Source organism: Ambystoma mexicanum, chromosome 8 (assembly GCF_040938575.1).
Source record: "Ambystoma mexicanum isolate Mex_15411 chromosome 8, UKY_AmexF1_1, whole genome shotgun sequence".
In the NCBI taxonomy this organism is placed as follows: Eukaryota; Metazoa; Chordata; class Amphibia; order Caudata; family Ambystomatidae; genus Ambystoma; species Ambystoma mexicanum.
This window is the reverse complement of record NC_090929.1, coordinates 385,166,201-385,238,289: the sequence shown is the minus strand read 5'-3', so window position 1 is coordinate 385,238,289 and position 72,089 is coordinate 385,166,201. Positions and strand designations below refer to the sequence as shown.

The following is a 72,089-nucleotide window of genomic DNA, read 5'->3' as shown; positions in this document are numbered from 1 at the left end:
AGCACTAAAGTCCCTTTGCGGGTCCCGTCCTTGACGCCTGCTAAAAGCAGGCGTCAAGGACGGGACCCGCAAAGGGAACTCGTAGTAGGGCGCTAAGGGTTTAAAGGCACCGGTCTCTTTACCGGTAACCGTTAACCCTTACCGCCCTACTCGGAATGAATGTCCTCTAACACTGCCAAGCTGGAGAGAACTAAGACAGTGGGCCTCATTACACAGACGGTAACCATGGCGCTATTAGCGCCATGGTTGCCGCCGGTATTTTATCGAGTTCGCCATGGTGAATGGCGGAATTGCCGCCCTATTCCAAGGTGTGTGGAGCGGTAATTCCCCATTCACCATGGCACTTCCCCATTCCCATTTTTGCCCCCATAGGGCTCAATGGGAATGGGGAAGGAAGTAATTATGGTACCGCAAATTGCGGTACTGTAATTACCTCCAAGGTCCCTTTGTGGGTCCCGTCCATAACGGCTGGTAAAACCAGCCGTTAAGGTAGGGTCCCACAAAGGGACCTCGTAGTAAGGCGGTAAAGGTTTACCGGCACTGGTACCCTTACCGGTACCAGTAAACCCTTACCGCCATCCGTGTAATGAGGCCCAGTGTCAGTGAAAGTCAGGGTGATGCCATGCCAGAAAGGGCATTGATGTGTTGGCGCCCAAGGTTATTGCACTGAAGGAGCAGATGTCGTATAAAGTGGCACTGAAAGAGCTAGAGGACATGGCACAGAGAGACAAACTTCAAAAAGTGCTGGCACCGAGGGACAAACTGCCAAAGTGCGCACTGCCAAGCCTGTGGCACTGGGAGTTACCCACACCAAAGGATACCTTTTCTAAAGAGAAGTCACTGGGCCTCATTACGACCCAGGCGCTAAGTGGTTTACGGCTCCGTAAAAGGCTGCGGCGCCGTTAAATACTTAGCACCTTACAACAAGGTCCCTTTGCGGGACCCGACCTGAACGGCTGGTCTGGACCAGCCGTTAAAGTAGGGACCCGCAAAGGGACCTCGCAGGCAATTACGGTACCGCAATTTGCGGTACCGTAATTGCCGCCTTCCCCATTCCCATTGAGCCGTATGGGGCAAAAATGGGAATGGGGAGGGGCCATGGTGAAATGGGGAAATACCACTCCGCCAACCTTGGAATGGGGCAGTATTTCCCCATTTCACCATGGCAGACTCGTTACAACACAGGCACCAACCATGGTGCTAATAGCGCCATGGTTTAGCACCGGTGTTGTAATGTGGGCCACTGACACCTTCTTGAGTTTATGACCTGGCGCTCGATACAGACCCTCAGAAAAAGAGATGTGAAAATATTGTGCCTATCCTGGCTGCTATGCAAGCAGAGAGATTGCAGGATAAAACTATGTTTGGCTCTGTTTTGTTTTTTTACCCCAACCGGCTTCTCAGCACCAGTCTCCAGTTAAGGTCAACTGTACGGAGATGTTCTCGAGGGGTTTTAAATCTTCACCAGATAGTGGGCTTCCTTCACAGCAGCCACATTGTGATTCCGGGGAGGACATTTCAGAGCTGGGACCACACCTTTACCCTACAGATTTAGAGGACTTGCTCGAGGGTTTGGCTCTAGAGCCCCAGAAGGAGGATGAGCATGCTTGGACTATGGAGAGGACAGCTTGGTCCCAGAGGGCGGGCCGCCCTACAGAGCATCTACTTCTCCTGATGGCTTTATTCAATTTATTCACATTGTGAGCAAGGCAGTAGAGGGGGTTGCCCTTCCTCTGGAAAGCGTCAAGGAAGAAGATTCATTAGTGTTTTCACACATTAATTACTCTGCTAGACTATCTGTGGCCTTACATATCGATCCTAGACTTTGCAAGCAAGGAAGTAAGAATGTTAAGAATCTGTATACGACTGCTTTGGGAGAGCAATGATGGAGAAGAAATAAAAAGCTCCTGAAGAAGCTCCACTGTGCCTTATAGGGCTTTCATCACCCAAGTCCACTGTAGCAAGTGCAGCAAGAAGCAGGGTGATGCATCCCTCTCCTCCACCAGGAAGGCACAATAAAGGCATGGGTGACCTTTGGAAAAAGGCAGTGATTAATACAGAAACCCTCATTTAAGCAGCATACACAGCCCCACTCTTTCCCGAGTATGCGAGAGAATTATGGGAGAAGAGGTTTCCCTTCATAAAATGCCTTTCTGGGGACACGCAGGAATTATTTGGATACTGATCTGGTTGACTTGGCATTCAGAAATAGGAGCCAAGCAGCAGTCATGAGAAGACTTTCTTCATCAACAGCAGCACGGCTTAGATCTGAGGTAGTGGATAGGATATTCATGTAATGCATATTCAATGGATCTATATATTCAATGGATCTATGTGATTTTAACGAATCAAATTGCAGCAAATAGTTTTTTTTACCGAAAGAATATCGAATTCTTTTTTATTTTTTATTTGGGGTTCACCCCCGAAATACCCCATTTCCCTGTGCTTCTAAACACTCTGCAACCCCTCCAGACCCCTTTACTCCACCACCATACACATTTTCATAAAAAAATCGATATTCTTTCGTTATTTCAGTTTCGGTAAAAAAGTTATTCTCTGTTTTCTATTCGGTAACAACGCTGGATACCATATTCAATGCATTTTCTTTGTTTGTTAAGGATGTTGACCGGATGCAAAGGATTATTGAAGCAGACACACACATGCCCCTCGTGCTATGGGCTCCCTCTCTCTGACACCTTTCCTTTCGATCCACATTTAGGGTGTGGGGGTATGGCTACTTCTTTGATCAACAGCATTGCTACCAGAAACAGAGGTGTGAGTATTACAAGGGTACTAGTTATATCAGGGAAATAAACCTATACCAGCAACAACAGGGCTCTCAGTCGAAGGTCCAGATTCCAAAGCAAGCTTGACAAAGCAAGCCCCCTTCCTGCGAGACTCAACTCCTATTTGTGAAAAGGATCTTGCATTTTCTCAGAGACGGGGTGATGATAACAGGCTGATGGGTACTCCAGCTAGTTGTATTTGGCCAGGCTCTGGAGTTTATAAAACCACCAGCCCTAAATGTACCCAAAGTCCCACATTCTGTTCCTGTAGCAAAGAATTCGAAAGTTGCTTCAAAGGGATTGAATACATGCAGTCCCAAGGAAACTAAGGAACTAGGGCATTTACTCCAATTATTTTCTTCTCCCCAGAGCGCCTGGAGTCTGTCCTTGGGTGATATCGGTGCAGGGTATAAATCAACATAACATAACATAAAAAAATAAACAAAAGAAGTAAAGGTGGACTACAGACCCTCCCATTCTAGATTTCAGACGATTCAACAAGATCGTAGTGGATATTTCTTTCTTCAAGATGGAGAATGTGCAATTCATTCTACCATCCTTCGACAAGGTAGATTTCATATAATCAACCCACAGAATGCTTAAGTGCAAATAAAAATGCACCCAAAACACAAAACCTAGCTGAGGTTCTCGAATTTAGGAAAGCACTATTAGGTCAAGTTCCTGCCTTTCAGGCTCAAGTCTGCACCAATGTTCTTCAACAAATGCTTGGCACAAGTAGGTGATTTTCTGAGAAGGAACAACATACAGGTATCACCTTACCTGGAAGACTGGTTAATAAGGGCCCATACACAATCCAAGACTTTGCAAGACCCCCAGTTAGTACCACATGCCTAACAAGATCTAGGATGGCAAGTAAAGTCAGAAAAATTGTAGCTACAAATAGACACCTTAGTTCAGATCCTTGGCAGCATGGTAAACTCAATATCAAGAATGGCTACGCTTACCATGTAGAGATCTCAAAAGTGAAGGGGCCGGGTTTCCACTTTGATCCACAGTGCAAAGACTGAAGTGAGGAAAATAAGGAGACTCATAGTTAAGGTGCCTTCTTGAATTTGCATTGTTCCCAAATGCAGCTTTATGATGAGAGTAATCCAGGAAACTCTCGATGACAGTTTATTTTGTGGTGCTATTGGACTATCAGCTCATCTGAGAGTAGGTGGTGGGAGTTTTGACAGGCAATGTTGCCATGATGCATGACATGTGAAAGCAGTGAGGAACAAGATCAAGAACATTGTCCCTTGCAGTTCAGAAAAACTCCAAGGGGTGATCAGTCAAATCATCAGGTGACTAGTTTACTGTCTGCTAGGTTCATCGAACCATCTTGCAGACACTCTCAGCCATCATCTGAACTTAGAACATGAGTAGGAGTTTGACCATGACACTTGTCTGAAGATCTTTCCGGTATTGGGAACCACCAAAATAGTGTTCTTGATCAGCTCAGGATTACAGGTTTGATATGTATGTGGACATATATCCAGGCAAAGAGGCAGTAGGAAAGACGTTCTCTCTGGATTTGACCAACACATTTATAAATTCCGTTCCAGAGGTAGTCGACCATAGCGCCTCCATGATGTGGGTCAACCAGTACTGGGTCATTCCCACTCAACATTCCCTCAGAACCACCCACTGTTGGCTCTACCTAATGTAGAGGGCTTCTTAATCAGAGACCACCATGACCCCAGAACGTTGTGGACATCATTGTGTAATGTTCCAAGTGGTTTGCGGACCCATCCAGATCTGTGGACCCGTCTGCAGGATTCATGGACACGTTCAGGATTTGCAGACCTATCAAAAATGTATGCAAATCTGAAAATGCACAAAGTAAGTGCAAACTGCACATCAGATCCAGGAACAGTTTAGGGAACACTCCTAACCCACCCTAAGTGTGCTTACCTCTCCGAAACTCTAACACAAGCTCCACTATATGGACCTAGAATAAGGCCGGTCCCCAAGGCCTCATTCTGAACCAAAGGAATTCAAAGATTGCAGCCTATTATCACTCACAGGTGCAAAGCCTCAGTGGAAGTCCAACCCAAGGGGATGAGGGAGAGCAGTATGGGAGCCAGCCAGCTCAGTGGGGAAGTGTGAGGGCAGGATGCTCACATTTGGTGAAGGCTGGAGACTGGAAGGTGGAAGAAAACAAGGACGTGGAAAGAGTGAAGTAGACTGCAGAGGTGGCAGCAGATGAGAGCCAGAAGCGGCGGTGAAGGCTGAAACAGAGAGAGGAAGTAGGAGGTAAAACATGGAGTGAAGTGGAAGGAGGTAGTACCATCAGAGGAAAGGAGGGACACAGCAATAAAAGGAATAGAGAGGATTGAGGCGTTTATAACAAGAGGCAAAAGGGGGAGACGACATCAGACTCTGTGAGTAAGACTGAACCACTGGTTACATGAGGGAAGGAAGGTACAGAGGAGGTGAAACAAGGATGAGGAAACCTGGAAACAGGAGTACCCAGGTGGACGATGAAGGCCTTGCCAGCCTTAATTGGCAGGATCCGGAGCGTCAGGTTAACCCTAGGTAGGCCTAGATGGTGGAAGAAGGAACAAGATAGGGTCAGGGAAAGTACTGTCAGTTTAGGGAGGAGAAGGGTAAGATCTCCCATGTTTGGTCAGGGTGCCCATGGACCCCTCTGCAGATGTCCCTGTCAGCTATGATCAACACGCCGGTCACTCAGGACCTTTGAATCTGAAATTGTAGTACAGGGTTACTGGACCTTGGCAAGCCCACATCTAGAGGCACAGCAAAAATAACCCTTGAGCACCCTGTGAGCCCAAAATATCAGGCTGTATGGAGGTGTTGCAATGCTACTGATACTGTAATCAATGGGAAATAAGAGGCTTTGGGGATTGCATGAGCTGACAACACTAGGGCAGGGGAGGTGGCGTAATCTCACAGGTGCTCTATGGACTTGGACCTTGATGAGGCACCTGGCAGCAGCAGTCGGCAGGAAGGACCTTTAGCTGGTCAAGACTACCCTGACTGTTATTTCGTTCGTATTACATTTCCCTTTGCTTTGGAAGTTCCCCACGCCCCTGTAGTTTACTCTCCGTATACATTCCTAAAGAAAACCTTTACAAAAAGATGTGGTCTTGGTAGGCTTCTTCAACCCTGTTCGCTATGTGACACTGTCCTCTGATACCTTTGCTTTTGGGAGTATTAAGGAAACTGAAGAGCAAGACAGTGAAAATGATCTTGATTGCCCCCATGTGACCGAGTAGGCCTTGATACTTGAACTTTCTTGACCACTCTATTAGCCATTACACTACCTTGCATGCACAGGACTTACTTCTGTGGATTAATGGGGGTCATATTCTTCACCACCATCCAGTCTCTCTCAAGTTAGAAGTTTATTTGTTGAGCAGTCGGAGAATGAGCATTGCAGAGTGCAGAGGCAACTTGATTACAGCAAGAACCCTTTCCGCTAGGCTAGCTTATAGTACACCGACTTTCATTTGGTGTAAAGAACAATAATTAGACTCTTTTCAAATTGGAACTCAGAAAACATTGCATTTTAATTTTTCTTTGGTGAAGTGTGTGGCTTCAATTAAAGTAAATAAGAGTAAGAAAGCCGGCTCCTTCATGGGAACTGATTGTGGTCCTTTAAGACTCAATGCATCCACCATTCAAGAGTATGCAAAACTGTTCCACAAAGTTTCTCTCAGAGCATGTCATTCCTGGCGGTTTCAAGGAAAATATAGTGTGGAAAACAAACCCAAGATTTACACTAAAGCACAGATCTTCATTTGAATGAGACCATACAATGACAAGGATTCTTCAGTTTATCTCAATCAGTGTAGCAGACACTGGACATGCTTGATGCAAAAAATGCATTGAAATTCTCCTTTGTAGCCTACATTTAGTTGTACAAAGAAAGGAACATGCATTTATAAACAAGGCATAACTAGATGCATTTGCAACTGAATCAGCATTGTTACCTTCCCATTAATAGATTTTCCTTCACATTTGGTGGCACACTCTTCGGGAGGGGAGATGATGACCTATGGCTTGGCTAGACAACGTGCCTCTGCATGAGGTCTGCAGAGCTTCCCCATGGCGATTGCACACACCTTCACCTGTCACTACTGCCTTGATATGGCTGCCAGGAAAGAGATGAGAGTTGAACAAGCTGTATTGAAGATCATCTTCCGATGAAACATCAACCCTCTTCCCTCCTTCCAGGTTATGTTTACCCTGCTTTTCATGCTTTATGTCAAGCATGTGAGCCTGTAAGTTATTCTATTGTGTAGAAGAATTGTTCACTTGCCTGTAAATATGGTTCTCCAATATAGATATCCTTATAGACTCACATGCACCACATCCATCCGGACCTTCAGAGGGCTTTTCTTTTAGTGCTATTGTTGTTATTAAACGAGCTATTCCAAAATCTGACAGTTGTTGCCACCTTTGTTCAAGGAAACCTTGTTGCCTACCACCCTCATTGACCTGAGGTTGGACCTTCGTAATGATATTGATAGGCTAATGAGGATACTCTTCTGTTTTCAGTGTTCCTATGTGATTTCTACTTTCTATGTTACTGAGAGCTCCCTTGCCTGACGTTGGCATATATGATAAAGAGGCGAGTCTATCTTGTTTACAGTCCATAAGGCTATCCGTAGTTGAGAGTCATACTTACAAATAAGTAACCATTCATGTTGCTTTGTTCCTCCCACCTTTTTAGCTTTGCCTAGGGTCTCTTTCATTCTTCCAGATCTAAATGTACCTTCACAGTGCTGAGTGGACTAGAGAATGTCTCCATAGCCAGAAAACCAGAAAAGCATCATTATGTAAAAGCTCAATTATTCATTCTTTGAATGTTTCAGGATGATGCAAATGTATCTGTCCTGTAAGCATAAAATGCACTAGTGTCGAGAGCTGAAATGGTAAGTGCGTGAATAGGTTTATTAGAAATGTGCATTGCACCCTGGTCTGCCCTAGATTTCTGGGATAGACTGTGACTACAAACATTTCTTTGTCTTGCATTATTTCTAACATAGAAAATACGTTGTGTTGTGAAGGCTGCGCTGAATTATGGCGTGTGTACTTTGTAAATGTTTGATACTACTTCAATACACGTGCCTGAAAGAGCTAGCCGAGCTGATAGATGGATATTAGACATCAATAAAGAGAACAAACACCGGCATTACATAGCTATGCAGGGCTCACATGCTAACATTGTATACAAAGGATTGAGGCCACTGCTTGTATTTACGTGACTAACAAGGAAGGCATTCTCCCCCCCCTTGATATAGACATGAAAAGGGGACATGTCACTTCCCTATTTAGTGAACGCAATATTATAGTGGCTATTTGCTCATTTAACCGAATGCAAGAAGTCTAAGCAAACATATTGAAACTATCAGTTTGATTGTAAGTCTGAGGAAAATAAAGTTTACTATACTATTCACACTACTAAATTAACTTATAAATTAGCTAGATACCAGAATAGTGGTGCTAATGCCTTGGACATATCTATTACTGTCTTTCACAGAGACATTAAAAATGTAAGTCTTCTTGTGTGTGAGTATGTGTTTGTGCATGTGTGTGTTTACAAGGTTGTGGATGACAGGCACTGTGGTGGTATCTGACATGTTCCTCGGACTCACTCTACATTTTCCCCATTATGTTCTTCCCACTTCCAAAACAAAGCCTTCTTTCTCTCTGCCCAGGCAGAGGGAAGGCATTATGGACTAACTGGATAGATCTGCAGACCAATCTTTAGGTTCCAATGTTAGCATGTTCCAGTCTGCCGCCATGTGTAATATAGCTGCAGAAATCCTTGAAATGCTGTGACACAATAGAAATCCCTTATATTAGATGTTATCAACTCATGAGGTGTCCTTCAGATATCTCATCAGTAGAGATGAGGCTCGGCTCGATAGTTTACTGCAAGGCTATGCCTCGGGAGGATAGCTCAGCGGCAATGTGCTAGCCTTGGAAGCAAGTCGACACGCAGCAACAGTGGTTCGATCCCCGGGTCCGCGCTTAGAAACCTCTGGGTATTAAGTGCGTTATAAATAACCAATCATATCATATCATATGCTGGGTCCAGAATGGACTTTAAGGTGGAGCACCAGCCTGCAGTAGTTAATTCAGTTATCAATTGTGAGCCCAGCTCTGTGGAGAGAAGAGTTGTGAGTGAAATACATTAGACCGCTCATTTATTTTAGAAAACACCAATGCTCCCATTCCATACCTTTTCTGCCATGCCAGTTGTTACTCCTTTACTCTGTAGCAGAGAATAACGAGAGACATGAAAATTGATTGAATCTAAAGTAAAGAGTTGCCAGAATAAGGCCTCACTTTGTTCAATTGTGTTTTTTCTTCGGCTATAATGAAACGTGTGCATCTGGGGGATGTAGGTAGTTACCTGCTCACCCGAGGGATAGCCCTGGCACACGGGAGAGATTTTGTCACACACAAGCAACATTCCTTTGAACTGCATTGGCGAAAAAGCATTTAAGTCCCAAGTCCTGGGTTTTGATCAGCTTTAAATGTATATTTCCTCCTACACGAGAAGAAAATAAAGTGCATATTAGACCTTTAATACTCCCATTGTGAGAAATGTTGTTTAGTACAGAAGAAAATATTGATTTCTTTATTGAAAGGGACTGCAAATACAACTGCACTTGTAAGATAAACCCTCATTTCATTCTATAGACTCATATAAGATATGTTTCAAAGGAAACACATTTTAAGCTAGGAGAAATTGATAAATGGCAGTGTACAAATTGGAGTGTGCTGTTTGTTCATGATATGTCCAACACAAAGGAAATAAATCACTTTAAGGTATTTATAATAAAATGGCTTGTCCATTGTTAATACAAAATAATTAAACAAGCTTTTCATGCATAGGAAGTCATTGGTAACTTGATATAGCTTTGTAAATGTTCATTTTCTTAGCGCTCCAGCGAACCTTGTACAAACTCATTTCTGTTAAGCTTAGCCTATTGCTAATGAGGGTTGGATTGGAATCTCAGGAAACCAGTGAGGCCATTTAGAGACAAACAACACTCATTTATCTTTCATCAGATACACCCATTACAATCCCTATAACAAACCACCTGGTTAAGGCCTCTGGTTAATGATATGCCTCCCTCTCACATGGACATATCTCAAGAGAAGTATTTTTAGGGGAAAATACATTTAAATTCCAGCAAGGCTTTAGCCAGTCAGATAAAATGTGGACTAACCACATGACATTGGGCCCTGTTTTGAAAACCTCCTCAGCTTCAAAGAGCCAAAATGTCACGTCTTGTCATCAGGCATGTAATAAAGTCCTCCAAATGCTTGCAAACTTCCTCAGCTTCAAAGAGCCTAAATGTCACCTGTTCACATCGGGCATGTAATAAAGTCCTTCAAATGCCCACTTATTGGAGCTCAGACAATGGATTCCCTGAGAAATGTTTACATGACAATGTTACTTGCACAAGGTTTCAGAATTCAAGGAAATGAAACTGAGTTTGAATTAGCACCAGAAATGCATTTAAAAATCATGCATTTAAAAATCATGCATTTAAATTACCCTAAGCATGCTATTTCTAGGATTATTGAAAAAAATATTAAATTATACATTTTAATAAATAAATCATTTTTCATCACATATATTCATGCCACGTATCCTTACTTTCATAGGGCCCTGGAAATCCAGAAATCCGTATTTCATTGACGTGTCATGTTGCTACGATGACATATGGAACACAATATGAATTTCAATTTAAAAGAGTCCAGATCCTACAGCCCCTTCCTGTCACATGTTTAGAAATATAATTAACCTAAGAAAATGATGGTGTATATTCTTTGGAAGGGTCTGCCTATTAAGCAAGCAAGTGGAAAGACCTGAAAAATGAAAACGTGTGATGTTGCTGAGAAGGGCAATCCCTGTTCCAAATGGATGAGTGCTGATCTTAAACAATATCTGGAGATGAAAATGCCTTGTCAGTTTGGGAGGCTGAAGACATTTACCTGAGGCAGACCTGTTTTCGTCAAAGGGAGTAAGAGATCAGAAGCAGCCAGCTGACTGGGAATTCTTTGAAACACTTGACACTTGTCAAACTTTCTTGGCACTGTGCCTTAAATAATTGTTTAAAAGTGAGAATGCAAATCCACAATGAAATGGATATAGGCCATGTAGAACAATGTTATGCTAAGTCCCAGGAGTGGGTAAACTGGAAAAGATTTTCACTAGGATGAGCTTGTGGCAAATATAATACTTGAGCATGCAAAGTTGGAACTGCACCTTGCTTCCTCAATGTATTCAAACCCAAACAAGATTTTCTTTTACATCGGAAAAGATAGCATTTCTGTGTAGATAAAGCACAGCTCTTTGTAAATCCAAAGCCAATGAAATGAAACCCAGCAGGTTTTCACTGGTGTGGTCTAGGTATTTAAAAAGACAGATTGGGGATCAAAGGGAGCTTAGCTGTGTCATTTCAATTGACATAAAAATTATGCCAAAACAAATGACATTAACTCCTCCTCCTTCATAACATCACACAATAATGGGATCTTGCTCCAGTGGGACCTGATCTTCAAAATAAAGTGAGAGACGTATTAATTTATTTATTAGCACAACTTCTGGCATTTCCAAACACATAAATACAGACGGAGAGAATGAGGGATAGGTCAAAGAAAGAGCAATGGAAACAGAGAGATGGAGAGAAAGAGACCCAGGGAGGGTGGGGTATAGGGAGGGAGGAAGCCAGACCATACTGTCAGCAAGAGCACACATGTGCCACACCACACTGACACACAACAGAGCCCACAAAACCACTCAAACAGATTGAGTAGAGAGAGGAGCGCTGCATTAACAGAGATAATGAGAAAGAACCATGCTGCACTGACAAAGAGAGACAAGGAAAGCATACCAATGTGCACTAACAGAAAACAAGAACAAGCAGAGCACAACTGATGGCATGCAACATAGAGAGAAACACTGCAGAGACAGACAACGGCACTACACACTAGATATGCTGGGGAAAACTTGTTTCTCTACATTCTTTTATTTGTATGTGTAAAGTGCAAAGCTATAACCTTTCGGCATCTTGCAGCTAAGAATAGAGTCATGCACATTGTGTAATGCCACCCTGTGTCATTTGTTGCAAAAATAAACACATTTTTACCTGCTTGTTGAACATCAAAATATAAAACGTTATTCTGAAAGCAAGCTGCAGGGAGTTCCATAGTGTCTAAGAACCCTCTATCTCTCATGTGGGTGCATCAGGTACGCAAATCTGGCATTAACTATGCCTACAGGAACACACCACACGAGGAGCTTTGTATTTATGTTCATATGCATTGAATTTATAAAGCATGAATCTGGGAAGCAATTGAGCATTGCACTTACAAGATGCACCAGAGGGATTGCGGGTTAGGTGTTGTAGTAGCAGAGGTATCTTGGATGGGTAGAGCAGTAGCAGAGGGGATTGGGAGAACGGGGTAGTGAAAGATTGCTCACTGTTCCTTGGAGAGGCTCAGCTTCACCTCACTGAGGAGGCTCAACAAGGTTGAAAGACATGTCTGGGGTTGTTGATGGTACTCTTGTTCAGTGGAGAATTGCCTAGCATTTCGGTGCTGGGCTGTCCTTTTGTGTGAGACTAGACTGATATGCAAATGGAATTTTCTTATTGTGGAGGGTGCAGTGAACTAAATATGGTTGTAGACCCTCTTGAGTGGAAGAAATTCCATAGAGCATGCTATTTGAATCATGTTCGTTCCCAGTAGTGGAGCTCCCACACTCTTGGCAATTTCGTTTCACTGAGGAGGCCGAACAAGGCCAAAATACATGTCTGGGGTTGCTGATGGCACTCTTGTTCAGAGGAAAATTGCCTAGCTTTTCGGTGCTGGACTGCCCTTGTGGGTGGGACCAGACTGATGTGCTCATGGATAGTTCTCCTTTGTGAAGGGTGCAGTGAGATAAAATGTGGTTGTAGACTCTCTTGAGTGGAAGAAATTGCATTGAAAAGGTTATTTGAACCATGTTCTTTCTCGGTAAAGAGGCTCCCACACTCTTATGAATGGTGATAGGTAGGGTTGAGTGTACTGATTTGCATTGATGCGATGTTCTTTGAAGAGTAGAGTCTTGAAGTCCATCCTGAAGTGTAGGGACGAAGGTAGTCTGACTGGCCTTGGTAACTTGTTCCAAAGGCAGTACATAGCAGGCGGGTGAACCCAACGAGTAAATTCGCCAAAATCCCAGGTTTGACATTAATAGTGGATGGTGGGGTCCCAGAGAGAGCCAGGTGCCTCCACTCACCAAGGGATGCTGGACCCCCAGACAGTGCAGGGGGTATGCCTTGGCCACCCTCATCATGCCACGTGAGAGAAGCAGTGTCTTATTACATTTCCACTGAAGAGGGATAGGGAAGCCTGCCATCCCCTCCCCCTCTTACGAAATTCATGACAAGGAAGAAGGCCAGGAAACACTGCAATCACCCATTCTATTTCGGAATGATTTCCAGTGGTCCTATGATTGACAAGTGCATCACGAGATACCCCCTCAGCCTGTCATACCACCTCAACCAGCCCTACAGACCAGGTGTGGTACAGATTTACCCCCGCGTGGATGAAGACCACAGGCCATGATCAAAGCCACCTCTATTGACAGCCTGGAGTAAGCACCAAGAAGCCATGTTGCTGACATCATTAGAGACACCACGACATAGCAGTGTTAAACATGAAGCAAACATGCCATCTGCACTTTGGGTTACAAACACACCCTCGAATACATGAAGAATAGGAGCGTACAGTTCTATGTTAGAAGACAGATACATATACATACTGTCATTGCTTTTATTATTTTGCCATTAGCCAAACGCAGCAACACAGAAACCGCAAAAAGCAACTGATCCTGAGCAAAGCTTGCAGATGCTACATGCAGAGACCCTATGCAACTGCAGGACCTGTGGGACCTGGCAGAACCCAGTGTGACTAACCTATGGCAATGTAGTATAGTACAGACACTGTAGAAACCGCATTATAAGGTTTAGGACAAGTACAGCAGGCCACAGGCCCCTCAGCAAGAGACAAGCTGAAGTGAAATTCAGGCTGGACAGTGAGCAAGACGTGTGAGACAGAACCCGCTGCCAAAGCCGAGATATACGGATGACATTCCAATCCACAGACGACAAAGGGACCAGCTGCAGAAAAGACTAATAAATCCTCATAATTCAGAGTGACACAGCTCAAATTCGTGGTCTCTGAACACGAAGCAGAGAATGGACACTGATCAGCAGTGGGAAAAGAGCACTGGTCCCAGGCCGCCAGACACAGACAGTGACAAGTGTGCAACAATATGCAACAAATGTTGCACCGATCAGGAGAGCACTTGCATAAGCTAAGGTGGTGTACACAAGTTACAATGCAGATACATAGTCATGCTTGTTACCTTGAAGAGGTACACAGAGAGCTGAGAACCCTTGCGGGTTCCAGGCCTGGGGACCATCAGCTCTAGTCAATCACAGTTTAGTATCCAAGGGGGGGGTAGCAATGGGCAAGAACCAATGGTGCGTCCACCACACTGCAACATTGTTGAACATAGTAACTTGGGGGTGGACCAGGTCAGCCACCTGACATGCGAGGGGAGTAGAGTAACATCTATATAATCCACTATAGGTGGTAGAACCCTCGATACCCAATCGTGTGGCCCGATAGGTTTTCTGGAGAAGGGCCCAGGTTGTGACATCATGCTGAAGACATATTGCATTAAAACCAGCCTGCAAGCCGAGGAAGAGAGAGATGTGCATGGTTTTTCCTGTTCCTCTGCTGATCCTTGTTGATTTTGTCTGTATTAAACCACATTTTGAACTTGTTATTGACTGAGTCCTCTGTGTATCCTGGTGGAGGGTGTTAGGCCCTCCAAGTCTGCGGACTTCCAGTATCCCTCTGGCATACCTGACGAGTCCACCCAACAAGTTGGTAGCAGAGGTGATGGTTGGCTGCGCCAGACCGGCACCAGGTCATCTCCTTTGCCATCGAACCTGAGAGGCTTTAGGACCCTCGCATATTTCAAGAAGACGGGAAAACGCGTGCCGTGTAAAGGCCGTCAGGAGCCCCTTGGAAATCATCCTACCCGAAATCAGCGAATTGTTCAGGGACACCAGGACGGGGAGGTGTGCGCCTTAAGGATGAGTCGCCAGCCAAGCAGCTCCAGCAGACCACAGAGTGCAAATATTGACCCAATCAAACGGCAACTGTGCGTGTGGGAGGGTATCGAGCATTGTGAAGTATTGTTTAGTAGTGTCAAGTATCATCAAAGTATTGTCTAGCATTGTCAAAGTAGTAGGGACAGGAGCAGGGGTGTAAGTCCCTTTTTTAATGTTTAGGGCACATTCTGTTGTAGAGGTAAAAGGTTCTAGTGAATAACCTAGACTATTGACTCAAGAGCATGGATGCCAGAAGATATGTAAATAAATGTATTCCTGTCGGTTGGGCATTATAGCTCGGGCCATAGATGACTGTATCCCCGTAAGGGGTAGCAAGGGACCTGGCCTGCATTGCGGAAGGTGAGTTCACTGGTTAAGTCGCCTGGAGTGAGATGTTTTGCACGCTAGGCAATGCAGCGGCTGCAGTTCGACCACAAGAGAATATTGTATACTCCACCTGGAGGCAGGAAGACAGCTGTGGGGTTTTTGTGTGGTTTGGGAGTAACGGGCTATTACAGTGTGCACGCAATATTTGATTTTTCTGTATTACCTGGGTCAATAGTTCGGTGACGTGAACCAGCGATGGTGCTCGGAAGGCTCATGTGCAAGATTGTGGGTGTGCCTGAGGAGGCAGTGATTGTGAAGGAGGGACGGTGCGCATAGCACGCCTGTTAAGTTGTGAAGCACAAGAGGCTCGTAGACATTGACAAGTACTCAATTACACTGTGCCTTTTTCCCTAAACAGCGCACTGTCAAAATCCTCAACTTGAGGTCAGTTAAAGGTACTGAACATGTATCAGGGGAAATTTAGGGGGGACATGTCCCTTCAGCACTTGTGTAAGACACTTCCACCCTATCGAGAGGGAATCTGCAAGTATAGCATAGAATGGTCCAAAGGTACAGAGGGAAAGTTAACTAAACCATGGCCACCGTGTGGAAGTTTCTCCAAAAACGTGCAAATAGCACTACTGACAGACATATAGGGTGGTTATAGGGGGAAGAAGTTGACAAAGCGCATGGCTATATTCGAGCTGGTGTGCATGTTTCAGGAGGGTGAGGGGGATGCTGTGAGACGTCAGTGGATGCTGAGCCAGCAAGAGGTGAAGGACCCAGGGACTCATCCCTCCGCCAAACAAAACGTATAAAGACCGGGTGTACAATTCATCAATGTAGGGAACCAATGAAGACGGAAATAGACTCCAACAATACTGGCACTTGGATGAGAAAAGATTCAGTTCTGATCCATACGCTGGTATTATTCAATCTCACAATTTTATTAATATAAAATCTGAATATATAAAAAAATATTGTAACATGATAAAAGGAAATCTTCATCAATACAAAAAAGTTTTAATACTTCAACACTGCTAAAACTCAATTAAGAGAAATGCAAAAAAATCAATACCTAATTTATACATGATAGACACACCAGCAGGAATACCCTAACCACAAAAAATAGAACATTAGATAAATCATGAACCCTTCTGTGGTTCAGTGGTTCAGTTTCAGTACATCAATAAAGGAAATCACCAGAGGAAGGTGAAAAGAAATCCAAAAAATGAAAAACCTATTAAAAAAAATAAAATATTACAAAGGCAAAACAACATAAAACAAACAAATTTTGATTTCATCAAAAAGCCTGTTCTTAATTATTAAGGCTCAAACGATCCCAACATGTTTCTTTACACTCGACACATATTCTGTGATTCATTGGAAATTCTTCAGCGGTTTCATATGTTGGCAATCTTGCTGGTGTCGCTTTGTTAAAAAACAACTAGGACATCAGTTCCTACTGCTTATCTTCATCTACATATAAAGATGCACTTAAATAATAAACTATTTAAAATTAACAGTTCATAATGTCAACGTGATATCATTAATAAATCACGGACAAGGCGATATAAGTTCACAAAGTGTTTTAAACCTTATCTAAAATGCTCACACTTACCAGATTTGTAATACGTTTTTCATTTTTTGGATTGCTTTTACACCTTCTTGTGGTGATTTCCTTTATTGCTGTACTGAAACTGCACCACAGAAGGGTTCATGATTTTTCTAATGTTTTGTGTGTGTTTAGGGTAGTCCTGCTGGAGTGCCTATCATGTATTAATTAGGTGTTGATTGGTTCACATTTCTCTTAATTGAGTATTAACAGTGTTGAAGTATTAATACTTTTTTGTACTGATAAATATTTCCTTTTATCATATTACTACAATTTTCTATATATTGAGATGTTATATTAATAAAATTGTGAGATTGAATAATACCAGAGTATGGATCAGAACTGAATCTTTTCTCATCCAACTACCAGTATTGTTGGAGTCTATTTCCATTTTCTTTGGTTCCCTACATTGATGCATTGTACACCCAGTCTTTATATGTTTTGTTTGATCAACTAGCCAGGTGTGACCAGAGTGTACCAAATACCTGGTGTCCCTTGTTCTTGTTTGCTCACTCATCCCTCTGCGCCCCCCCATGTTCCTCCAATCGTAGCATCCAATGACACAGATGATGAGCAGGGATGTACCCGATGCGAGAATTAAGGGCGGCAGAAGGGTACTTAAATCTGACATATAAGCCACCACCACATACTAAAGAGGAGAAGCCGAAAGGTGCAGGGAAGCCAGCTATTGATCCAGAGGTGAGAAGTGCGGTGCAGCAGGATGCGAAGGAGGGGTTTGAGGGCATAGCCATGACCGAGTGGATAGGAGGACAGATACTCTTGAAGCTGCAAGGGAAGACAGATGGAGAGTCAGAAGGGGTGACTAAGGCAGTGGAGGGCCTGAAGAGAAGCAGCGCATCAACTGACTGGTAGACATAATGGACGAGGAGGACAGGAGGGAAAAGGAAAGGGAGGATAGATTGGCATGGGAGGACAGAGAAAGAAGGATAGAAGAGAAATTGGAAAGGGAGGATAGGGAACGAAGGAAGAAGGAGGCAAAGGAGCACATGGAGAGGGAACAGAAAGAAAGGATCGAGGGAGATCTTAAAGGAAGAGAGCAGAAAGCAAGATGAGGGAGAAATGGGGAAAGAGAGCTGAAAAAGATTGAAAGATGAAGAGAGGTCGCAGAGCAGGACAAACACAAGTTAGCTGAGTGGGAAAAGAGGAGGTTGCAGCTGGATAGACTAGCAAGGGAACGAGTGCGCAGGGAGGAGGACGAGTGAATAAATAAGGGCGGTAAAGACACAAGTAACCCTAGACAGGGGAGGAGACAGACTCGAGGAGGACAAACAGACCCAGACAGCACAAGCTCACGAGGCAGGAGAACGATGCAATCATTAATCCTATTCTCTCACACTGGCAGTGTAGTGATGAAGGCAGTACTGACACAAAAGACACGCATGTGTTACACACCAATAACATACTACAGTGGGCCACTGGACCCAGTTATGAGAGGACACCACCCATCCAAACAAGCTTTGGCAGCTGCCGCATTTTCAGTGGAGCATGCCCTCTTTAAAATACTGCAGAAGCCAAAGAGCACCCTGACTACACAAAGAGCATCAGGCTATGAGGTAATGTTATCGAATGTAGGGCTGAAGATAGTGAGGTGCAGGATTGTCAACCCAGCAACATTTCTGGCAGACGTCCTCCAGGTAGGAGACTATTCACATGACTGCACAGCAAACATAGAGATGCTCAGTGGCACTCCAAGATAGAGGAGGATGCACTTGAGGGGGGAGACGTGCTGTACATTGACAGTTCTTCAACAATTAACCAGACGGATGGGGGCAGACATACTGGGACTGCAATGGTAAGACTGAAGGAAGATGGGACAAGTGAAGTGGTAACCAGTGCAAGGTTGCCATCCCATTTCTCAGAACAAGCAGCAGAACTAGTGGCCCTAATACTAGCACTGGAAAACAGCATAGAGAACGAGGTGACAATCTATTCTGACTCCGCCTTTGTGATGTCAAACGTATACTCTGGACTGTCACGATGGCTTAGGAGAGTATTCAGAAGGGCAGATGGGACTCAAGTACAACATGCACTCCTACTGGGCAGACTGATTAAAGTAATTGCTTATCCAACACAGATAGCAATGGTAAAGTGCCAAGCCCACACGAAAGGGGAAGATTCTATCTCATGGGGAAACGAAGCAGCCGACTTTGAGGTCAAGCGCTGAGCATATTTTGGGGAGCAATAGGAACAAGGAGGAGCTTCAAATGCAAGATAGTGTACCAGAAATATGGTTCTTAAGGAGGGGTACAACATTTTGCCAGAAGTACGGATCATAGAGTTTCAGGGAGCTGCACTCAAGGAACAGAAAGAACTGTGGGTAAGGAAGGGATGCTCAATGTCCCAGACAGATACCTTATGGAGGCAAGACAACACAGGAAAGTGGTGATGACCCTAGCATTATTGAACACTGCATTGACACAATTGCTCTATCGAACACACACAGGGAAGGAGGTCATTGCTACACGCATTGGAGAAACATGGTTCTGTCCTAATCTGATGCAACACATGGCTGAATTTGTGAGCAACTGTTTAGTCTGCCAGCAGTTTACAGCAGTGCATACCTTGAGAGTGGTGAGAGGAGCCATACCAAGACCACTAGGTCCATTCCAGCATTTACACGTGGATAATGTCGACATGATCCAGGTCTGCCAAGGGTACTGCTACATGATAGTGGCTGTATGCCCATTCTCCAGGTGGATTGAGGCCGGGCCCTGTTCACATGCTGACACCCATAGAGTGGCTAGATATTTAGTGAGGGAGATGTTCCCAAGGTGGGGCATGTGTGAGGTCCTGCAGTCTGACAACAGCCCTCACTTCGCCAATGAAATGTTTCAGCACATTACAGCATTGTTATGTATTCAACATAAGTTTGCCTGTGTGTACCACCCGCAAGCAAATGGAATGTGTGAACACCTGAATGGACTCCTGAAGGAGTGCATTGCCAATACAAAGAAGAACACCAAAAATAATTGGCTGCACTGCCTACCCCTTGCACTGTTTGCATTGCACAACAAGCCAGGTCCAACCACCATTTAACGCCCCATGAGGTGGTGACGGGATGGCGCATGCATCTTCCCCTGGCTCCTCCCACAAGAGAACTGAATGACGGTGAGAATAGTGCAGATGTGTTAGGACAAGAGATGAACGACTTTTATTTCTGTGATATCATAGTACTTCAACTTCAAAAATAAATAGTTGTAATATGAATTACATATTTTTAAAAAGAAAAATGTTAAAACAGTCCCACACCCACACACCCTAAAGCGGTACCTTAACTCATTACGAAATAATATAGTTTTAGTATGAAAATGTGCTTGAGCCCATCACACCCCAGAAATTCTACACTTAAGCCCATGTTAAGACATTTCCACTTTTGTTCTCAGCTTTTTAAACCTATCTATTGTGAGCTTCTATTAAACTGCTCCCTTTCTCTCATCGAATGCTGTGTCAACAGATACATGTACACTATAGGCTGCTTGCGATTTATGATCTTTATACTTTATCAAATAGTAAATACTGTGAAATACTATGACCCTAGGGTTGTGCCGCTTAGGAGGGCAAGCTAGTCTTTGCTCTCTAGATGTTTAAGATGTCTGTGCCTGTTCTGTGACATACATGCAATCCAATTTGAAAATCGGTGAGAAAGATTTTGGGCACCGGGTGGATTGGAGACTGTATGGTTACTATAGACTCTAGACTCTGCCCGATAATCCTGGGATGGATTTGCAGTTTACAAATTCTTCAGAATCTCATTAAGGATGCCCTCTTTGCTGAAGACTACACTTTCACGTGTTCCCTTTTGGTGTCTTTGGGTATGGTCTACTGTATATAGCCCATCGGGATTTTTGGGAGTGTACACAGAAAGCTTATATTTGTACCACTGAGGGGGGTCACCAGATAACTGATGTCACCAGGGAACCAATAGTCCAACCCGGCCTTTATTTAACACCCTAATGTTATTCAAGGGTTGTAGTCTTTGTTCACACCAATTGAACCTGTTGGAGTAAATGTCTGTGTTACAATGGTTTGTTTCCCCAATGATAAGGATCTTTTCAGTGACTCTAATTGTATGGTCTGTGGGTAGTTAAATAGTATATAGAACTCTTCTACATATTGCTTCTGCAGTCAATATATTTAGTCTGTGCCCTAGTAACGTGATGTCACTAATGATGCATTTCATTTTTTGTATTTGTTGTTGATGAATTACTTTGGCAGAGAATTCAGGTAATTGAAGACTGAAGTAAGTTATTAATATTTCCCGTGCCTCTGAAGTGTGTGTTATTGTTTGTTTTTTTCACGACTGGTGCTACATTTTATGTCCCTCTGGGGGCACGATACCTGGAAGCTACTCCAATCTGTTTCCCTTCCAAAATGGGTTTCCTACCCAGGTGTGAGCGAGATCATTTATGGGGTAGTAAAGTAGTCTAGCCACAGGTACCAATTATGTGCCTCTAGTTTAGTATAAATTATACAGGATTTCAATAATGGCTGTCCTTGACTCTTTAGCTTGTAACATTCGAAGATAAGTTTTGAAACAATCCAGAAGAACAAGAGGGCTCCCCCAATAAATTCCTGCAGAGACGTTTGCAGATGGCTTCAGACTAGAAATTCTGGGACTCATGAAGCCAAGTGAACATCCTGAAGCTGGTGTCAAGTTGAACTCTTGTCATGTTCCACCGAACAGAGAGATACGGCGTATCGCTTTGCAGAAGTAGGGCAACTGCTCTTTGAATGTTCCAAAATTCACAGTTTAAGCTTGGCTCCTCTGTGCCAGCCTGTGGTCTTGGTCATCAAGGGTGGGATGGTGGAATACACAGGGTCCACAGAGGTTGGCTGTTTCTGAGGACTCCTTTTGTGGTTCTGTCAAGCAGCTAGAATTTCCACGGAGCAATCAACAGAAGCCATCCTCAACTGACAATCTAAGAACGTACCACCATTTAGGTTGCTGCATCCTAAACACCGCCTTCTGTTCCAGAAGCTACATACGGGCCTTCACCAGATATTTTTATTAACTCTTAACCAAATTACAAAAAGGCCTGCAGGCCTTAATGGTGCTAGATGGCTTTATTTGTTTCCTCGTCATCGATGACAACTCTGTTGACGTAAGCACCAATTTTTTTCTTGTAAACATGTGGCCTGGTTTTGTACTTAAACCGCAAGCGATTATAAGCAACCACTGCCAATGAGCTAATGAAACAGGCAAAGATGCTGCACATAAACAAACCAATTCCAATCAGGAAAATAAACAGGTAGTCATGCTTTGTGAAGTTCTCCAGGCAGCGCCTGAAATGGTTCTTTCCAATGGCCAAGACTGGATATTGATCCCGATTTCCAGGCAGGCCACACCGTATAGCTTCTTTTTCTGAAAGATAAAGCAGGCAGAGACCTGGTGAGTCTTTTGAGCAAAGTATACTGAAGCAGGCAGAGTGCATGTGCCTCCTATACCTACATTATTTTATTTGATCTTTTACAATATGAGCATTCCAACAGAGGCAATGATGTCCTTTTTAATGAATTGTAATGACTTCGATGTTATAGTACATATATGTAATTATGCCAAAGCAGCTTTTATGATAAGAAAGACAGTTTTACATGTTTTTAGCCATCTGAATAGATGTTTTCGCGATTGCACATTTCGTATGGAAAAGCGTATTTGAAATGTGATGTACTGTATTGCATATTTTCTAGTTTTGTTATACGGGCAAAACCGAATAAAATGTAATCGACAGACTGACAACAATTTTCATTTAATTTCTAAATGTCGCATTCTACTTGACTTTGCTGATGAGTGGGGATAAGAATATTCTCCTCTTCCGCTTTCATCTTTAATTGTGTGCTGTAACTGTACTATAGCCATGCAGCGGCAGTCCAGGATCTGTAGAGAGGCTGTCAAACGCACAGAGAGTATACAATGGAAGCCTATATTTAAGTTAAAAGACAGCTATTCACACCCTAATCAATTGTCAAAGACTTGTAAAATGTGATCAATAATAGGGCAGGTATAGAGAAGTCCCTTGGGCTACAGTAGTGGCTGTGCAACCTTCTTTAATGCTACACTTCCTGGATCCAACCCCTTAAAATTAAAAAAAAAACAGTGTGTCTTCATTAAAGTCCATCTGCTCTGAGTGGAGATGACTCTCAGAATCACCCCTAACCTATCCCACAGCCATATGCCATGATTATTATAAGGGGTGTCTTAGAAATAAGATCCCCTCGCCTCAGGTTTCGCATGTTCATCCACCACTGCAGTTTTCTCCAGATATCTGGCAACATAGGGATCAAATGCCAGAAATCCCGAGACACCAGATTCCAATTGACCTCACTGTCCCTTACAAGTGGCTTCAAATGCAATCTGGCCAAGGGACAAAAAAACACTGTGGTCGCTCTGACCCCATGCACACTCAACCAGTGTTTAACCAGCGCTTTTGATCTTCCAAACAAGGCTAACAAACATACCATCAACCTCTGCATTCTCAGTGAGGAGGAAAGAATACCCAAGTAAATTTCTGTAGATAGCTGCAGTAAAGCCCAGCTCAGAGGGTTCTTGGGACTTCTTCGAGTAGATCAGCAAGCTGAAATCTAGCAAAAGAACTGTTCCCATGTCACTGGGCCTCATTACGACTGATGCGGTAAGGCAACAACAGCGCCGGTAGTGCTACCGGTGCCGTTGTTGCCATGCTGCAACATTATGAGTTTGCTTGCGGGTGCTGCTCTGGACACCTGGTCAGACCAGGCATGCAGAGCGGCAACCGCGAGCAGACCAAGATGGTAGCAACGGTACCGTTATGAATGGTACCGATGCTACCATCCTCCCCATTCCCATTGAGCCTTATGGGGCTCAAATGGGAATGGGGACGTACCGGCACCGGGTCCCGCGAAAGGGAATCACCAGGCCCTCCAAGGTCGGAATGGCCCGGTAAGTTCTCCAAACTCGTAATGAGGCCCACTGTGGTGCTCAGCCAGTAGACTCGGTCCAGGCATAACAGCTGTGCTTCGGGGTGAAGTAGTGCAATCAACCGAGTCAACCCCTTGGTGAAGACTCTGGGAGGTGTGTACATTCTGCAAGGAAAGGTTTTTATATTAGAACACGTGGACCTGAGCCTCGAACAAGAGATATTTCTGGTAGTTGGATACAAACGCGGTAGTACTCATTCTGCAGGACTCTGGATGTTAACATTTCGTTGGGACAGGCAATTGGAATTGTATTGAAGGGTTTCTATCTTTAAAGAGATTGTGCAAATCCAGGTGTTTCAATTATTCTGGTTCAGCATCAATTGAAACTCTCCTGATGGCATTTCTACTGTGTTCTTTCCTCTATCCGAGGCCCTGGTGCAGTCAAACTGTACAGTCACACTGGTGAGTCATAAGCGGAGCCAGTGGAAAGAAAATGAGGTCTACCGGGTAACCATGTCAAAGAGCCTACACCACCCAATTGTCTACCACTGACCATCGCCAAACCTCCTGGAAAATAGCAGACCAGCATGTGGCTGGAAAACAGACTGGGCCCTGGATTCTTGCACAGTAAAAGTTGCCGAAGTGTTGCTGAAGCTTTCCGGGAGTCATCTGAAACCTAGATGTATACATTCAGCGCAGCTGCGGGCCCAGAGGCTACCTACGGCTTTAGTCTTGATGAGGAACCCGTAAACACAGATGAGAATGAAAGGCTAGAACCCAAATATATGCAAACTCCAATTTAGATTAGCACTTTAAAAGGAAAGGATGAGTTTTGATTGCTAAGTGACGTTTTAACAATATTATCTTGCTTGGGACCAAACATCTGTTCCGCTAAAAGGTACATGAAATAATAGGAGTTTCTGACAAATCTGCTTCCACTCCTAGAATCACATGCTCCTTCTACTTGCTAGTGCAGCCGCCCCAGTCAGTGAGTGTTACCTCTGTCATAGAAATGAAAGTCATATCTGACACATGTTCAACCTGGCTTTCTGTAGATGGTAGACAGCCAACACAGTGCACCGTCATTTACTTATCAATATAAAGTGACTGGATTCCTTCAACCGAGTTTTTCACATAAAGCAGCATATATTTTTGCAAGCACAGACAAATTGGAAGTGGAATACCTCCACTTCGATATCATATCTACCTTTTTGTCCACGGAATCTCTAGGCATGTATTGTCATTGCAGCACTTTCAGCAAAGTTCGGAAGCATAGAATCCACTCTCAAACAATCCATTCATTTTGAATCAGTCTCAATTGCTATTTACCTTTGGTCAGCAAAATCTTTTACTGTCGTTAGGGCCCCTCTAAAAGGGCCAGTTTAACCTATGGAGCTGTAGGGAGATGTGAGTCTAACATCTGTGGAGAAAGAGCCCAGGTTTCTGCAGGAGCACTTTCCAACCAATGAACCCAAAGAGAGAAAGACCCCTGACGATGGGGGAGCTGGACTCACAAGGTAGGAATGAGAGGAAAGGAGCTGGGAAAAGAGCACAAGGGGGAGGATCGCAGGTCAAGGAAGCGGCGGAAGATAAGGCGGAAGAGGCGTTGAACGCCCTAGAGGAGAGGAAGAGGGGAATAGCCCACTAATAAGTATGTGGCGAGATAGGGAGAAAGGAAAAACACCCCAGGAAGGGGACAGCAAGAGGAGAGGAGAAAGGAAGGAGGGAGGAATCCCTAGTAAGGGTATAAGAAGGTGAAGACCAGAGGGGTGCAAAGGGAAGGTGCTGCAGATGCGCACTAACTCTACAGGCCAGGGAGAGCGTCAGCAGTTATGTGGCAGTGCACTGCGGAGGGGTCAGGAGTTCAGAGTACGGCACACGGAAGAGGTGAAGATAAGGCAAGAGGGGAGAGAGATGCCCCAGGAACGAGACTGTGACAGAGGTGTGCCGCAGGAGGGACTAGAGAGAAATCAGAGAGTCGCTGAACTGGAGTCAGCAGTTCTTCCCCTGCAAGCACAGCTAGCCGACCAAAGACCGGGCTCTGGGTGACCCTCACCCTCTTACCGGTGGTCGGCCCTATTTGGAGTCCATCAGTGGGGGAACCTCTGGACTTAAACCATCCAGAACCAATCAAGAAGAATAAGGCAATAACCACACGACCGTTGGAAAGAAGTCAAATAGTGGGTGACTACTGGCCCCCAGGGATTGCTGGGTGGAAGGATCCAGTCTTTTATACTGTTCAATTCATACAATCTCACTTGTTTATAATCTGAGGAGAAATCCTGCTGCCATTGATCCACCATCTTCTCCCAACCCGAGGAGATCCCACCCTGGTCTTGGAACCCCTTTGCTTTTGTTATTTACAAATACGATACCTTTTGGACTGTCACCTCGGTCTACGCATCTCATTGGTCCACACTTGGCTTTGTTTTCAGGATATCCCCACAAAAGTCATTGAAATATGGTGTATATTTACATTCTGATACCTATGACAGACTCGGTGGTAGGGAGGAGAATAATCGAAAGAAAAGCACCTTAGCAGTGGTGTGTGCTAGCCTCATCCGTGTTTAATATATTTTCCCATGGTCTGGATTCAGAACTTAAAGCTGAAAGTATCAATGTGCCCAATATCCCAGTATACTGGTGCAGCTTTTGCTTTCGCCAGAGGATGCTTTGTGTTGGCAGCATCGGCCAGCGCTTAACAAAAGTGTCTCACATCTGTTCAAACTTTCTGTGCAGCGAGGGGCTATCTGCTAATGTGTCAAAATGCTGCATGCCCACCTAGGCTTCACAATCGATTTGCTCATTTCAGGCTGGCTGTTCTTACTTTGGTAGCATGTGGCCAGAATATCATTCTCAGGTATACAATTTTTAGATCTGGCTAGAGAGAGAGCTTTACTTTGATATGATATGATATGATATGATATGGCATTTGTAACGCGCCTATACACAAGTGTTTCAAGGCGCGACGAGGCAGGGAGGGGGGAACAAGGGGAAGACAGACAACGATCCTACTAGGCCAGGTGTCATTCAGACCGCGCAAGTGCAGGGGTAGGGTGAAGGGAAAAAGGCAAGGGGAAGGGGAGGGGGGAAGTGCAATACAAGTAAGTAGAGTAAGTAAATAAATAGGGCCAGCTGGTGGCAAGTGCAAGGTAAGTGCAGACAAGTGCTGGGAAAGGGGGGGCTGTAGGGATACAGAGACAGTCCCTCAGTGCAGGGGTTGCCAGGGAGGCAGTGCAAGAGGAGAGTGGCTGGGCCCAGGACCGAGGTCGGTGAGAGTGGCCCAGTTGCAGATTCGGTGCAGATTTAGTCGAGAATTTAGCAGGGGAGAGGGAGAGAGAAAGCAGAAGCAAAGAGGAAGGTTTTGAGGTGCTTCTGGAACCGGAGATGGTTCTCCTCAAGTTTCAGGAAGGCAGGAAGGCTGTTCCAGAGGGAGGCCCCTGCCACGGCGAGAGATCGACCCCCAACTCGTTGCTTCGAGAAGCGGCTGACCCTGAGGGAGTTGGAGATGGATGAGCGAAGGGCTCGGGAAGGAAGATATTTAGGAAGAGAGAGTTGAAGGTATTTAGGCCCCAGGCCCCAGAAGGCCTTGTGGACAATCCAGAGCGTTTTGAACTTAATCCTCGCAGCCACTGGGAGCCAGTGTAGAGATTTCAGTCCTGGAGAGATACAGTCCCTGGGCTTGAGGCCAAGGACAAGTCTCGCAGTTTTGTTCTGGATGAGTTGCAGGGGGAGGAGAGTGGAGGCAGGCAGATTAAGATAGAGGCTGTTACAGTAGTCCAGCTTCGAGAGAACCAGGGCTCGGGAGACAGTGAGCTTCTGGGGGAAGGAGAGGAAGGGAAGAATACCTCTGAGGAGGTGCAGCTGGTAGTGTGACTTCTTAGAGACGTCAGATATATGAAGAGAGAAGGAGAGTGTGTAGTCGAAGATGACCCTGAGGTTTTTTGCCTTGCAGGTAGGAGCAGGAGGAGGGCCAAGCGAGGCTGGCCAGAGAGCTAAAGGGAAGGAGGGAGTGGGTGTGCCGATGAGTAGAATCTCAGTCTTACTGGCATTAAGGCAGAGGTCATTGGCTGCACACCATTCCTGGATGGCAGACAGACAGTCAGAGATGAGGGAAGGAAAGGAGGAGGCCGAGGGTAGCCTGAAAATGAGCTGGGTGTCGTCCGCATAGCACTGAAAGTAGGGGCAGAGAGCGGCGATGCTAGCTTTGGTAGCATGTGGCCAGAATATCATTCTCAGGTATGCCATTTTTAGATCTGGCTAGAGAGAGAGCTTTAGCTCCCTGGGACAGCTATTTTATCTTTATAAAGATGGACCTTGGTGCCAATCAGCTTCTGTGTTATGTCATGTTACTTCACATTTATATAGTGCCTTATGTATCATTGGTATGATCTCAAAGCGCTGGTAGGTTGCATGCCTTCTGGAACCGTAGTTCAAGTCAGGAGAGAGAGAGAGAGAGAGAGAGAGAGAGAGAGACACAAGGTGAGTGGGTGCACCAGATATGCTATCAGCTGGTGTGGCACTTGCATGATAGCTGCTTGTTAGCGGTAGGTGTGGTGGTTGGGAGGTCAGGAATATGTGTTCATTCTGATTGCTCACCTAGCTATGTTTAATTAGGATGATGAGGAGTGTGTGGCGGGTGTTAGTATGAGAACAGCTGTACCGAATGTGTCATAGTATCGCTGTGTTGAAGTTGAGTGGTGGTGTATAGGAGAGAGTAAGCGTAGTAGTGTGATATGGTAGTGTTCAGTAAGGCCGTTCCATCCACTCCATGCGTTCCGTACACGCATCCATTCCATGTACTCCATCCGTTCCATCCACTGCATCCGATCCATCCACTGCATCCGATCTATCCACTCCATCCACTCCATCCGATCCATCCATTCCATCCACTCTATTCGTTCCATCTGCTCTATCCGTTATATCTACTCCATCTGTTCCGTCCATTCCGTCTGTTCCATCCGCTTTGTTCGTTCCATCTGCTCTATCCGTTCCATCTACTCCATCTGTTCCGTCCAATCCGTCTGTTCCATCCACTTCATCTGTTCCATATGCTCGGTCCGTTCCATCCACTCTATTAATTCCATCTACTTTATTCGTTCCATCCACTCCATTTTTTTTATCCACTTCACCTGATCCATCTACTCTATCTACTACATCTGTTCTATCCACTCCAATCCGCCCCATTCGTTCCATCTGCTATATCCGTTCTATCCATTCCAACTTTTCATTCAGCTCCATCAGTTCCATCCACTCCTTCTGTTCCATCCACTCCTTCTGTTTCCCCCCACTCCATCTGTTCCCACCACTCCATCTGTTCCATCCACTCCACCTGTTCCATCCGCTTCATCCGTTCCATCTGCTCCGTGTGTTCCACTCACTCCATCAGTTACATCTGCTCAATCCGTTCCATTCATTCCATTTGTTCCATACGCTCCATCTGTTCCATCTGCTCCATCCGCTCCATCTGCTCCATCTGTTCCATCCACTCCATCTGTTCCATCTATTCCATCTGCTACATCTGTTCCATCCACTCCAACTGTTAAATCCACACCATCTGTTCCATCCGCTACATCCATTTCATTCACTCTGTCCGTTCATTCATTTCGTCTGTTCATACATTTCGTCTGGTTCATCATTTAATTTACTAGTCTTTCCATCCAATCCATCATTTAGTCCTTATCCATATAAACTAGTCTATCCATTTTGAAGATCAATTTCATCCTACCCATCTGTTTAGCGCTTTCCATCCATTCCATTCTTACTGTTCATTCAATCCACTCTGTGTGACCCACTCCCTCCGTCGATTACATCTGCTCAATCTGCTCCATCTGCTTCATCCGCTCAGTGTGTTCCATCCGTTCCATCTGTTCCATCCGCTCCATCCACTCCATCCGCTCCATGTGTTCCCTCCGTTGCATCCACTCCATCCGTTCCACCCATTCCATCCGTTCCATCCACTCCATCCCCTTCGTCCGTTCCATCCGTTCCATCCGTTCCATCCGTTCCATCCCCTCCATCCGTTCCATCCCCTTCCTCTGTTCCATCACCCTCATCCTTTCCATCCCCTTCCATCCATTCCATCCCCTTCCATCCGTTCCATCCCCTTCATCCGTTCCATCCCCCCTCATCTGCTCCATCCCCTTCATCCGTTCCATCCCCTTCTTTCGCTCCATCCCCTTCATCTGCTCCATCCCCTTCATCCGTTCCATCCACTTCATCTGTTCCATCCACTTCCTCCGCCCCATCCACTTCCTCCGCTCCATCCACTTCATCTGCTCCATCCACTTCACCTGCTCCATCCACTTCATCCGCCCTATCCACATCCACTTCTTTCGTTCTACTCAGTTTATCTGTTTTATTTACAGTGGCCGTTTTAGTTTTCCATTTTCTCAGTGGGGTCTCTGTGCTGGATTGGTATTTTTGATTCAGCAACTTTGGGTTTCTGTTTATTGCGGGTGTTTTTACAGTTTGTGCTAAGAGTCGATTTTAAGGGAAGAGGCATGTTTTCAGTAATTTGCGGAAAGACATGAGGTCTTTGGTGAGTCGGATGTGGGGTGGAAGTGAGTTCCACAGAGTGGGGCCAGGGCTGAGAATGATGATCCACCTAACCTGACTGTGTTGGTTTTTTGTATTACTAGGAGGCGGGCAGAGCTTGATCTTACAGTGCGCGGTGGATGATAAGGTTTTAGTTTGTCCTGAAGGTTTTGAGTTCCGGTTTTATGCATTGCTCGGTGAGAGATGCCTTAGGTTTTGAAGGTGACCCTTCGAGCAACCGGGAGTCAGTGGAGAGTTTTAAGAGCTGGGGAGGTGTGATCTCTTGGGCCAAGTGCTAGTAGAAGTTTGGCTGCACCATTTTGTGCTCTTTGTAGTTCAGTCAGGTGGTATGCTTGGACTCCGAGCTAGAGGGGGTTAGCATAGTGCAGTCTTGACATTACAATTGATGGCCACGGCTAGTCTGTTGGGGAAGGAAGGTATGGAACAATACACCTAAGAGTTTTGAGGTGGTAGTGGTAGGACTTAGAGACATTGTTGACTTGGTGTGAGAGGGTAAGGTCAGAGTTAAGAGTGCATCCAAGGATTTTTACGGAGGATGAGGTTGCCGGGGGAATTGCCCATGGATGACGGCCAGGGTAGAGGGTGCGGGAGAAGTTCTGTGTTGCCGCACACCATGATTTCAGTTTTGGTCGGGTTTAAAAGAAGGTGGTCTGTGGTCATCCAGTGATCAATGTCAAGGAGGCAGGCAGCAAGGTCGGGCCAGCAGCTGGGTAATGAGTTATGGAGTTTTAGAATTAGTTGGGTGTCGTCAGCGTAGTTGTAGCACAAGATATTGTGTGAGCGGATTATTCATGGGAGGCTGGACAAATATAGGTTGAACAGGAGGGCTGATGGGCATGCTCCTTGTGGAACTCCGGTATTGACTGGTCGGGCGGCGGAAGCAAAGGAGGAGAGTAGGGTTATTTGGTTCCTAGTGTTGAGGAAGGATGCTATCCATTTGAGAGCGTTTCCACAGATTCCTAGGGAGCGGAGGCGGTCGAGGAGGATTGAGTGGTTGATTGTGTGGAAGGTAGCGGATAGGTCGAGAAGTATTAGTGCAGCGCATCCCGCAGAGTCTGCAGTGTTTTTAAGGTCATCCCAGATTGAGGTCAGGGTGGTTTTGGTTCCGTGTCGGGGTCTGAAACCTGATTGAGCAGGGTCTAGGAGATTGTTGGCTTCAACAAAGGCATTTAGTTGGGAGTAAGCGGCTTGGTCGATGAGTTTAGCAAGAAACCTGGTGTTTGAGATGGGTCGGTAGCTTTTGGGGTTGAGATGGTCGATGGAAGTTATTTTTAGAAGGGGCTTGACATGAGCAGTTTTGAACGCGTCGGGAAAAATTCCAGAGGAACGGGAGTCGTTTATGATGGTTCTCGCATATTCTCCTGCAGAGGTAGATGCAAATATTTCTTTGAGGCTGGGCAGGGGTCTAGCGGGGAGGCGGATGGTTTCCGGGTAGAGAGAAGTTTGAGAAATTGGTCCGTTGATATTGGAGTGAAAGAGTCGAATGCTGGGTGGGTTGGAGTTGCAGGCAGTGGGTTTACAGGAGGGGTGGGTGGATTGTGTGGTGAGTGCAAGAGGGCCAGTTTGTTGGTTAGAGAATTTGTTCTTTCCAGAGCAGTGGTGTACAAGTGGAGAGAGAGTGTGTCGCAAAGAGATTGAGAAGGGGTCGATTGGAAGGTGGTACATGAGATGCATGTCTGAGTGAATCTCTGATAGAAATGGTCATTGTGTAGTAACAAGTGACACTGTGTAATTTGGGGGAAAGTTAAATGTTGCCTGCAAGAGCTATTTTTCTCTACTCTACCTAGTGCATTGATGTTTTTGTTCCACCCATGTTCTGCTTTTATGTGTATTCTTCTTATTTGTTGTAAAGGTACCATGCTGCTCCATGATGCGTTGGCTAAACACTGACACATATTCTTTTTGACCATAAACATAATGCAAAATCGTATCACTCCACCACAAATAAGAACACATGCTAGAGTTACAGAAGGAGACCTGCAGCCTGAAATCTGCATGAAAATGAGACCACGACCACAGGTGAGGGCATAATGGTGAATGTTCTGTTATAGGAGCAGCCATCTTGTAGAGGCCAGAGAAACCTTTGGGGGAGAGGTGCAGAATGCTGTTTTAAGCCATTTCTTGTTTCCACCCTGCTTCATACATAAATGTGTTTCGCACATTTGTGTGTGATCACTTTTTCCATTATTGAAGATATTAATGCTGCTTGCTATTTCTTGTTATTAGAACTGCCTTTTAAATGTTTGTGGCTGTCATTGTATGAATAAAGACTACAATACTGAGTCTCCCAAAACAACGATTATTTGCTTAGACATTCAGAAAGTGCATTTATTTGGCTCATTACAACTTAACTAAAACGCTACTTTCACAGATGCCATCTTGGAATAGTACAAGCCTGACACTTATCCTCTTCATAATTGTGCATCAGCTCCTTGATAAGTGTTCAATTCACTCTCCGTTTTTCTTGTGTATGATGACTGTAATGTAACCATGCATTGCAATGAATGAATCTCTGCTTTACGTAATGACACAGCATTTTCGCTTACAGATCAGTGTCTATTGCAAGATAATTTAACTGTTTTACAAGATTGGGGGATGATCAGGGATACACAGAGGAGAATCTTGGAGCTGAGATAAACTGGGGCAAGCTCATGAATACACTAAACACAATATCTTGAACACACTGTTTTGATGGTGTGGAAAACAATGCATTTTAGTCTCTAAGAGGCAAATAGAAGTGTTTTTACTGCATTCTGGACAACCTGGAGATGATTCAAGTGATAGTCTACGATGCCATCATATAAAGCATTGGCATAATCCAGATGGGAATTGAAAAGAGAACCCGCAACTATGACCTGATCACCCCCAGGTAAATAATGGCGAGCCCGACTAAGTAGGAGGAAGCAAAAGAATGCTAATCTGACTACTTGATTAACCTGACTGGTAAGAGAGAGATCAGCCTCCCAGATCACCCCAGATTCTTGATCTGACTAGAAAAAGAGGAGGGTAGTCCGAACAAAATCAGAGGAAAACATACACTGTTGGCGTCCTTCCACAAATGTTTAGGCCCCAGAAACATCACGTGCTACTTGGAAGGGTTTAGTTGAAGTCCATTCTTAGTCTGTAGACGCAGAAGACCTGGATTCACCCTCTTTTGTCATCCCTGGCTAATTAACTGATCCTGACATAATCATTTAAATTCCCTGTGGCTCAGTTCCATTATTTTGGTATAAAGCATTGTATAATAAACTCGACTGACCAATCAACAGTGCACGCTTTCCCAACTATCAGGATAATACAGCTCTGCATTGCTGCCCATAAGACGTGCCAGGAGAGGTTAGTAGTGGTCAACCTCGGACCCTTGTTGGTTTCTCTGTGCTATTATTCTCCATGTCCCTTCCCCTTCCTGCATCCTAACACGTGAGCGAAGGAGAGGGCCTCACACACACATGGAATAACGGCCCCGCAGTGAAGGAACCAGGGCCTTTATTCAGAACGTGCACAGGGGTTGTCCGATTGCGACAGCTTGTGGGGGCTCCCACTGCACCGCATGTTAATTTGGGGTTGGGGCGCGCACGGGCATGCTCAAGCAATGGGGAAGAATGTCAGAAAGGGAGGGTCTTCCATCTTGCGGGTGCTGCCAAGGGATATCAGCAGTGCTGAAACTGCCCGTAGGCACATGCCGTCACAGTTTCACTTTGGGGGAGTTATGCATGGTGCCTCTAGCTAGTAGTTCGTTGTGCAATGGCACTGTGATGTGTCATGGTCCCCTTTAAAATTGTGTTATCACTGGATGACGATCAACTGTTCGATATGTGTTCATGGTGCTGCCCAAATAAAGTTAATTTGCAAGGCGAAGTGCCATAGCACGAGCAAGCAATAGTCCCGAAAAACAGGCAAATAACTGGATTACAATTTAATAATCGAGAAAAACGGGCAAATATCTGGATTACAATGGAATCGTCCTGAAAAACGGGCAAATAACTGGATTACAATGGAATCTTCCTGAAAAACGGGCAAATATCTGGATTACAATGGAATCATCCTGAAAAACGGGCAAATAACTGGATTACAATGGAATCTTCCTGAAAAACGGGCAAATATCTGGATTACAATGGAATCATCGTGAAAAACGGGCAAATAACTGGATTACAATGGAATCACCTTGAAAAACGGGTAAATAACTGGACTACAATAAAACTAATTTAACTGGAATACAGTGGGTGATCCACCTGCAGAGCATTAATATTCAATTACTCCTATTCTATCCTTACAATGGGTGTACATTGTTATGCTTGCACCACCAGTGCACAGGGGTCCAGGCTCACCATTGCTGGGGGCACCCAGCCGACACCTAGGGACAGGGGGGGCACCTTGTCAGCCGTGGTCACACGGGCTCACCATGTCCTCGGGGCACCCAGGCCATCACGCCATACGCAGCCGGAGTTGCCAAGCAGGGGCCCCAGCGCACACATGCAGAGTTGCCCTACAGGGGCTCTGCTATTACAGGTGGACAGTGTTGGCTCGCAGGGGCATTGTCGCCAGGATGGGCCCTGCAGGGCAAGCCCATCTGCTTCACAGGCTGGGCTGGTGCAGCGCTGTAATGATCACTGGAGGCAGGAGTACGTTGGTGTTGACTGTTGAGCGGGAAACCGCTCACCGCTTTTATTCTGTGTTTAACATGGCCACAGACATGTGACACTAGCACAAGTCATTATCAGGGACTCATTACATTAAAAGGGCGCAACATTACATACCTCTCCCCTGCGACCCACGCAGATAACAGCCCCAAAACAGCAGGTAGGGTGACCAATGACTACTACTCGACACCAGAACAGTAGAAGAAGGCGAGTCGAGCAGGGCTTATGGCAGTACAGGCCGGCCCACCCCAAGTGACTTCCTTGAGCTTAAATACATTTTCAAGCCATTGACTACAAAACATGGGCCAAGCCCTGCTTGCAAAGAAGGAAAAAAACCAACATAAAACCCTAGCCTGGCAGGAGCCAGACACCATCTGCATTGCCTCCATGTCCCTCTTCCTCATCCCAGTACTTACCTTTGAGTATGCCCATGCTCACAGGAACTCTTTTACAAGCTGGCCTCCTCTGGCCACTCCTCTCCCTGGAGGTATAACCTCCCACTTTACCACTACACAGCAGTTCTTTTGTCCCTGCCGGAACTGTCAGATCCTCTCTGTGCCCGGCTCTTGAGGGGCAACGGCTGGTGCAGGGGGGGGCCTGAGCCGGGCTTGGTGGCTGTGGGGTGCTGGTGTTCCTGCCGGGCCCCCTGCGGGATTGTGGCGTCTGGTGGCTGTTTTGCCAGTGTCCTCAGGCAAGCGGAGTGTACCCCTTGGCCTCCTGGAGGTGTTACACCTTCTCACTTAGGGCAGGGGGTTCCGTGCCCTGCCCACTGTGTCCAGTAAGTGTGCTGCAGTGGGGGGAGGAGGTTACGGGGCCTCTGTCCTCCCCGCACCTTGTTTTGCGCTTTCTGGCACGGTGCTGGCTTTTTCACAGGTCACGGCCCACCGGCTTCCCGTGTGGCAGGGGTCCGCTGGAGGGGAGCCCGCCTCTCCTGGCCACAGTGTGTTGGGCTGTGTCCTGGTGGCTCTTCCTCTGGGCCTTCAGTTTGCATGTTGCGGCATTGGTGGCGCAACGTGTACGCCGCCTGGGGGTTTCCCATGCCTTTTCAGTTTATTCTGGAGTGCAGCTCGCCGGGGTGTGTGCTGTGTTTGTGTCCCTAACATGCTGAGAAGAGGAGACATACTGAACCTGCCTTTTCCTCCAGGGTGGATAAGAGGTCAAAGGTGGCTGCCCCTGCTCTTGGTTTTTCTAGTAAGGACTTTAAAGCCATGTTTAAGGAATCCCTGGCGTCCCGTGCTGCAGGACATGCTGCATCTGGGCCTGTCCCTGTGTCTTCCTCTTCTGGTTCTTCTTCCTCTTCCTCAGATGCTACTGGGTCCTCCCTTTCTTCAAAGGATGAGGAAGCCCCTGAGAAGTACTTGGACCGGGATGAGGTCCAGCTGGTGACAGCCAGATCTACATTGCTATTGGGTCTCAGGAGCCTTCTGTTGTGTAGCAGGCAGCTGAGCCATCTATTCGGCAGTATAAACATTTTCCCAAACTGGGTCAAACTCACGCTTTGAAACACTGATGTATAGGTGCGTTATAAATGCCATATCATATCACTGATTGTTGACATTCGGGACAAGATCCTTCGTGAGAGGGACTGGTTGGAACAGATCTTCATGCCCTTGTTCTTGGCTAAGTTGTAACCCCTCAGGGGCGAGGAGTACCGCCTGCCTCCTGCGGTGGAGGTTAAAGTCATTCTGGCCAGCCTTGTGGGCAGTTCCTCAATGTCTGCGGAGGAGGCTGCTGTCAGGGAGCTGGTTGATCGGAAGGTTGATTCTGCACTCAAGAAATCCTACGTAGGGTCTCATCTGGCTTTGCGGGCCAACGCCTATGGGTCCTATGCCGCGGAAACCATGTTGGCTGACTTTAGGAATCTGCCTCAGTCCTTGGATGATGGCACTGACTGTTCCCAGATGCAGCGAAAGACTGAGTTCATGTTGCACCTGTTTTATGATGGTGTCCGGGGGACCGCTACGGCCATGGGCGACATTGTCTCTGGCAGGCACCATTGTGTCTTCGGGATTGGAAGTCTGAGGGGTCTCAGAAGCCTGCTGCTTTAAAACTTTCCTTTGAAAGTTGAAGGTTGTTTGGTGACGCTCTGGAGTCTAAAGTTCACTGGGTATTTAAAGCGAATAAGCATGCACACAAATTGAGGAAGAAAGGGGCTCCTGCATCTGCCAGTGGTTTTCGTTCCCCTTGCATGTCTTATGTTCCTCGACCCCAGATGGATCATAAAAAGCAGGGTTTCTGGGGTCCTTTCCATCATCCCAGATCCGCCCCCAAATACTCAGAAGCCCTGATGCTCAATCTTGGCCGGTGGGGTGGGGGTGTTAGTCTCTGTTTTCTTGGATCTGGGACGGTTGGACTCTAACTCCTGGGCTCGGTCCACGGTTTGCCTGGGATACCGGCTGGACTTTGTTTATCCTCCTCCAGGGGTCCAGTCTCCAGGTGACTCCTCTGCACATGGACCTCCGTTGCTGGGTTGCCTTGGGCTCTGTCCTCCAGAACCTTCTTCCGAAGTGGACCGTTGTCCCGGTGCCATTGGGCTAGAGGAGGACTGGCGTCTATTCCCAAGTGTTTCTGGTCCCCAAGCCAAGGGGGCTCTCCTTTTGTCTCATCATCAACCTGTAGAATCTGAATGACTTGGTTCAGTCTCAGCGCTTCAAGATGGATAACCTCCAGTGCGTCATCCTGCTGGTATCATGAGGGGTTTGGCTGGTTTCCCTCGACATACAGGATGCTTATTACCATGTCCTGATCTTCCGGAGTCATCAGCAGTTCCTGCGGTTTTCCATGGGGCAGGATCACTTCTGATTACGGGTTCTGCCCTTAGGTCTCAAATCTGTGCTTCAAGTCTTCAAGAAGCTGCTGGCTCCCCTGGTGGAGTCTTTACACCTGGCCGGGATTCAGACATCCGCCTATTTGGATGATTGGTTGATCCAAGCTGGATCCCAGGCTCTGGGTTGTGGACCATCTTCATCTTGTCTGTCGTGGCCTTGTCTGGTGGGGTTTTTTGCTCAGTCTTCCAAAGTCCCACTTGTCACCAATTCATGAGTGCCCAGTTCTGCACCCGGGAGGGATTGGTTCGGCTCCCGCTGGACAGGGCCTCCCGGCTTCAGTCGCTCCTGAGGATTCTCCGGTGTGGGTCTATGGCTTCGGCCACAGACCTTTTGTGTCTCAAAGGTCACATGACTTCCTGTGTCTTTGTAGTCCCCTGGGCACGGCTGCATTTGAGATCTTTGGTGCATCATCTGCTTTCCCATTTGCACCCGGTGTCCCTTCAGTACAACTCATTGATCCCAGTCTCCTCTGCCCTCTGGACGTCTCTTCACTGGTGGTTGGTCAGGTCCCATCTCCAGAGGTGTGTGCCCTTGTCCCTGGCCTTGCCGATCATTCTTACCACCAATGCCAGTGGCCTGGGCTGGCGGGCGACTCTCCAGGAATTGATTTATCAGACAAAATGGTCTCTTCTGAACTTGGGGAGGTCCTCCAATTGGAAGGAGTTGGCTGCTGTTTGGCGGGCTCTGGTGAACTTCTGGCTTTTACCCTTGGGGAAGGATGTTCTGGTTCGGACATACACTACTGCTGCTCTGGCTTATATCAACCATCAGGAGGGAACGGGATCCCGCTCCCTTGAGGATCTAGCTTTGTCGATTGGGTTTTGGGCAGAGGTTCACCTGGTCTCCTTGAGAGTGGTCCATATGCGGGGGGAGAACAATGTGACTGCGGACCATCTCAGCTGGTTATTCTGAAGTTGTGTCAGCGGTTCGGGATTACCTGTGCAACACTCAGCTTTCACCGTTTTTGTTCCCGGACTCCGTCCCCAAGGGCATGGGGGGTGGACAATCTTTCCTTGGTCTGGCCACTGGAACTTCTTTATGTCTGTCCTCCGATCCACCTGGTTCTGCGGGTCATCAGCAGGATCTGAGTGTCCCCGGCGGTATTTGATCTGGTGGTCCCTTTCTGGCCTCGGAGGGGGTGGTTCCTAAATCTTCTGGAGATGCAGTTGGCTCCTCCGTGGGTGTTGCTCAGTTGGCCATTTCTCTTCAGGGCGGGTGGTCCCCCCTTCTCCTCTCTCAAACGGTGGGGGTCTGGAAACTGAGAGGAGGGGGTCTGCAGGAGTAGGCCTTTTAGGCTGGCAAGTCCATAGGGCGCGTCGGTCCTCTATGCTTGAGTCTTACGACCGACATCCTGTTTTGGTGTTTCCCGAGGGGTGTTCTGGTGCTGGTCTGTGGGCTGCCTGACATTTTACAGTTTCTCCATGAAGGATCTCAGAAGGGGTTGGCTGTCTCTACCCTCTGTTCCCAATGGGAGGCCAATGGGAGGTCATTCGGGCCTTTAGGCTTTCCTGGTCCTCTCTGGCTGGGGGGAGTCTCTGGTCTTGAGGCTTCTGAATGGGGTGGTGGACTCTCATTCCTTGGTCCTGGTTGGTGATCCTCCTTGGGACCTTCCTTTGGTCCTGGCTTTGCTGCAGAAGCCTCCCTTTGAGGCCCTAGAGGATGTCGAGCTGAAGTGGTTGACACTGAAAACTACCTTTATTTATGTATTTATGTAGTAATGTACTTATTTAATTGCTTTTGGCTATACAAATCCTTTGCAATAAACAGCAGAAGAAAATACCATAAAAAAACAAGTACACATTTGGTTAAAATAAACACATAAACATAGTGATAAAACAGTACAATTACATGTTTGCTAAAAATCTACATACATGATGTTAAAACGAGATTAAATCACTTTTAAAACAAATGATACGATAAAATGAATACAACCAATTAATTAATAAACCACACGAGTGATGCATTTTTTAATAGAAATATCCAGTGAAAGTTTGTTACTGTTTAAAATTCTAGCCCAAAAGTACTCAATGTTTAAAAGATGAACATCATGTAGAAAGCGCCTGAAGAAATGATGACGTAAATCTGCCAGTACAGGGCATGCCATGATCAGGTGAAAAATGGTTTCAGCACTTGCTTCACAGTCCCTACACACTCTGTCTGAGCGCAGCGTGCCCTGTCTTACGCCGACCACCTCTCTGGTCGGGAGTAGGTTTAATTGAGAGCGCAGCATGTGTTAAATCTATGTTTCCTGGTTGCATGCTGCATAAGATAAGAAAGCAGAGCTTTAAAAGTGCTTGTCTCATATTTAAGATGATAACAAAGGTGATCATTCCTGGCTGCGTCCCTGTTCCTAATCCAATCAAATTCAAACAAATGCCTTTTGGTATTAATTGACTGTACCCAGTCTCCCAAGACTTTGAAAGAGCTTTTGAGGAAAATTGTATGTAAATCGTACATCAAAGAATTTTCAGATGGCTGCATCACAACCTTCAGTAATTGCAGTCTCCTCCAATCGGCACGCACCTGAAGAGAGATCAGGCCCATCTCATGTTGGAGAAGTGCAATGGGAGTGCCCTAAGGCAGTAGGAGCAGCCTCTTCAGTAACATTGATTCAAGTCTGTCCCAATGATTTGTTAAAAGGCCTGTGTCAACCCCATAGAGCACGCGTGGAATTTACTGTTTATGGTAGAGTCTCCAGACCAGAAGAGCCGAAAATATCATCTACCATATTTTTTTGTCAAAGGCTGATAATTCAAAGGAATTGAATCTGATTTTGTTTTACATCTTCATTAGATCCGTTCGAGCTGACCGCCTTTCAAATATGTCAACTCCTAAGTATTTGAAGCTGGAAACCACTTGCAAACGGGTTTGGTTAATAAACCACTTAGGTGCTGTCTCTTTTTTTTTAACTCATTGATGTAAATACTAAATAAGAAGGATGCAAGCATGCAACCTTGACGCAAGCTGCAAAGTGTGTTTGTCCATCTAGAAAAGTTGCCATCCTGATCATATCGAACTTTTACTTTGGTGTCTGAGTGTAAAGCAATTAGCATACCAATCAGTCCAGGAGGGCACCCTAAATCGTGTAATATTTTCCACATGATAGAACGATTTATTCGATGAAAGGCCTGGGTCATATCTAAAAAGACACAATAAAAGTCCCTCTTTTCATGGATTGCCTTAGTCCGTAGTAAATTAATTGCAAAACAGTTGTGAGATGTATTTAGGCCTGAACTAAAGTCAGATTGATATTTATCGATACAACCATTGCTTACAGCCCAGTGTTCCAATTCTCTCAAAATCAGTGCCTTTTTGATTGTGTTGCTTCCGCTCTTCGTTAGGGGGAAAATCAGGGCCTTCCTGTGCCAGCATCCATTTCTGGTGGTCCAGGAGGAGACTTTGGTCCTGCGGTGTGACACTTCCTTTGTGCCTACGGTCTTCTCTCGGTTCCATTGGTCTCAGGAATTGGTCCTTCCAGTTTTCTTTCCTGATCCATCCTCTCCTGAGGAGGAAGCAAGGCAGGCTGTGCTTCTGCCATTTAATTCCGTAGTAGGACAGTTGCCATGGTAAAGTTTGCACTTGCGTCTCCTTTTACAGCTCTGGTTTAGCTCATGCCAGCTCTTAGTAGTTATTCCAGTCGTGCTATTAAACGTTTATGAGGCATTGCACAGAGATCCCACTGTCGATGTTGATCTGGGTCTTTGTGGGGAGATGCATGTCGATGTGTGTGTCACTGAGCGTGGGCCTGCTCTCTTGCATGAGAGTGTGTTTTTTGTAGATATGACAATGTATCAGCACACCTCATGCATCTCCCGGGGCTTCAAGCAGGGGGATGCGGTAAAGACAGGGCATCCATGACCTACTGGGAGCAGCAGTGAGCTGGGACCACAGGTGGTGGTTCCAGGGAGCAGAGGCGATCCACGGCCACCATGTAGCCCATCACCAAGTGAATGTGAGGAATTGGACCATCCGCATGGTGGATGTGCGTTAACCTGGGCTTTTTTGAAATTTTCTATAAAATTGAATGATGGTAGATCAACCTCTGGAAAATGTGTGGGGCTAATCTGCACACATTTTCCTATGCTCACCGCGTGACCTACACATAGACCTGTGTACTCTAGGTGGACACATACTACAGGTGCAGTCCTCCCTGTCACATTTAGTTGGAATTTGACACCCATGAGTATATCAAGGTATCTCAAAAGGGGAGGGCAAATCCTTCCTCTTGCCAGGGTCATCATAATTAAATAACAAAGGCTCCATGGATCTATCCCATTCTTTGTTGGCCCTGCTGGTGGCAGTGATGCATACTGATGAGAGTTAATTTAAGCAGGCCCACAAGAGGCTTGGTCACAGGGCTAACAAAAGACAGGAAACCCCAAAACCTTTGATATGCATCTGTGTAGACCTGAAGCCAGCTTCCACCTCTTAGTGTCAATGACAGTGAGCTGTCATGTCTGGTGCATGTGTTTACTGTAGGCAACCCCCGCAGGGGAACCCCATTCAGAATTTAGGAGTATGTGATTTGATGGAGACAGAAAGTCTGTTCTCACCACAACTTCAAGGGAGACCTTCCTTTAGTCAGGAACCACAGAGAGCTCAATTAACCAGATAGACCCTTTGATCCTCAACAGACAGGAATATAGGTGGGACTTAGTAGTACATGATTTCACCTATTTACCTTTCCTGTTGCAAAGCACTCTAGTTATGACCCCACACATAACAGAGGATTGGTTAATTAAGGTAGGCTTACCCTACACAAATGACTGGGGCCCATTTGGCTTTAAACAAAGGTTGAGCCCCTCTTTTGGCAGATCCTCCAAAGACTTCACAAGGAGTAACTCATTTGGACCCTGGCTGGGGGTATAGTCTGCCTTACAGCTTCCGTCAGTGAAGGAAGGCCAGGATTTACAATAGGGAAGCAAGATCCCACCCCTAAACATCTCCTAGGGAACAGAGGGAGATACTGAATTCAGGGGACTGAATGCAGCTCCAGAATCAGTACCCAGCCAGCACACAGCGTGCCCTACTAGGCTCTGCAGCAAGCTTCCTAGGTGGGAAGTCCCAGAGAGTCTCTGAACCAAACCAAGGACAAGGCTGTTGCTTGTGACACTCTCCTCAGTTTTGGGCCGTCAGCCTTAAAGGATGACACAAGCCCAGTGAAGAAGCTAGGAGGAGTGCATCGACAAGCATCAACCAGCATCCGCATTCAAGGACATTTTCGAGCCAGTCGAGCCCGTCGAGCTGCAACCGACTGCACCACTGACTGTTATCACGCCGCAGTCACTCACGCCATCCGAGACGCCTCAACCAGCGATACAGACCCACCAAACAGCACTGAGACAATGATTCCTGACCATGAACCGCTGTGTAGGCCAGCCTGCAGCCGTCCATCCAGCCTTGCTCGCCTGATACCCACAGCTGTCTCCCGCCTTGAACTCTGTCACAGAAGCTGCAAAGAGCCCTGAAACTGACTTGACACTGCCGAACACCAAGAACATCTACAAGCGCAAGGTACATTGTGGTTCTGTGCCCCTGGTCCTTCTGGGAAGGCCCCTAGTGACATTCTATGACCCATTGCTCCCCTTGTGTTGAAACCAAGTATCCTTGATCTATTGAGATTAATTACTTTACCAAATAACCTCCTGTCAGTATCCAGAGTGCATCCTCTTCCCTTCTTGAAACTGTCTGTCCTCAGCATACCTTTACAGGATGGGCTGTATTTTGTAGTGTGCTAGAACTATCTGTTGTTATAATAATATTGTCGATATTTGTATACAACCTTGACTGGATAGTCCATTTTATAATTGGGTAATAATTGTATTTTCTTTGTGTTGCAACTAACTAGCGATCTACGGCCTTGCATAGATAAGTCTACCGTTCCATCCACGTTACCAAAATTCGACAAGGAGGTTTTTAATTTGCTTGTGTTTCCAATCTGTTCGGAATCCTTCTGGTGTACTAGAAGTGTGAGGATGATTGATGGTTTAGAAACCAATATTCATCCCTGGATCACTGGTGCCCCGGAAGTTGATTCGTCACAGTGGACCTCGTCACAAGTGGTGGACCGGATGAAAGGTAAACGAGCCGAGCAGCTGGGGGCTGAAAAATTGTGTGCAGGTGTGGAGGAAAGCGCGCTTTCAGAGGTGTAGGAGCGAGGGTGTCGGGCCTGCAGTCTCCAAGATTCCTATAATTGAGGGTCCGCTATTTGAGCTTTCTTGTACTAGTGATTAATCAGGACAGATAAAGCACTATTGTCGAGGAATACTCCCCCCTCAAAAAGGCAGCAGTCAGGCATTTCTCCTGTATAAATGACTAATTGCCTCCTCTCGTCCCTTTCGGATTCGTTTATAGTTTTGCGAATTTGACTATTTTTTATATTAACAAACGTAGCTGGTACAGAACTCGCGGTATAAAAATGTGTTAGCTTGTTGGACAGTTTTCATATAATTTTAGTTATGTGTGCATCACAATTCCCCAGACATCTCCAGTACTACATAGCTAAATGGGAGGAAATGGCTGAGCGTACGGTGCCCTCGCGGGTGTGGCATGCGCAACGCAAACGTGAGCTAAAGCACAGCAACTAAAAGTAATATTTTAGTAACCGGAGCAGAAAACATGGCGCCATTCATTGGAATGTTCCGGGCGTGTGTTATTATGCTGCCAACTCCTGGGCTTGAAGTGGTTGCTGGGTGTGCCCATTGTTTTGCGTCCAATGCCCTCAGTCCATCTGAGGCACACATAGAACTTCGGTGGCTGCGGGGTTCTGCCAAGTTGGGCACCTTAAAGACGAGAGGAGCCATCCCAACCATTGGACCTCATTGCGGGGTTGCCGCGAAACGGACGAGTCGGTGGCGGGTTTCCGGCAAACCCGTAACAGCTGAACTGCTGCTTGATATCCGCGTGCCAACGGGATATCGCAAGTGGTGGTGTTATCACACTCCATGAAAATGTGGACACGGAAGCACCGGCACTGCTGCTAACGGTGCCAGTGCTTCTGTGACAACTATGCCGCTAGGGGCCTGAAAACCCGGCAGGTCAGGCCTGCGGGGTGATACGTGGCCCTTATCGGCATCGTCCTTCCTGTAAATGGTGGGTCTGATTTGAGTATAATTTTAATTTAGGCGCTTGTTTTTAGTTCCGTCCGACTATATGTGTATGTATTTACTTGCATTTTGCCAAAGCGCTTTAGTAAACAGATGCATATATGATCAATCATGAGTGACGCATTTTTCAGTCAAGAGCATCTTGGAAGGTTTACTTGAGAGGACTGAGAACTAGATCTCAGGAAGAATAATGAATTTGGATATCGGGGGAGCATTCCAAGGTGTATGCACCATGTTATGACATTTTGGATAGTGATTAACTACCATTATTATTGTTCCCAAGCTCTTTGTCTGGGAATGTGGTAACCGAAGTCTGGCCATTACATGATATTTGCATTAGAGATCAGGATTAGGAAGGTGCTGTGCTGCAGCTAAAATGTTGTGCAGCACTGCATCTGGTGAGAGTGCTGATTACAATGGGCCACACTACCCCCACTCTCTCTACCGCACCCCACCCAACTCTCTACTCCCACCCATCCTATCGCCAATCTCTCTACCTCCCACCACCCTAGCAACTCTCTCCCCCCTCTCTGCACCTCCACTCACTCTATCCACACACCCTTCCCCCTTCCAGCTCTCTAGCCGCATCTAACCTGTACCCTCTATTCCCCACCCAACCCACCTCCTCTCTCTACCCCCTTTCATCCTTCCTCTCACACTCTTGCTTTATTTCTTACCCTCTCACTCTGGCCAATTCTCGCTCTTATTTCCTCTTGCTCATCATCAATGGCAGCCTCTATCAATGGCTTCCTCCCTTGCTCCAATCCCCTGTTCATTCCCTTGCACACCTGCACCCCTTAACGCATCCTCCTTGAAAATCTTGCACTCTCCTCCTTGCACACTGGTGCCCATAAAGAACAACAGTAAACGCCAAACCTATTGCCATTGCCAAAGAGAGATTTTTTAGGCCGACACCACTTTGCATTCTGGTTGTTGTAGTCCTTCATTTAGCGTGGGGAAAACACACCCTACAATCATAATATGTTATCATATAACCACGGTCTTTTTGCTTAACATAAGGATTTTTAGATTTCTCACATTGGTTTGCAATGTGCTATGTGCACTTTTCAAATCCTTGCTGTATAGAAAAGCCACACATTAATACATAACGTTACTAAAGTGCAGACTGGGGTCAAATCCCAGCTTCCTGATTCAATAAAGTGTGTGATGTTAGTCAAATCATTTCATCGCACTGTGCCATATCTGCCAAAGTTGGGATGCCAGGTGCATGTTTTGTGTTGTGGGGGTGTCAGTGTGGGGTTGAGTCAGGATCCAGGCATGGGTTTTGTGTTGCGGGTGGCATGGAGGCCACACTCTGGGTGAGGCCACACTCTGGGCATGGGTTTTGTGTTACAGGGCATGGGAAAACAGAGCACCAGTTATGGGTTTTGAGATTTGCCGAGTGTGGAAGCAGAAGGCCAGGTGTGAGTTGTGTTTTGGTAGTCAGTGAGGCCAGAGACAAGTTATCGCTTTTTTGCACGCACAGCTGCTGTTTGGTTCTTAAGGCCAAGTCAAACCCCATGAATTGACCCTACTTGGCTAGATTCTTTTGTCTCGCCCACCACTAGGCTAATACCACGACTACTGTCCAGGGCTTACGTTGACCAAATCAGAGCATTCTGAGAGCTGTAGTCTTGAATTGCTTCAATTGAACTAATTGGACTAATGAGCCCGATAACATTAATGCCTGAAGGCAAAGCTAAGAACTGGCAATGTGGCGTCTCAAGACATGGAGACACCTGTCACCTTACTTTACGCAGGCAAATAATAACACACATTGGCTATGCTAACAGTTTTGGCTTTTGTGTAGGTATGGGAAAGGCATTTACCAGCCACTGCCATAATGGGACTTACTGAACCATTACTAATAACAGATGTAAAATGGGCACATGATGGCAGTGCCCGGCAAACACCCATACATCTATACAGAAGACAGAATGGTTGGCTTTGCCGTTTTAAACAGGACTTCAGTGAAGGACACACACTGCTTATTAATCAAGTGGCTGAAGGTAGACTTGCTTAAAACATTTCTATTACATAAGTAACACATTTGCAACTAAGCCATTGGCCCCCATTGTATGTTTGCCGGTCTCCTGGCAGTAGTACCGCCAGGAAACTGGCAAATGGTAATACCATTACCAACACCTGATCTGCCGGGATTACCGGCAGATTACAGGTGCCGGCAAAGGTAGGTTAATCCCTATTCCAGTGCCATAGGACTCCATGGGGGGATTGACAGTATTACCGACACTGTTAGAACCAGTGAAAGTAATACCGGCTGTTTCTTGCTGTTCAGGTGCTCGACTTACCTCTGGCTGGAGGTAAATCAGGCCAGTCCGTAAATGTGACGGTAAACGGAAATACCAGCAAACTTCTAATGTGGCACATTAACTCTCAGAAGACTGCTATGGGATAACACAATCAGGCCCTTCCTGTGAGGAAGGTTGGGGAGCAATAGGTTTGTCTTGCCTCATAGCCACAATTAAAAATGAGTGATCACACTGGGAAATCTATCTGCACACCAGGTTCAGCCCCCACCCTTCCTTCACAGTAATATCGCGTAACCCTTTTCTGGAAACCGATTAATGGCGAGTCAGCTAGGCTAGCACTGCATACATATCTACAGGAACACTGCATTCTTGCCGCTTGTGAATAGCTAAGCGGCTCGACGGTACACTAACATACACGTTGCCCATTTTGAGCCTGGCCGTGCACAGTTAGCCTGTCATCCGCCCTAGGTTGATAACATGACTATGATTGAGTTGGGTAGGAATGACTTGGACTAACTGCTGAGAGAGACCAGTAGGTCTCCTGTCCATTCCAATATTGGCCCAATATAAATGTCCAGGGTTCTTGCAATGGGTTTCCACACAGCGATCCTATTTCTCAGATGACCAGGGGAAGCACTAATCTTGAAATGAAATCATTTGGTGGTATTATAAGTATTTTACAAAAGGTTTGCATTACATTTCTTCAGTCAATCAGCATTATCCCACGCTTCACTCTAATCCAGTGGTTTTCAAACGGTGGGGGCTGGTTGCCCTAGAGGGTCACAAACGGAGAATGTTGACTTTTTATAATAGCCCAGCAACAATATTTTAAGTCAACGGCTCAGCATAAAACGGTTTGGATACCGCTACTTTAACCAAATGTGTGCAAAGAGTAAAGGGCAAATGTGGCTTCCTGATTGGCTTCAAGGTTAAGGAATCAGAAAGCAGCTAAATTCCTTTACCCTGCAGGTCACTCTAAAACCAAAATGGTACTAACCAATGCCATTTAAGAAGGTACTTTGTTTAATGACTAAGGGGCTCATTCCGGCTATGTTGGTAAAGGTAAGAACATGTAGGCCCTGATTCATGAATAAGTGTGCAGAGATCCCCAAAGCCTGCTCGGATAGAATGACTCTGCGCAAGCCTGTGCACAGAAGGTAATCTGCGCGCTCAGTGTATTCATGGAATTGTTCCCGCAGAGTAGGCCTATCCGCAAGTCGCGGCCGGAACGCCCCCGACAATACCCCACGCAAAGCGAAAACAGCCATATTCACCTACCTTTACGGCCTCCTCCGGCGCGAACAAACACACCCTGTGAAAACTGCATGGGGACCCCCCCAACCAAGCCAGCACCTCAGCGACACTGCGCAGGGTCCCCCATAACTGCAACCAACACCCCTAGAACATGCCTACCGTTTCCTGTAACTCATGTCATATTTTTGTCAAACTGGGTGCACACCCCCATAAACCGTCCCTGCACCCCACTATGCTGCATATGTGCACCCCTAAGTCCGATCAGAATCCTGGCTCCGTTCACGCACCACTAAATCCGACATGCAAACTCACCTTACTGTGGGCAGTTTGCAGTCGAGATGTTGCACGGTCACGTCCATGAATACGCTTTGTCCTGCACATTTGTGGGCGTGCTATGGACTGCCTGTGGCCCGTCCCTCGAAAATGCCCACATTTTCCCTTGTTCTTCCTCATTTTGCATGTTCTGCCCCTTACTGAGGTCCTTGTGCAGGCCACGCCCACCCCCTGCAAGGAGTCTTGCGCAAGGCACTCAACCGTTTGTTGAGCCGAGCCGAGCCTTACATGAAGTCTGCGCAAAGTATGGAAAACTGGGCGCGCGGGCGATTCCATGAATCGACAACATGGTTTTGCGTGCGGTTTGGCGTGCAGATTCCCTGTTTACTGCTTACCGTGCGATACATTCCATGAATCAGGCCACTAGTAATTTAAAGTCTTGTTAGTTTTAAAATATGCGTAATTATAAATTGGGATTGTGCATATTTATTGCATGTGGTATGTAGGAAGTAAAACAAGGGGTACATATGGGCTATTAAAGCCTTGCATTATATTCTGTGTACACCATGTCGTAACTATTCCATAACACCCCAAAAATTTGGTGGACGTTTAACAACAGGCTTTTCAACACTGCAAGGCGAATCGCAGAAAAAATATTGCTTGGTAAACTAACACTCCACTGTGATTAGTGTTGTGCCAGGCTATACCACTGGTGGTATTGCAGTTACTGATGGTAAGGCATACACTACCATTGGTAATGCATTTACCACTGGTGGTAATTTTGCCACCAGCCTTACCTGGTTTTCTCTTTCTGTCATTGGTGGTATTGCACCTCTTATTGTAAATATCACTGATCATAATTGTACGATGCCGACCGTTTAATTAATAGTTACCCACATGTTTTTACCTTTATCACCATACTCAACGGGGGGGGGGGGGCCCTAAGTCACAGCTTCACGGTATCGTACGAAAATAATGTAGTGTCCTGTGTCAGGCGGTGTGCAGGTAAGCAGGAGACATGTAGACACTGGTATGCAGAAATATGAAAGTTGCTTAATTGTTTCAGGGTACAAGTAAGAAAGGGAGGTAGGAAGCTATATGAAACACATCCTTTCCAGTTGATCTCCCATCCTGTCAATCCCCAACTGTCACTGCTGGAACCTTGAGCACACATGAAGGTTCCAGCTGGGTAAACATTCTGTAGCTTGCAATGATGCATTGCAACAAGCTCTATACTACAAAAAATCAGAAAAAAAAGTGATAATGACAAATTCCCATTATACTCTACAAGCGGAGCGGGGGCTGCAGGGGTGTTCGCCGCTCCCCTTGCACAGTTTAATGGGTTCGGGGCTTACGGTGGTGTCCACCGCGGGGGACAAATGAAGAAAATCCCAAAAGCTCAACTTTCAATATTGCAACAATTCAGACACTTAATTTTGTAACTCAAGCTTTTGGGATTCGTTTTTTTTAACGTAGATCCGGTGTTGTCTGCACTCAACTCCATGCACTGTGACTTCTACAGAACCTCACTGGCATAGCAAGCCATTAGATGTTGTGTTATGTTATGCTATGCTTGTTATTTAGCAGGAATTTCTTCATTTCTCTCTACCTGGACTTGACGACTCCTTCAAACGGTGCGGCTTGCTGTCGCTCCACCCTCTCTTCTCCTCTGCCCCACCCTAAAGGGTCAGAGAAGACTCTTCCTGCCTCTGCAACAGCCCACATCCAGCTCAGCCCCCATTAAAACATCTGCACACGACAGCAAAGACAAGGCTCATCCTAGATTTAGAGAACCCTAGCAACATAATAGTGGCCTTCCACTGTCTTTAGTGGCCCACTTCCACTCATACTCAGATTGCATGTTGCAAGACTCTGACCATGACATGAAGTGCCACCCAGAGCCTGGTCTGAACTATTGGGCCACCTTTGACAGTCAGGAGAAAACCATCATTTCCTTCCCTCCTACCTTGGATTTTGTCTCTGTTTTCATCCATCCACCTCCACAGAGGGAGGATCTGGCAGGTACATGCCCAGGGATTCCCATCCAGCCTGAATGACGCAGCGGAGGGCACCTTCTGCAAAACACTGACGTCCAGGACGTGCAAGTCGTTGTTGTGCAGAAGCAGCTCCTGGATTGATGGTAACAAACGAAATGCACTGGGATCCAGGCTTCTAATCCTATTGTTACCCAAGTTTAATGTCGTTAAGCTGGTAAGAGGATTAAATGTTTCTGGTTGCAGGTACGTGATCAGGTTAAAGCTTAGATCCAAGTACCGGAGGCTTTGGAGGCCTTGAAAGGCTTGTAGGTGGAGTTGGGATAGAAGATTGATTTGTAACTCCAGACGCTGCAGATGGTCCAGCCTGAAGAAGGAGCTGGGCCTTAATGCCGATATTGCATTGCGTGGCAGTAGAAGAGCAATGGTGAGTGGACTGATATTTTCAGGGACATATCGCAGTCCCTTTCCAGTGCAGTTTACCCTCCCAACGTGGCAATTGCAAAGCTCAGGGCAACAGGAAGAGGGCACGGCTAGTGAAAAAATGAAGATCCCATGAAAAAGAGATAGCCTCTCCAAGAGATCCATGTGTACGTGTGTCCAGGAACCAAAGGTCATTTCAGCATTAAAGACAAGGTCGCCCATAAAGTGCAGCCATGATCAAACAATGTAGCCAGTCCTTGAAGTCTCTCTCTCCACCACCACTTCCGGGTTGGATCCAATGACTTTCCCCAGCTGATCGCCGGATCAAAGATCAAATCCTTTTTGTGCTGCAATGTTTTCTCGCGTTCTCTCCACGCGGGATACACCTGCCTGCTATCTTCACATTCTCGAGCATGCTGAAGTCGCCTGCCTATGTAAATATTAGCATATCCTTATCCCACGGTTATCCTGTTCCTCTACTTCGCGCTGTAAAGCACTGTCCTTATCCACGCTCTGCTCCACCCATTCCACGTAGCGCTTTGGTCTGCCAAGAAGTTGTTGAGCACTGACAATAGAATGTGGCTATATGAAGAACTATTTGAGTTATGCAATAGTGTGACATGACCTCATTACCTACAAGTCCCTAGTCTTTTCAGCAGTGCAAACATGAATTGCGTATATTTGTGCTCACAAAGGCCCTTGCATAGGAACCGATGTCAATCTTTCCAAATCTGCCATTTGAAAGGTACAATCATGATAAAGTATGAATACTTCAAGATGATTTTACGATTTGCCGTAGAAAATATGCCACAGAAGCACAGGAAAGAATGAGAAGCAGTTAAAAAAAAAGAATCGGCAATGGCAACAGTTGTGGCTTTTGTGTAGGTATTGGATAGGCATTAGCCAGACACTGACGTCATGTACTTACTGGCCATTAACGGTAGCAAATGCAAAATGGTGTGAGTGCCTGGGCATATGATGGCAATGGCTGGCGAATTCTGATCTATTACCTATACACAACCAAAACCTTTGACTGTGCCAATGCTTGTTTTTATGCTGCACTACCACTGTTTATTGCCTCAATGTTCTATTTATTATTATTTATTCTGCTCTCCTCTGCTCCACACTTTCCACTCTCCCCCTTCCATGCACTTTTTCCCTTTTCCCTTTCCCATGCACTTGCGCGTTCTCAATGTCACTGGGATTAGTAAGATCGTTGTGTTGTGTTGTGTTCTCCCCTGTTACCCTCCCTTGCCTATTCACGCTCTGAAACACTTGTGTAGGAGCGTGATACAAATAAAATATCATATCTTATCATTAGTTATGGAATCACTTACTGCTTATAAATAAACGAGGTAAAGTCACACTTGGTTAAGACATTTCCAATAAACTAGTAGTACATCTACAACTCCAATTAAGCCATTAACCCGCAGAAGACTGCTTTGAAATAACAGTGGCAGGCATGTCTATGCAAAGGTTGATGTTACTGTTTGATAAAGCGAGCTCAAGGCCAGTGACCTCATTTGAGGGCCAGCAGGGGTCGCTCCTGTTACCTTGCTACTCCGGTGGTCTCCCTTGCTACCCCTAAAAAAAAAATATTTTTTCATTATTTTTATTGAAGCAACGCCATGTGGCTCTTTGTTTATAGAGAGACTGGCTTTCTTGTGCAGGCCTCTTAAAAAATAACAGCGGGTTCCACAAGTGTAACACTTTGGGCAGTGACTCTAAATAAGAAAGAATAGGAATAACAAATAATTTGTCTTACTGGAATTCTATACAATAATTGCTAGACTCATTAAACAGATCCTCCAGGATATTGCGGCATGAAATGGTAAATTTTGCAGCAGGAAATTGCTAATTTTGCAGCACAACCCTTTATTTATTGCAGCATTTTTGTGGCACATTTGTTATTCACTGGAGGTTATAAGATTACCACATTGCAGGAGAGAGGGAGTGGGCAAGGCTACATGAGAGCCAGGGTGTCATTATTTGTGCTTTTTGTATCAATTTAATAGGAAGAGCCCCAGATATCTGTGGCTTGGCAGAACAGTGTTTGTTTTGTCTAAGTGTTTGTTTTAATGTGCATGCTTATTTAATATTATTGACAGTATTGATAATTATCCATTGTAATGCTGAAAATATTCCCCCTATACCCAAACCCCCACACGTCTCTCTCAGGAACACACCTCACATGTCTCAACAATTGCCCATCACAACCTGCATTCCCGAACCTCTCACTCTGCCCTATGCATACTCACGTGCTCTGTCACACTACCAAGTCACAATTTGCATTCCCCAGTCCCTGCCACACTCCAAATCATACTCCCAACTCACACCTTATGCTCCCCAATTCCTCCCGCAGTTCGTCATTCTTTTGTGCTACTTCTGCATCGTGCATCCTTTCTCCCATTCCATTGCACTCTTCTCTCATCCTTTCTCCCAATCTGCAGCTTACTGCCTCTTTCCGGCCAACCACTCCCTTTGTTCTTTTTGGCCTACTGCTCCTCCTGAGCCCACGCTACCCCTATTTTCTGTACTTCCGCTCCCTCTCTGATTTCTGGCCTGCCACCCCTCTGCTTCCTCTCTGCTCTCTTGCCCACTGCTTCCCCCGCTGATCCACTGCTCTACCTCTGCTTTTATGCCTACCACTCCAAATCTCACCCATTACCCCCTCTCTCTCTCTCCTGTCCCTCTAATATTGTGACCATTTTCAATTTTTAAAGTGAGCCAACAGCGGTTCATAATTTTGCTGTGGCACGAATAAAAAAAATTAAAAGAAAATTGCATGACCGAGTCAGGAAAGACCCTATCATGTAGTGACACCCACTGTGTGCCTATTCGAAGCATGTGCATAGGGTTGCCTACAATTTCTGCACATTTAAAAGCACATCTTGTTTGTAAATTGGGGATGTGCTTTTAAATGTGCAGAAACACCCCCGGATTCGCACAAAGGGGCGAAAAAGGCCATCTGAATGGGCGCACATAAGATGCGTCCATTCAGAGGCCATAGTGGGTTTTGTGTGTGCGCATTTAATTTCTTGAGTCAAAAGTTTTGAGAACCTTGCCCCTTGTGACTTTTTTTTAAATTAAACTGCTGTTTTTGCGCTTTAAAAAGAAAAAAGACTTTGCTGCATTTTGCGGGATCGCAAAATCGCTTTAAGCTGGAGGGTCTGATTAAAGGTTGATTACAGGCACACTACAGGGGGTGAGTCACTGATTTAGTATGTTCTTAAACACCCCAAATTCACAATGCAGACAAAAACATCCAAAAATCATTTAGAGTGGAATAAGCATCCATTTCGGACTATGCATTTTGCTTTTCGTAAGTTGCAGGTATAGATTGTTTTTTTTATGCTGTTGTCTATGTTACGATCATCACAAGATATTCCATCTCGGTGTCCTTAGTCACTTGACAAAATCCTTGTGCTTGTGTACAGTGTAGAAGTATTTGACTATAGCACATAAAGTGGCCCTTGATTTCATTCTGCCACAATTAATGCGTTGTTGTAATGTGTCTACCTTTTCGGCCCTGCTGTTCAGGGTGTTTGCTTGCATGTATGAGATAACAAGGACCCAGAGTACGGCATTCTGTGTGAGTGCGCTGCTTTCCCTGCACTACTCTAAATTCTTTAATAGAGAGTTATGAACCCTCCAAATGGTATTTGTTTTGCCACCCTCTGAATCCTGAAAACTAGATCCACACAGGCTTGGCTGGCCAACTTTGAACCAGACCTGCAGATGAACTGGCCTGCTCTTAAATCTCAGTTACCAGTTTAATCCTATCCACTACAGAGTGTAATTTGCTTTCCGACTTTGAGAACATGCATACATGCAATTGCTCATTTTACTATAGCCGGTACGATAGCTATAAGCTGTAAGATAGCTCAGTGGGTTGAGCGCTTGGTGCTGTGTTGTGTGTGTGTGATCTGTAGGTTGCAGGTTCAAATCCCAGCGGGGCCAACTCAGCCTTTCATTCTCTGAGGTTGATAAATAAACACCAACCCAGGCTGGGTGATATTGAATGTATATTTGTTCTAAATAAAGCATTTAAGTGTAAGTGCTATATAATAACACATCATTATCTGTTGTCCTTGGATTTCTGCTTGCATTCACAGTAATTTGGTGATATGGGTCTATAAACACTGATGTTAAAGACACATGTGGTGATCCATTCTTGTATGAAATGTACATCACATTACAGTGATGTTGTAACCATATTTTTCGTAGTGTACTTAGGAACACTGCTATGTGATGCCACTCCCTGTTTTTTTAAAGTGGTGAAAGGTTGTGTTCCTTCACTTCCCATAATGTCACTTCAGGGTGGGGTCAAATGACATCACTTCTTATGATGCCATCAGAGGTCAAGGGTCGTGTGATGTCACTTCCGCTACCCCTGGCATTTTGGTCAAATGATGTCCCTGCTCAAGGCGATCATAGGTGGGTGTGTTTTGAGTGGTGGGGGCAGCAAGTGTCTAGGGATAGCCATAGGGTTCACAATGGCCGTTGGCAGTCAATGGGTGGGTAAATATTCAAACAACACATGCAAACTGTTTGTCCCTCCTCATATACTATCTGCCCCCTAGCTGTAGTCCAATGCTATAGTTTTGAATTACATTTTGCACTTTAGCGCCACCTAAAAAGAGGAGTTTGGGGCTTGGCCATTAAGATTCAAAATACTCAAGTGAAAAGTCGTGAAGTGTAGTAATGCTGGGAAGAAAAACAAAAGGGGAGGCGAGTTCTTCGGGGACTTTCGACAGGAGATGGAGCTCAGTGTTATTGCTCTGAGTGACTTTCAGGAACAAGATGCGTACGTTTTCCCCTTCCCTTAACCATTGACGAAAAGGACAGATCTCTCCTGAAGATTCCAGAAAAATATTAGCTGAAATGGCAAGAGTTGTAGGTGAGAAGGCCTGGAGCTCGCTGCCATTGAGGAAGCTTCCCACAGAGTAGCAATGACTCACATTCATCCTGCCTCAGGCCGCTTACATGGGAAGCACAGGCGAATAATGGAGGAGTGTGCACGCGCAGTTTCACAGCCATGATGGAACAGGTCAACAAGATCAATAACTTGCCAGCTCAATGATCCGTCGAAAGGAACCGAAAATTCATCAGATATCTTGAAACATACCGAACAGAGTGCTCTTTCTTTGCCAATAGAACCCAGTCTAAAATGAGTCACAACCAACACAATCAATGAACATGGTGCTGCTCAGTTCCCTTAAAAACATGTTTTCAGGAGTGTTGAGGTTACTATGCATATATGGGGAATGTGAAAGGCAACAAACTGGAAAATCTACAACCATTGGGAATACCTATATTAAGCTAGAAGCAATGTGTCCTATGGTAACAACAATTAAAGTCTACATAGGTAGGGAATCCCACGATTATGGTGCAGAGAAGCAAGGCTGTGATGCAAGTTTGGCAGTAACAGTGTAAAAGGCTGTTTCTCATTCCACCTAAATCTGAGTACACATAAGTAGGCAGTAATATCGCCAACCTAGTTACTGTAAGACGTCCACCTGTGGACATACATCAACACCACCTCCGGCAACTCAAAAGCCACATATATTTAACGCTTGATTATGAGCATGTAAACTGCCCCAAAAGAGTTGGAAAAGAAACCCCAAAACAGTAGGTATTACCTTCACCAAAAAGGGGGGCGATGCATTCAGCCAGGTGAAGTAGAACAAGTCACAGATGCACGCAGTAGGGCATATCAGGGCAAAGCCTACAACAAAAACACTCACCAACCGCATGCAGGCTCAAACAGCAGCAACATTTGAACTAAAGTCCCTCATGCTCTTCATGCACAGACAGCAACACAGCTATAGAGGTGTAAAAGCAAGGAAATATCGGGGCTGAGTACTTCAAAAGGAAACACACCAAACACAGGCTATAAAGATTCACAGATCTTTTAATACTGTGCAGTTACAAAGAAACACAGATCTCATACAGATAGCTATCTGGCTCTCGACACCCCGCAATGAGTAACAGCCCGTCAGAGTACGGAGGGAGAGGTACTGGACATCTAAACACTCGCATTATTTATACATATCCTGTAATATTGTCCAGCCCCTCTACAGATTAATAATCTGCGGTCTAGAGGTTGCGTTTCCAACAAGTTACAATGGCAAAGTGTATTATGGATTTAATCAGTGAGCCTTAGCACATATCCCTTCACAATGTAGTTCTGCCAGTGTCCACGGTCGACATTTACACAGTATTGTCCTCGATGTGTATTTGTGGATGAGGCTTGTTAGTGCAGACAATCCTTAGACCACAAGCCATGCTCGGGGCAAGGTCTCATTACCTAGTCTAAACATTTGGCCCTCGAACAGTCTAACCATTAACAAGATTCAAAGGTCGGGAAGGCTTGGTTACAAGTTAGAAACACAGTCCAGCATTGTAGAACAAAGAATCACATATGAACAGAAATCAAAATGGCGGATGATCCTAAAATGTCAGCGAAGTCGATCTAAAATCGGAACTTTGCAAAAGCAACTAGGCTTAGGCCAATATACATCAGAAGGAGGTACAATATGATTTCCCATTTAACAAACCCTCCTTTTGGCCTAAGCCAAGCGCTAAATTACTATTAGTCACTTTACGAGTAACTCCACGTCTCAATGTCCATACAACCTGAATCACAATCATCAGAGATATCAATCGCCATGAGGTCTGTGACAGAAATTTCCTTCAACACAAATTCATTGGTCATTCTTTCCAGTGCGCGTACCTTTTGTCCTAATGTTCCCATAGTCTGTGCACAACATCCCCCTATCACTGAACACATGGCAGGAAGACATTGTATACAGAAACAGCAGAACAACAGAATACCCAAAATAAACAATAAGACCGAAAGTAGCTTCCATCCCCAAGATCGTAAGAAGTCCCAGAACCAAGCGCTAAGATCCCAATTTCCCTCGGGAATGTGCACTTCTGAACTAAGGACTGCAGATTTTGTATAGCCTTAAAGATGGTTGGGGAGGAATCCGGTACGAAAACACAACAAGTGGACCCCACTAATTTGCATACTCCACCACACTCAACCAGGATGTCGTCTAATGCCATCCGGTTCTGTAGTGCCACTAACCTTATCGCTTTCTGTTCTAGAGTCATGTTATAGAGTATGTCAGTGGTCTGGTTGATAGTTCTCTCCAGTACTCTCGCTAGTCTTCTGATATCCTCGGAGTTTAGTATTTGTCCCCAAAAAGGTACAAAAGATTTTGCTACGTCACCCAGAACTTGTGAGGAAGTATCGCCATTCTCATCCCGCCTTAGACGAGCCTTAGAGATTTCGATGGTACTTGCTATGAATACCCCTGGTAACAGAATTCCTAAATAACAGGTTCCCTGCCAATCCCTAGGTAGCCATGGGAAAGCTTCATCACCGCAAACAAAGTAGACAGGTTCGCCTACATACAAAGGTCTGTCCTCACTGGTCAAGTTCGCAACCCTTGAAATCACCCATTGACTGAGTACCATTCATCTGTATGCAGAAAGAAACTGAATTGGGACTATGGTTAACAGTGTAGGAAGGTGGCGTGGCATCCATATTGCCTTTAGGAGCCATCTTGAAAAGAGATCAGAGATTGAAAAGGTTGAGACAGTCTATCAGAAGGCCTAATGGAAGCAACATTAAGCCTGCTTCTATTTGCAAAAAGTCAGCATCCTAGGGGCGTTAGAACTTGTCTTTCAAATTCGTTCAGATTTGTTCCATCTAAATTCCCCGAGATGCTATCGTTCCATCGGCCAAAGAATAGTGCCCTTAAAGAAGCATAACATGCAGTAGTAAGAGGCAAAGGATGAATACACCAGCCCAACCCCTTGTCTCCATTTTGCGGTAAATGAGAGCAGACCCAGCAATTAGACCTGTTCAAAATGGCATGTGTTGCATTCATTATAAGCAGTAGTGTGTTATTGTGGTAACTCTGTCTGTGCTGAGAGTCTCTAGGAGACTGCACGAAAGGTGTAGATACAGTGGGTACATTTTCAGTGAGTAAAAGTGTTTTGAGAGAACGCACTTCTTCCATGTACCAAAATCCCAAAGCAATTACTATTGTGAAACCGGTTAACATAATTAAAAGAAAACAATGTGCTTTAAGAGACCATGTATTCAATCGTCCATTGTCCATACTGGCCACACTGTCATTTGTTTGTTCCCTACGGGTGGAGGTGGTAGCAGACATTGTTCCTTCGAAACGAAAAACGCCAGAGTTCATTAGCTGGCGATCTCCTGATCGCGTGTTTTCTTAGTCCTTCCCTATCCCTGGCCAACAACTTTCCTTTGTATGCAAAAGACAGGGCAAAAGACAAGCCCTATGGTGATTTTCCTGGTGGCACAGCTGAACCGTGCAGTAAGTCTAATTCCATGGACGCAGATTGTACCTTGTGACTCCTGGTACAGTATGATCTGCGAACAACGTGTCGTTGCTTCCTGATGGAAGTGGTGAATTTGCAACAGAACCTAACAGTGGTGAAAAAGGATCTGTAGGAGAGTGTGGAGATGAAGCGGATGTTTCCCCAGGCCCCATGGGCTCAGGGAGTGTCTCAGAAGCACTCTCAGTACTGCTCAATGCTGAGTGATCGTTGGGAGCAGAGCAGGTAAGATTCACTGTATCTTCTGTATCGTGTGGCAAAGGGAAGGGAATCCTCTTGACATGCGACGCATGTATCCAGTGCCTCTTTCCTTCCACCCGAAACACCGTCTGTGTAGCTAGGAGAACCTGGTGTGGGCCTCTCCACCGGGATGCGAGACAGGATGCTGGTTCAAACGCTTTCACAAGCACCCACTGCCCAGGTCGGACACTGTGACCTGGCCCCTCACACTTTACCGGAAGGGCTTCTCGCACCTGTTGGTAAATCAAATACAGATTTTTAGTCAACCGGTCACAGTAGTCAGAAAGAAGTACATGTTCAATATCCCTCAGGGCCCGAGGCTTTGGGACGTTCCAAATGTTAACTGGCCAACCCATGACCACCTCGTATGGGGAGAGCCCAGTCTTAGTTTGTGGGGTGGTGCGCATTGACAGTAACATTATCGGTAAGGCGTCCGGCCATTTCAATTTGGTGCCGGCACACGTCTTAGCGAGCTTGTTTTTCAAAATTCCATTGTGTCTTTCTACCAATCCAGCACTCTGTGCATGTCTAGCCGAATGGAACCGTTTATCGATCTGTAATCCCGCGCATATCGACAGAATTACAGCAGCGATAAAATGTGGACCATTGTCCGACCAGATGACCCTTGGCAAACCAAGCCTAGGAAAATATTCCTTAAGCATGGATTTCGCCGTTGTCATTGCCATAGCGTCTTTCAAAGGAAAGGCTTCAGCCCATCTACTAAAGGCGCAAATAACAACTAATACGAAATTAAAATTGTTACAACGCTCCATTTCAATAAAGTTAAAGTGGATGACCTCGAAGGGGACAGAAGGTGGATCAAAACTACCCCTTGGTGTTGATGTGCCTTTTCCCATATTGTGCTGTAGACAGATCATGCAACTTTGGACAAAACGCTCAGCTGTTTTCGAGATTTTATCGTTCACCCAGACGTTTTCTAACATTTTGCAAACCTTTCTTGCACAGATGTGGGCGGGCCCATGAGCCATTGCGACCATCATGGTAATGTACCCGTCTGGCAGCATCCATTTTCCCTCTAACCTATCCATCTAACACCCGTCATCATCCAACCTCGCCAAACCCTCAGCCCATTGCTTAGTTTCTTCTGAAGTGGCATTGGCTTGGATATTCTTTACAGATTCAATACTCTCATCTATGGTACAAACATTTGTGGCTTCCCTTGCAGTGTACATTTCTGAATAGAGATCAGTGGCAGTTTGTTTGGCTACCTAGTCAGCGAAAGCATTCCCTTTTCCTACATCATTTATGATTTTCTGATGCGCTGCGCATTTCATGATCGCTAACTGAGTGGGAAGTGCAAGTGCTGAAAGTAACCGCACTGTCAAGGAGCCATATTGAATCTTCGTTCCATCTGAGGTCAAAAAACCTTGTTCTGCCCAAAGTCTACCGAGGTTGTGAACTACCCCAAAAGCATACTGACTATCAGTATATATGTTTACTCTAAGCCCTTCGCAAAGTTCACAAGCTCGAGTCAATGCAATAATCTCTGCGGCCTGCGCAGAGTTATGCAGGATTCTTTTGGTTTCCACAATCGTGCTTAGTGTGGTGATGGCATAAGCAGCCGTGGATGTACCATCTGGAAGTTTGAAACAGGAGCCATCGCAAAACAGCTCCCCTTGTGGGTCGTTCAAAGGTGTATCCTTCAGGTCGATTCTGCCTTTAGTCTCTTGCTCTGTGGTATAAAGGCAGTTATGTGACACTTCGTCACTGCAAGCAGTATCTTGCGGAAAAGGTAATAGTTCAGCTGGATTCAATACCCAACACCTTTGAATTTGAATGTGCGGTGCGATCAAGATCAATTTGTATCTCATTAATCGTGCGGAGGTGAGGTGTTGTGTTTGTGTTCTGTTTAATAGAACATTTACAGATTGAGGTACCAACAAGGTTAAAGCATTTCCTAGGACCATACCCTCGCTCTGTTTTACAGATGCAACAGCAGCAGCGACAGCTCTCAAACATATTGGCAAAACGCGTGCAACAGGATCAAGGGCAGAAGAAAAGTAACCGCACGGCCTATTCTTCCCTCCATGTTCCTGAGTTAATACAGCCAAAGCACATCCATCACGTTCATGCACATACATCTCGAAGGCCTTTTCATAATTTGGTGTGCCCAAAACTGGTGCTGAACACAGTGCAGTCTTGAGCAGATCAAACACTTTCTGGTGTTCCAAGTTCCACGGCAATGGCAAAGAAATGCCCTTCTTTGTCAAATCCAACATTGGTTTAATCACTAGTGAGAAGTTGGGGATCCACTGCCTACAGTAAGAAGCCATTCCTATCAAGGCTCTGAATTCCTTTTGTGTATTTGGGACAGACATGCTAGAAATGATTTTAATCCGTTCAGGTGTCAACCTTCTTCCCTCCTTTGAAAGGAGATAGCCAAAATAGGCGACCTCCTGTCGACAATATTGAAACTTTTTGAGTTAAGCTTTATGTCCATGTTTTGCTAGGTGAAGAAGCAACAACACGGTGCCTTCTTTGCAGACACTTTCTGAATCAGCAGCTAAAAGAAGATCATCTACGTATTGAAGCAATTTACAAGTGATAAGCAACGCAAGTCTATCAAGTTGCTCTTTCAAAGCCCTACTATAAATGCTCAGACTTTCCGTGTACCCCTGTGGTGCACGGGTGAATGAAAACGAGCGTCCCCCTAGGGTGAACGCGAACAGGTATCTGCTATCCTTGTGTATAGGAACGCTAAAGAAAGCATTCTTAAGGTCTACAACACTAAAGTGAGTAGCAGAAGCTGGGATCATAGTTAGTATCGTTGTTACATCAGGCACAATAGGAAATTGTGGAGCAACAATCTTATTGATAGCATGTAAGTCAATGATAAAATGAAAAAGAATTGCATTATCACCTTTCTTATACACAGGCAAAATTGTACTATTGCACAAACTACCTGCAATTTCTTCAATTACCCCACGGTGTACAAAATCAGAAACTATACACTTCAAAGCTTGCTCACCATCAACCGAAATCTTATACTGAGGCATACGTGGCAACTTTACTCCGTGTTTCAAAATTATTTTAACAGGCTCAATTTGTAGAACACCGACATCATTGTCATCAATCGGCCATAAACACTCCGGAACATCACTAAATTCTGGCGGCAAAGATCTAGTCAGAAACTGTGAGGCAGAAAGTTGCTGTGGTGAAATCGTCAAAAGCACTCCATCGAAGAACAATGAATTACCGCATTTAATTCTTTCAACAGATTCAACCCCACCAAATTCTCTCCGCAGTTAGTTGTCAAAAGAAACGGACAGGGATCCGTGAATGGACCCCGTGTAATCAGTACCGGCGAAGAAACCGGACTAACCGCTGATGTACCAGAACACCCTACAGAAACATTGGTTTGCCCTGACAGTGGAAAGTTTGGAACCCGTGAATGGTCAATGGAACACTTCTGTGCTCCTGTATCTATCAAGATTAGATGTTTCCTATTTCCCACTATCATTTCAACGTAGGGACCTTTCTGATTAACGGTAATAGGCTTTGGTTCCAAACCCTGCTTCGGCAATCCTAGCGAAACAGTATATCATCAAAAGGAAGATCTTCAGAGAGATATGCAGTAGAAGGATGATCAAAAATGTTTCTATTATCCACACTCGGTGACTGATTGTCTTGTGAAAAGGCTGTGAATTCTGAGAAAATTGGCTTCTACCAGCACCCCCTGCCCCAGGGCGGCCTCTGGATTGTCTACCCATGATACCAAATGTGTTATTCGACCTCTGCTGGAGGATCAGGCATTGTGCCCGCCAATGACCCTCTTGTCTGCAATAAGCACATTGGTTCGCGTGTACAGGACCCAACAGCGTTTTACCCTGTGGAGCATACTGTCCCCTAAACTGTGTATTACCCCCTCTAGGACCTCTAACAATCTGTTGCTATAGAACTTTCATTTTCAGGTCTCCCTTTCTCTTTTCGATTCTCTCTTTTTCATTATTGACTCGGTTTTCATAGTACTGAGCCATATGCAATACTTCAGACTGAGACTTAGCTTGCCAAGCGCTCTCAGAAGTCATAATTTGCGACTGGATGTCAGGCAACAATCCACGCACAAAGTTGTCTACAAATAGTCATTTTCCAGACACTGTGCTCAAATCCTGTCCACTGAAATCTGAAAACACTTGTTCAAACCGATTAAAGAATTCAGTAGCACCCTCAGACTTCCCTTGGACACAAGCTGTAAGTTTGTCCCAAACAATCCTTCTCTCAGGAATTATGGCTTTTAGTTTTGTCACTATTCTATCAGGCAAAGTCAGTATTACCTGTGGCGGTCTCTCGCCAGCTGGTCTAGCTCTATCTTGTCTAACCATATTATTGCATGTGTCCCCTAACCCTGCTGCATCGTCTACAGGGCTAATTTGTTTCCATAAATCAATGGGTAGGAGCACAAGAAATAGCAAATCTATATCACTTAGAGTAAATACTGACGACTGCAAGACAGATTCTTTCTTTCTAATATCTGGGATGGATTGTCTAATGGTGTTCACTTCCTGTCTTGTGAACAGGACGTGAAGAAACTGTGATACATAATGAGCAGGAATGTCATGAGCAGCAGTTCCTGCTGCAACATTAGCTGGAATCTCAACTTTTGGGACAAATGTCAGCGGAATCTCTCTCAAAGGCAACTGAGAGATAGGAAACTCCGAACGCTCACTGAGCAACAGAGCTAAACCGAGTGCTAAAGCAGCTGATGGAGTGTCAGATGACAAAGCTCTCTTATAGATATTCAATAATTCTGTGGGACAAAAATATTTTATTTTTATACATTCATCCTGCAGGTATTCTACCATAACCTGTTTCACTTTCCTCTGCATTTCTGGCGTATAATGACTATACGTGTCATATACTTCTACGGGAGATATCGACATGTCTGAAATCCATCTAATCGCATCTATTGTGCAAATTTGTATTTCCTCACTCATCGACTTATAAAGAGGAAGGAACAGTTTCTGTACAAAAATAGCGCTCAAACTATCACCATCAATTTCTTTATTCAGTTACCTTTCCAACTCCCTTCTATGCTCAAAAACCCTCTCGACGTGCTCATATACTTTCTCTGCAGTATCTCTTGAATATGCTAAAACATTCAGATCCCTCAACCCCTGTGGGAGATCTACATCATTCAGTCTGTTCCACATTACGGATAAATGAATTCCTAGTCCTTCAATAAAAAACATTTTTCTCAGGAAAACTTTCTAGATTAGAGAGTGTGGCAAAAACATCAGATTGTTCACCCTTCTCCATGCACTGTCTAGCCCATACAGTCAAATCGCGCTTTCTCTCTTTAGAGACAGTATTGCGAGTTACAATCTTTGATTCCGCTCCCTTATCAACTGCAAGCAGAACAGAACCACTCGGAAGAGGAAGAGTAGACAAATCTTGTACAATCGGTTACAAAGGTGCTATCACTGGTGCAGAAGACAAATCTACCAGGCCCGTAACAGTAGGCAAAGGCAAAGGTGCAGGTGGAGGAGCAACGATAGGAGGAGGAACAATAACCGGAGGAAGAGGAGCAATAGGAGGAACGATAGGAAGAGCAGGAATTACTACGGGAGGAGGAACGACAGCAGGAAGAGGTAAAGCAACAGGAATGGGTAAATACGGAGGTGGTGCAGTGGCACCAGGCCTTCGTTCATTTAAAAGCTTGTCAATTAATTCATCAGACACATGAACATCTTTAGAATGACATATTTTCTGAATACAAAGTTGAAAAGCCCTATCCATATTTCTAACTATGACTGTTTACTTTGATCGTACAACAACGCTTTTCGGCATTGGACATATGTTGGCGCGCATGTTTCTCTCTACTTTTAAGTTGCTGCCTAGCTTTTTTCTTCCAATTCTGTAATACATCAAATGCTGCAGGTCTAGCTTTTTTCTTTAATAATACAGACTCTAAATATTATATAAGAGGAATCTCAAAGCCACCATTGGTTGGCCACTGAAGTTGTCTGTGCTAAATATCATTAAACACTACACTACCAATGCCATGCTTACAGTACATAGTACAAGCTGGCGACCCCTCTTGTGGCGCCAGACGGCTAAATTCCAAAGATTGTCTGTCTCTACGGAATAATGCCGTAAAGCAGGCAGACAATTTCTCAGGCATATCAGATTCCTGGTGTTACCTGGTCAATAATTGTGCTCGCAAGTACAATATGCCAAATCAAATTATCAGGATACTTAAGAATCGGGTCACCACTCACCTGATCAAAGAACAAAAGGAGGTCTGATCGGATTACTAAGGACAACTAAGGACCCTTGTGGTTGGTGATTTCGACCAAACTGGCCACCTCGATATATGGACCCTCGTCAAGATGCCGTCTCGGACCACGGGCTCACCGTCCAGGGATAAGGTCATGCAGTACTGTTGAGGTATCGCGTCTCATCCAAGAAGGGGCCCCCTTTCTCACCGTCCGATCCTGGTCCGATAGCCACATCAACACTTCAACGAGATGGCATCAACCTTGAGGGTCCCTATTCAGGCGCCATCTGTAAAAGCAAGGAAATGTCGAGGCTGAGTACCACAAAAGGAAATACACCAAACACGGGCTATAAAGCTTCACAGATCGTTTAATACTGCGCAGTAACAAAGAAACACAGATCTGATACAGATAGCTATCTGGCTCTCAACACCCTGCAATGAGTACCAGCCCATCAGAGTGAGGATGGAGAGGTACTGGACATCTAAACACTCGCATTATTTATACATATCCTGTAACATTGTCCAGCCCCTCTGCAGGTTAATAATCTGTGGTCTAGAGTTTATGCCGAGTTCACATATAGCTCATACAATAATATGCACATGGATTACATAGGTTTGCATTTCCAACAAGGTACAATGGCAAAGTGTATTCTTGGCGTTAATCAATGAGCCTTAGCACATATCCCTTCACAATGTAGTTCTCCTAGTGTCCACGCTCGACATTTACACAGTATTGTCCTTGACGTGTATTCGTGGATGAGGCTTGTTAGTGCAGACAATCCTTAGACCACAAGTCATGCTCGGTTCAAGGTCTCATTACCTAGTCTAAACATTCAGCCCTCGGACAGTCTAACCATTAACAAGATTCAAAGGTCGGGAAGGCTTGGTTACAAGTTAGAAACACAGTCCATCATTTTACAACAGAGAATCACATATGAAACATATATCAAAATGGCGGATGATCCTAAAATGGCAGCAAAGTCGATCTAAAATCGGAACTTTGCAACATGGTATTCTTTGCAGAACGACTAGGCTTAGGCCAATATACATCAGAAGGCGGTACAATATGATTTCCCGTTTAACAGAGGGTCCAACACATACAGCAGGTTCGCCGACCATGCATCCCAAGGGCGCAATCGCCCTGGGCCCTTTTTAGACAACAGATCATCACCCTGTGCTGCATTGATAGTGAGTCCAGGAGACACCAATTGACCAAAATCCAGGCTCAATGACCGAGGGGCATGAACAGAGCACAGCATTTTTCCTCCTCCCACTGAAGGTAATGTCTGTGATGCACTTCTGTGGTACATGCACCTACAAGAATACAGTGGCAATGCTGCATGGCGTGCCAACCCCACCTTCTCTGGGAATGCTGTATGGCGTGCCAACCCCCACCTTCTCAGATTACTGATGCATGTGCTTGATGCCATGCTGGGCAGCACAACTAACTCCCCATCACCTCAGGATATGATGCATCAAGCCATGGTGTGATGTTCCTTGCCATGGCACAGGGACACACACACACACACGTGTCTAAGCAGACAATCAAAGGGAAAGAGGGAGGTGGAACAAAGAAATGGGCAAAAGGGAGCAATGGGTGTTGGAATACAGTACGTTTCTGCCTGGCTAACACTTTGGTCCTCAACTGTTTCACACCCACATGTCCTTGTCCTTACCCTAGCTTGCAATGGGCACAAAATAAAATGTCACACCGATGGTCAGAGCAGGCCATCATTATTACATGCTGGAACATGTGTACCAATTGCAACAAAGGGGGGCAACAGAACTACGAGTACCAAAGGCAAAAAGTGAACTGAAGTTTACCAAAATTAAAACTGTCAAATTATCAGCTGTACATGCACCCACAAACTCTACTGGTCCCCAAAAGGAGAATTTGCTGGCACGCATTGTAACGGATTTTAAGGCACGGCACACCCCATCCAGGGACCTCTTCCACTGACACTGAAGGTGGCGCACAATAAAACACGCCTTTTTATTTGTATTATTTGAACCGTGGGTTCTTTTTTGAAGAGGCACCCAACCCGTCTCACACACACCTTAGCAAACTCCCCGTGTCACAGTGGACCATGAAGCTGGTGTGTAACAAAGAAATATTTATTTATTATTAGAATTCAAATGAAAAATTAGAGCGAAACAAATTTTAGGGCAGCAATCACCAGTGTGGTGAGAATATAATGCAAAATTAAAAAATGTTATAAAACAATTAATTCAACTTTCTGATAACAGCTACATAAACTTTACATAGAAATGGAAGAAAAAATACTTTTCACAATTATAGATGACACTTATCTTATGCACTCCCCCTGCAACACTCCCCCAAACACCTGCTAACTGAATTCTGTGTGGATGGAAGGCAGTGGCAAGGAGTCAGCAAGAAGAGGGAAAATCGTTTTTTAAATTCGACCCACCACCCCAGAATGGGAGGCCAAAAACGAAAAATGAAAACCTTCAAATTGAGCAAAATAGCATTTTAGGGTTTCACTGGTTACTTAGAGATCAGTTTACATTTGCGGTAGGATAGATAGGATGGACATTTGTGTGGCTGCACTAAAGAGACAAGGAAGCTTACAGGCTACTGAGCAGGGTACCAAAATAACATGAACATAGGTGAGAGAATCGAATTTGGGAGGAAAACAATGGAACAAAAATCAAATGTGGCAAAATTGCAATTTCTTATTTCATACGTGCTTTAAATTGGGAAACAGCTAAGAAAATGGGCCTAGCAGGCAAAATCGGTTTTGAGATGGGAAACAAAGACACAGAACAGATAGGATACTGAGGGGAAGGGATGACTCTTATGGGACGGTTTTATGTTTTTTTTTAATGGGAAATGCAAGTCGGATTTTGAAAGGGAAGTAAAATACACAGGTAAAATCGGTTTTGTCAACACAATGATTAGTTCCACTAAGACTATATTTTAAAGACTATAATTGATAAAGAAAGGCACTTGTCATGAAGAGGTTGAGTTCAAATTACAACCAAATCACTGTGAATCTCTTTATTGGGGAATTAATTTGAGTTATTCCAAATGGTACTAGGGACTTACACAGGTAACTGTAGGAAATAAAGAACAAATATGCTAACAGATATGAACATACACAGATTCATCTAGGGAAAAGGTGAACAGAGGATACTGGCAATTTGAAAAATGACTATGGTTGTTATGGGATTTTCATAGGGTTTTGAACAAAATGCAAGGTAAAATAGTGGGATATGCAGTTTTTGGGTACTGAGTGATGGGATACTTACAAGGCAAACTTGGGGTTGGTAATTTGGACAGCCAGCGGGGTCTCTAGGTGGCGGGGCCAAGGATATGGTCACAGGCAGCAGAGTCAAGAGATCTATGTACTGGGTCAGCTGGGCTCTCCTTGTTGGGAACAGCTGGGCAAAATCTGATCACTGTGTACAGCGGTATGGGTCAGCTTGGTAAAAAGGTCAGGTCACTGGATTCTCCTAAAGGGGAACAGCAGCCTTTTCTCCTTTCTCCCTGAATTATTGGGATGAAGGTGGTTCTGGATAGGTGGTTCTGCCTGGATCTGGGTCAGCTACCTTTGGGCATGGTTCTGCAGTATTGGAATCTTGCAGGGTGAATTTTGAATGTTGAAGATACCTATGTCTCCGTGTCTACCTCTTATATAGGCTGAGTGACATCATAGAATTTCTACAATATGGGCGGAAGAATCCTGGACTTACCCCCTGAATAGGATAGTCCAGGCTATTGGGGGTGCCTCCTCACCCCGGGCTGATTGGTCCAAGGAAGTGACATCAGTTTATGTGTGTGTGTGTGTTTTATGACTTGCTTTGTCTCACCAAAAGCTACTTTTTACCAAAATAAGTTATGGAACAAAACCCTCATATTTACAATAGTCATCATCATAAAAATCAGATAGGCAGATCCCATATTTCACAAGGAGTATGCTGGTTTGAATGCCAATTCTCTGCGATGTTGCCTCACCATTGGGCACAATTTCGCCATTTTCAGGAGAAACATATAAATAATTCTGCAAATGGCTACACATAAGCATAATATAATTTGGCATATTTTACCCAAGTTTAATGCCTGTGTCATTTATGCTTCCCCCAGAAATGCATTTTGCCTTCCATTTCATTTCCACATGTGCCATACAGATGCATATAGTCTTGTTATGCTTGTCCAAAAATCACATTAAAACTGTTATGATATCACATTACTCCTTATTCAGATTGCGGAGAAAAATATCTTAATATGAAAAGGTCTTTAAATCAAATGGGCTGGATTTGTCCCCATATGTGGGTGGTCTTTCCAACCCCCCAGCCAAAACATCTTCCCTGTCTCAGCTTGCAGAAGGGTTGCCATGACTCCCCCTTTGAAGTCCTCCAGTGGATACTGGGAATGAATGCAGAGCAAATCACACCTACGAGGCATAGCTCAGGGCTTCCTCCCATCCTTTGTTCTTGGGAGCAGTTCTGCCTGGCAGTGTGGAAGAACCTGTAATCATTACGCAGCCGGTGTCATGAGAACAGGGCACATGTCCTTGCAGCCTTAGTCACTAGTAGGTGCGAACTTAGCCTTTAAACCAAACTGGTTTGACCGGAATGCCTGGGCCCCAGCCAGGCTGCTGAGGTCCTTTTTGGGGAGAAACAGCATAATACATATCTTTGCAGCCCCTCTCCCCAATGTACAATTGTGTTTCTGTGCGAGCTACAATATTATTTCACATTTAGCTTTCCCAATGTCATTTTCTGCGTTAAAACAACAGATTTACACATGTTCATTTTTTTTCCTCATGTTCATTTCACAAAATGCATTTTTTCCGCACACAGCTTCCTCTGCAGTTACTTTCTGAAGAGGCTTTTCATAGATCTGGTCAGGTTCTTAGACACATAGATATGCTTGAAAATGGTTTCTTAGTAATTGACACGAAGCAAGAGAGAGCATCTTTCTTTTGAAGTACTTTGTGGGTGTTAGTTTATTTCAAAAAGTTAAATCCAAGCCGTTCGAACTTGAAGCCAAATTCTTTTGCTTTTCATGGACTTTACTGATGAAACTATGCCGTTCTGGAAAGGATGGCCTTATCTGATGGTGTTCAAAATGAAATACACGGCCAGAGCTGTGGTTTAATAGAACAAATCTGTGTGATGTTTGAGATGAATGTAGGCACCAGTGCGATGCCGTTCCAAATGCAGGTCATTTTCTTGTGCAGCCTGGAATGTTTAAATGACAGAACAGCAATGCACAGCCATTCTGAGTTTGATTTATTTTCTCTGGATTCAAATGAATGAAAACAAAATGGAGCTATCCTTTGGGTGGCTGTGTTCAACTCTCGCCCCATATGTGCTCAGCAGACCAAAAGCACAGCAATTTTTTCATAACTGCTAAAATGCAGTTTTTGTTGTAGGGGTTCTGCTTTAGACCTTAAATGTACCCCACAGACCCCTCCTGCTCTGCTGCAACTTCTTGCTTAGGGAGAGTAGGGCAGAGTGGGGTCAATTTGATAGAGTTTTCTTTCATCAGGGAGCGTAACACCAGGATTTCCTTCCCTCTTTCGGTTGGAGGGTATGGAGCGGCACCCCCTTTCCTTCCTTGTCTTTCCAGGTCCCTGGGGAGGTCCTCGCCAGACAAGGAAGTAATGAAGTTAATTATCTAATAGGAGATCAATAAAAACAGGTTTCAGGATATTGAAATGACAGAGTTCCCGGAAGATTTGCAGCAGTGGAATAATGCTTACAGTTACAATTTTCCAGGACATAAACATTTCTCATCTGTACCATCACACTAAGTATATTACTCTACCAGACAATAACAACAATTTTTAAACCCATTTTTTCATTTTTAAAGTAACAATAAAGGAAAATACTCCCTGTTATATAAATATGCCTGTGAACCTAACTACCTCCCTCTGCTGTTTCATTTTCTTTCTCCTCATTCTTCAGATGTCTGCTCTGTGTGATTTTCCTTTGGCTCATCAATCAGGTGCAAAGTATGTCTGGGGTGACAACTTTTTAACTGATTGATTTGGACCCATTTCTCTTATTACGGCTCTCCTTCGGGGATGCCGATTCTGTAGGCGAGAGGTGACAT

General features: G+C 45.2%; 1 protein-coding gene across 1 annotated transcript; it reads right to left on the bottom strand.

Annotated features, from left to right (window-relative positions):
• Positions 1-21,216: 21,216 nt before the first annotated feature.
• On the bottom strand, positions 21,217-51,612 carry LRRC26 (leucine rich repeat containing 26). The gene is made up of 2 exons (XM_069609854.1): positions 50,700-51,612; positions 21,217-22,272 (listed from the first exon to the last, which is right to left on the bottom strand). The coding sequence occupies exons 1-2, from the start codon at positions 51,370-51,372 to the stop codon at positions 21,965-21,967; spliced, it is 981 nt and encodes a 326-aa protein (XP_069465955.1). The 5' UTR covers positions 51,373-51,612; the 3' UTR covers positions 21,217-21,964.
• Positions 51,613-72,089: the final 20,477 nt, after the last annotated feature.

Coding starts and splice junctions, on each gene's coding strand:
- LRRC26 (XM_069609854.1), bottom strand. CDS start 51,372: ATGGGCGACCTTGTCTTTAATGCTGAAATGACCTTTGGTTCCTGGACA. Junction 22,273..50,699: donor AAACAGAGACAAAATCCAAG/GTAGGAGGGAAG, acceptor TTTATCTTTCAG/AAAAAGAAGCTATACGGTGT.